Here is a 56662-nt window from a genome sequence, read left to right as displayed (position 1 = left end):
AATTAATCACCTTTCTTTCCACTTTTACCTCACAAAATGGCTGGAAAATGACACCAACCAGTTTCTCTGCATTACCATTTTCTGGAAACTACCATCCAGATGTTTACCAAACTCCTCTGAGCAGGGACAGATTCCCTTTAACACTCAGTGTAAAAGTGATATTTGCAGGCCTTACTGCACCCTGTCTAGGAAGACTTAATTGCAAACCCAATTCAAATTATCGTTTTGTTTAGAATTCCATAGAATCAGTCATTTATAAAGAGTCTTCCAATGGCAGAGAGTCTTCAAAACTCTGCCCTGGATCGATTGTGAAGCCCTGGCTTTTCAATGTATTATGGGCATTCATGAACTTCTGCAGGTACTTAGAGGTATACAGCCAGTGGTGCTTCAAGACATCCTCCATTTCATAGCATTTTGACTGCCTGGCATTCATTTTTCGGAAACGCCTAAATAATTTGTTCCCAGACTCGTTCCCTTCACTTGCCCAGGCACCAATGGAGCCATCTCTTTCAATAATTTCAGGAACATGAGCAAGAGTTTTGTGAAAATAATTTGTAATCTTGCCCTCATATCTGTACTTGAACTTTGTGGACAGGAGCTCAGCAAAACGTTGTGAATTGAAGCTATACTGACACAGCAGTTCTGGGCACTCTTTGGCTGGGCATGAAGATCTCCACACTGGTTTCATCTTAAGGTAAAGGTCCATCAGTTCTCTTAGTGCATCATGCCTTTCCTCACACTTTATTAATTCACATACTGCTTCCACTGTCTCTTTGGTCATAAGCTTTCTAGCAAAGTTTCCATTCATCCTCATTATGGGCTTCAGGTTCATCTTCTTCCTAAGGTGCTTGTCAAGAGTCAACTGCCACCTCTTCCTCTCTTCTTTAGATATGTCAGGGTTCTTGTACACCTCACCTATCTCAAACTGGAATATCTTGTAGAACTCAGCCGCATTGCCAATGTCACAATGCAATGCATCTATGGAAGGAACAGTCTCAATAAAAGGTTTGGCAGAAACACCCTTCACTCTGTCACGTAACTCATCAACAGATTCATTATATGGGTTGGACCTCCATACCTCATACCGCTCCAGGTTTTCAGCATGACTTCTTGTTATGGAGTGGAGGACCAAGTTCTGAGAGGCTTCCAGGCGGGTTGCATCACAAAGGGTGCATATGTAAGTAGAGCCTGAGGCTTCAAGGCCTTCCACTTCACGGACAAGTTTCTCATCATACCCGGTACCCCTAAAGATGAATTTGAATGTTCTGAGGATGCCTCCCATTTCAAGAAGCAGAACGCTGCTTTTCATGGTCTCTCTTTCTGCTATGAGAGGGCTCAGGATGGCTGTCAGAGTCTCGTGATCCGATTCATCAGCCAGCATAAGGCACAAGGGCTTGCAACACAGCTCTGAATTGGGCTTGACTTCTTCAAAGACCCTTACATTTTCATTACCATGAGCTATAGTGATGTTCATGAGTGTGAAAGAAAATCGAACTGCCTTTTCAGGGACAGCTGGTCCACTTCCATGCTTCTCGCTGACATCTCCCATCCCATCACAAGACTCCTTCACCACAACAGTGAATGGACCATTCAAGTAGTCATCCAGGTCTTGTGCTTTCATGCCTTCCAAAATGTCTTCCTCCAAGTCCATTAAGGCAGAAACTAAGGCTGCATCATATCGAAACCTCTTAGCAATCGTGTCTACTGGGTAGTCATCAACTGAGTGTGGCAGGCCTGACAGTCCATCTATAATTCCCACCTCTGTATTAGTGGACACATTTTTCAAAGGGGGTTTCCACTCAAATGGATGATAACCTGGCAAGAGTGCCTTCTCAGCAGCGCGGAGAGCATGCAATGGCTGGAAGATCTGCCTCCCAGTTATAGCTTTTACCGTTCTGTACATTTTATGGTACTGGCTACAACTCAGAAAGGTGTTGACTCGGATTGCCAGGCAAACAGCTGGGTGAAGCCCTGATCCCTTTCCTTGCATTATAGCTTCTAACTCATCTGCTTGTCTGTGTTCATTTCTTGCTCTCAGAGCCAGCAGGAACAAAGTTAGGCACACAGCCTTTATATCACCTCCTTCTTCTTTCTCAGCAAAAGCTTTGACTTGAAGCTTAAGTTCTCTCAGACGATGCTTTTGCGCTCTCCTGGTCAATGAGAGTAAGTGTTGCCTCGGTCGGCCACCTTTATTTACGTGCGTGTAAATCTCTTTCCTTTTCACCTCTTTGTGACTGGACAAATGATGGCAGTATTTGCCCAGCAAAACCTCCTCATCACATTCTTTCACTGGGCATCGCACAGCCAGGGAATTGAGGATGTTCAGGAAGGATTTCACTGGACTCACCAGGTCGGTAGGGAAGCAAGGGTATCGGCAGGCGGGACAATAGCTGCCCATAACTTTGAGGCACTTAAGGATGCAGGTTCTACAGAATAAGTGGCTACATGTCGTTTCCACTGGGTCTGCCAGAATATGGTCACAGACCTGGCAAGAGATGGACTTAATGAAATCTGCAGGGTAGTCAACTGCTAGAAGTTTGGTGCTAAGATGTATCTTCTTGCAGTTGGCAATCTTTTTCATAAGGTTTTTGTTGTTCACCTGTACTTGTTTTTTTACACCTTTAGTTTTTCGGGCACGTTCTGCAATGATCTTGAGCCTTTTGCCCAGCTGTAAATTGGATGGCTGGTTCTTTCTCTTGACCCCACAACGAGCAGTATAACAAACAGTGCAGTTTGGGGAGTGGGACTTCCACTCCATGGTACTATTCCTCGGGAAATACACTTCACATGGGGCGTTGCTGAACTTTCTGTGGATGATGCTCCAGCAGTTGTGACAAAACCGAGTAGGGTGGATTGTGTCGATATCTCCTCGCACGTCAATCTTAAAAACCTTGGCAATCAGATCTGGCCAAGATGTTACTCTTTTCTCTTTCTTTCTCAGAAGTCCCTGAGTTTCACAGTCCACTGGTCCATGCACTGGATGACTTCTCTTGTAGCGATCAGTTTTAAATGAAACTCCACAGATGCGGCAGAGCTGCTGCAGGTTTGCTTGATGAGCTGCATTCTCTTGTATTTTCAGGCTGTCAGCATCTTTTTCAAGAGCCTGCTTGTTGTGATTTAAGTCTGTATCTGCCAGAAGTGGCTTTTCTACCACTGGAACTGCCACATCCATCTGCATCAGAGTGCCATTGTCCAAAGAAGCCTCCTTCTCTGCTTTCTCTTTATTTTCCACTTGGTTGTCTCCAGAAGGTGCCTTTTCAAATGATCTCACTTTAAACAGCTTGAACTTCCATTCAGAAAATTTAGTATATGGGTACTGGATTTCTTCAGGTATGGTGTGCAGGCCCATGCTTGGTGACGTCAGCACGTCCATTCTGGCAGGAACTGGATCACCTGAGGGGGAAAAAGAGAGCACTGTAGGTAAGTGAAATACTCCAAAACGAACAATGGTGAAAATGTACGAAGCATGTGGATTTTAAGAGGCATAAATCTATGGTCATTAATGACTGGTAGATGCTTTCTCAAAGTATGAAATACCATAGTAGATAGAAATTATGTCATGCCAATAAGATATCTGGACAATCACAAAGAATAAAATTCACCCTTGTGCAGAGGGCCAGCAAAAGACCTATGCACCACTTCAGACCCAGTTAAGCCCACAGATCAGGGTTTAAAGTGAGATTTATGTGCTGCATAGGCTTTGTGCTGCCACTTTACTCAGGACTCAGGAGTAAATTTCGCCCATATTGTAAAATAAGCAAATGTTTCCATGAAATGAATTCCATGATTGAATTAAACAGACACAGGTTACAACATAGTACCATCTTAAATTGGGGGTAATAATAGAGTAATGAAATGGCTAGTGTATGTATGCCATTGCCCTCTACTGGACAGAATTGAAACAGATCTGCTGTGTGTCATAGGCTCTATACAGCTAACAACTAAAGGAGAGTTTCCTTTAGTTCACGTGGTAGGAGCCTAGGCTTTTGGATGAAAAATATTTGATTCTATTGCCACATTTACTGTAAAGATCTGAGTGTGTGACAACTGTTAATCCTCAGAGAGCCACATTTGGTACGACTAAAGATACTGGGAGAGACATTAAAGTATGGATGGGACTGTGTGCAAATGCAATAGATTTTCACCAGTTTTCAAGTACCTCTAGTTACAAATAAAATCAATTTGGTGACCTCAGTGTAAACTGAGATATTTACCCACACAGCAAAGTTGCCATACAACACTGCACAATTGGTAACCTTTGCCCAGGCTGGAAATGGAATTAGGGAGAAGGGTACTGAGAAGTAAGGTACACTGGCAGGCCTGTGTAAAGGATGCTTGCACTATGCTTTCTACACTCCCCTGACCCCAAACACTCCTTTGCCTGTATGTTGCCTATTGAGATTATAAACTCTTTTGGGTGAGGTCTATCTACTTATATGTTCATAAAGCACCTTACACATTTTGGGTGTAATAAAAATACACAGTCATACTGATTAACATGCATACTCTGATTTTATCCAGAAGGGGATGGGATTAAACTATTGAGTGCTCATGACAGGTACTGGATTGAGATCCCTAAAAATGGCCGTCCCTCTGTTTATCTACAGGACAGAAGCAGCATAGGTAGGGGCACTGTACACTTCCCCACACAGCCCTACTATGTGCCTCAGCCCTGATCCTGATGTGGACAATTGGCCATAGAAAGTGCACTGAGACCACCAACTCACTTCACACACCACAGGACAGCTAACAACTAACAGATAGCAGCATCCAATCCTCCAACCTTTACTGCTCACACCTATATCCATGTTCACACAGGTAGTCCTACTGAAGTCAATGGAACTATTTGAGTGAGTAAGGACTATGATATCTGATGACTTATGATCACTGCTTATATGGAATTGAGTTAAACCAGAGGCTAAAAGTGGAAATATGCATCTCTCATACCATGTTTTTAAGTTGTCAACACCACTACCACCACTTCACTTTTTAGGCCCTGATCCTGGAGTGGGATCACTAGTGCGTGGTTCCTTTAAAGGCATTCCATGCTAGCCGATCCCAATGCAGAATCATGACCTCATTTAGGGGCCCAGTTCAGAAGGCACTTAGCCACATACGACTTAAATTCAATGGAACAGATCCTCAGCTGACGTCAATGGAGCCATAACAATTTACTCCAGCTGAGGATCCACCCCAAAGGGACAACTCACATGCTTAAAGACAGGCATGTGTTTAAATACCTTGCTGAGCTGCGACCTTATTTGGAAGAGTTACATGGTTTGGACAATGGAAAATGTCTGGTCAAATTTTACATTTTGTAAAAACAATCTATCATCAAATACACCACTGATGTTGTTGCTGTGGAAACATGACATTTTATACAAATAAATATTCCCCAGAGTGGCTTGCAATTCAAACATTGCAACAACATGCTAGTGGATGAGAGCCTGAAAATGAAATTGGCTAGGCACTGACTAGAAACAAAAGTGAAACCGACCGGCCTATTTTTCAATGCCCAGGTGGGAGAAGTGCACAAAGTAAGCAAATGGCACAGTGTAAAGTATTTAGATTTGTTGATTTCTTTTGCTTTTAATACTCAAGTTGCAGTTAGTAACAGAAACAAAGTTAAATGTATTTTAAGAATATATTATTTTAACCTTACAGTATTTGTTTCAAATAAAGGCGCTATCTTCACTTAGCTATAGTGCTCTCTAAAACTCTAGACCACTGTATCTATTTTGAGGATGCCTGACACAAGAACAAGTTCTTTTCAGTGTCTGAAATTTTGATCTGTCTTCCCTGCATTATGTTTCTGAGATTATCTCTTTTTAAAAAATATAACCTTTCAATAGAGCAATATTTCAATACAATCTTCCAAAGGCCAGCTGGAAAGGATTACTGGCTCTGATTAAGTTCCTAATCCAGAGTGACATGTCAACCTGCTCAGCTCTCGCCTTAAGAGTTTAACTTCAAAATCCTTCAAGTGGACCTTGGCAAACAAATTAAGGGTTTGTTTTCTTTCCAGCTTCTCTTAATTCTATCCCACTGAGAACAAGTTGCTTGCATTGCTATATCCACCTGCCTGCACTGCTGTGCCCCACTGCCTACAATGCTGAATATGAGCGCCTGCACTGCCATCCCCTGCTGTCCTTTTGGGCTATAGCCTGCTGTCCTGCTTGTTTGTACCCTGCTATCTATAAAACTGTAACCTACTATCTGGTGCAGCTGTACCCAGATGTATGACTGCTGTACCTGCTGTCTTGCTTGACTGGACCCTGCTGTGGACCCTGCTGACCTAGTTGTCGAAATCTACTACCAGCAGAGCGGTGTCCTGCTTGCCCCACAAAGTCCTGCTTGCCTATTGAGCTGTACTCTGCTGCCTGCCGAGGGACTGAATGACTTCTTGTCTTTCACTGTTTTACCCTATTCTCCTACAGTCCTTTGAGCTGCTCTATTGCCTTAAATAAATATTACAAAATGTCTTTTCCTTAGGTGATTGTCAGTCCAGAGATAAGGCCTGCCTGTCTCGTATTAGACTACTTAACAATGCACTAAATATCATGGAGTTACTTGTGTGGTACCTCCAAAGGTTTTACCTGGGAATACTGCACTACCTAGCTTGATAAGGCCAAATGCAGAAGCTGGGAGTTTTGCCTGAGTACGGATTTAGGATTTGGCCAACTAACCTGTGAATTATTTGGTATCTGAACTGTGCTATAAAATTATAGTTGTAGCCATGTTGGGCCCAGGATATGAGTGAGACAAGGTGGGTGAGGTAATAGCTTTTATTGGACCAACTTCATTTGGTGAGAGGGACAAGCTTTTAAGTGACACTGAGCCCTTATTCAGGAGCTTTGTGTGGCTGGAAAGCTTGTCTCTCTCACCAACTGAAGTTGGTCCAATAAAAGCTATTATCTCACCCACCTTGTCTGTTTTATAAAAGACTGACATAATCATGTAGTGAATTTGTAACCACATACTACTTTTCTATTTAATTATCCTGCTACTGCATAGTACTTATTCATCAGTTAAATGGTCAATATTTATTCTGCAAGTAACATATAAAGCTGTTGCTTGCCTATAGTCTTTTCCAAAACATTTGTCAATGGAATATCTGAGCACGTTTTACACATTAGTCAGTTTATCTTTGCAGCATACCTGTGACATAGGGAAGTATTATTATTTCCATTTTACTGATTACACACACACTAAAAATGATCCTAGGTCTTGTGATTTTGCAGCTAAAGCAGAAACCTGTTTACAGGGGCTTTCATTGAGATTCTCAGTGTCTCTAGCTGCATCATCAGCACCTCTCCAGCTTTGGAGAGCAGCCAACAAGCTATGCCCCCTAAGATTTGCTCAGGGGTATCATTTGCTAGGGGGCCACGAGGGGCAGTTGCCTCCCCTGACCTTAGTTTGTACCTAAAATACTTTTCAGGGGTCAATATGCTCCATTATGTCTTCCACTTTTTGCCCCCCCCCCGACTTTGCAGGATATAATATAATCACATCTAATGTTCTATATACAACTTTGGCCTTTCCATCACATAATTTTTTTCTGAAATGACACTCCTGAGTTTGCTCACTAGTTATTGTGATGAACCAGCCAGCAATAGGTATGTTCCAAATCCAATGCAAAGTAGCTAATACCTTCTTTCCTTGTCCCACCCTAGTATGGTGTGTCATCTTAGTACCACACCTGATCCCAAGCCCATTGCCTTGCTGTCAAACTGCAACTCAAATATAGCAGATGGCTCTTACTCCCTGCTGAGAAAAAGTTCAAAAATTCATTTGTTTCCTTTCAGCAAATATGCCTTAAAGAGATGAGAGACAAAGAAGCCCTATTAGGTCACTTGATCATCCATTCCGCTAGTCCAGGATTGTTGCCTACAGTCTATTAATCAAATACTTTATCTAGTCTAATTCTCCAGCTCCTAAACAATGGAGCTTGAACCTGGTCCCTTGGAAGACTACTCCACAGACCTCAATTCTGGGAACATTTTCCTGACATTACTAGAAATTTGCCTTTGCTCTGTTTTTTCTAATTGGGCTGCACTGAACAATCCTCCATCATGAACCCCACTCCCCAACCATCAAATACACTGGTAATTTAACTGGATCTGACAGCTGTGTTTAATGTTACCTCTTTTTAGCTTGGAAAGAAAAAGAAAATTCCTTTTCTGGCCATCTCAGAATATCTCAGGACCTTCTGAAACAGGGTCAGATTGTCATGCTCTTACTCACACTGAGTAATACCTTACTCTGTGAGTAGCCCCACTGAAATGAGGGGGACTGTCTGTGGAGTGAGATGCTACTTGTTGGGAGAAAGTTTATAAAATCAGATTAATGACATGTACATTAATACAGTGAAATAGTTGAATCAATTCTTGTATGTCTCACAAGCAGCTGGGTTATTGCAGTTAAGACTGTTAGCCTACCTTTCTCTCACTGCCAGTGTGTAGAGTCGTTTGTACGTCTGCTCAATTGGTTCCAAACATCAAGCTCTCTCTCAATCTCTCTCTCTCCCCCTCTCCCCTCTGATTTTTAAAGCTCACTGCAGTGCTGTTTGTCTCACCCTATCCCTGTCCCTCCCATCTCCCAGTACCGCTCTGGTGCTAACCACAAGTTACCATCAACCACAACACAATACAAAGGTCTCTGCTCCAGGTGGCACCTGGTAATTTACGAGGCTTAACTATGAAGTTAATAAAAACAAGATCCTCCTTTGAGAGACCCCTTGTTTCTGAGATGAGTTTTAATTCCATGCAGAGCCATTCCAGGAGAGTGTCTGCACCTTTACGTGACTAAACTTTTGTATTTGCTTTTTTATGTCTATAGCTCCAGAGCTAATTTCTCCACTGGGTTACACATTGGGGAGAAGAATGTGGGACCCAGTCATGCCACCCTAATTCACAGGATTAATCCCTTTGAAGGACCCTGACATTTAAGCCTACATTATCAGTCCAGACATAACCATGCTTCCAATTTTGTGATTGAAATTTTGTGCAGACAATATGAATCATATTGTTGCCCTTTCTTCTGACACCAGTGTAATGTCCCATTCTAACAAGAGTGTAACCTCTCTGATGAATGCAGATGGCCAGGGTCTTGCAGGTCAGCTACCCACTGGAAGATAACTCAGTGATGTAGATTCTAGGTATTTTCTGCATGTAACTTGTTTCACTTATTCACATGGTCTGAATTCAACAAGATGAATTTTAATAAAGACAAGTGCAAAGTACTTCACTGAGGAAGGAAAAATCAAATGCAGAGCTACAAAATGGGGAATAACTGGCTAGGTGATCGTACTGCTGAAAAGGATCTGGGGGTTATAGTGAAACACAAACTGAATATGTGAGTCAGCAATGTGAGGCAGCTGCAAAAAAGGCTAATATGATTCTGCGGTGTATTAGCTGAAGTGTTGTATGTAAGACATAGGAGGTAGTTGTCCCACTCTGCTCAGCATTGGTGAGGCCCCAGCTGAGGTACTGTGTCCAATTCTGGGTACTACAAATTTAGGAAGGATGTGGCCAAATTGGAGAGAGTCCAGAGGAGAACAAGAAAATGATAAAAGGTTTAGAACAGTGGTTCTCAAACTGTGGGTCAGGACCGCAAAGTGGGCTGCAACCCCATTTTAATGGGGTCACCAGGGCTGACTTAGACTTGCTGGGGCCAGGGGCTGATCCCCACTGTCTGGGGCCAAAACCTGAGTGTGTCAGCCTTGGACAGTAGGGCTCAGATTACAGGCCCCCTGCATGGGGCTGAAGCACTTGGGCTTCAGTTTTCCCCCTGCCTGGGGAAGTGGGGCTTTGGCTTTGACCCACCCATTCCACTACCCGGGACAGCAGGGCTTGGTCGGGCTCAGGCTTCAGTCCCCACTCCTGGGGTCATGTAGCAATTTTTGTTGTCAGAAGGGGGTCAAGGTGCAATGAAGTTTGAGAACCCCTGGTTTAAAAAATCTGATCTATGAGGAAAGGTTGAAAAAACTAGGCATGTTTAGTCTTCAGAAAAGAGGACTGGGGGGGGGGGGGGAGCGCACAGCGGGACCTGATAACAGTCTTCCAATATGTTAAGGGCTGTTATAAAGAGGTCAGGGATCAATTGTTCTCCATGTCCACTGTAGGTAGGACAAGAAGGAAGGGGCTTAATCTGCAGCAAGGTTAGATGTTCGGAAAAACTTTCTGACTAGAAGGGTAGTTAAACTTTGGAATAAGCTTCCAAGGGAGGTCATGGAGTCCCCATCATTGGAAGCTTTTAAAAACAAGTTGAACAAACACCTATTAGGAATGGTCTAGGTTTACTTGTTCCTACCATAGAACAGGGGTCTGGACTAGATGACTTCTCAAGATCCCTTCCAGCCCTACTACATGATTCTGTGATATACACCAGGTCTGGAACAGAGGTGGTCACAAAAAAGCATGCAGACAATCTCCTTTTTTAGGAATCTCAGCCCCAACACCAATAACTAGTTCCCAGGAAGAAGCTGTGCCTCAAGAATTGACTCTGATCAGAGAGCAAAGAGGAGAGCAAACTCTCCTGTTGCTCACACAGTAGGCTCTTCAAGGACCAGTCCCCTACACAGAATCTTGCATAACTAAATCTAACCACCCAGTTAGTCTTCCCAAAACTGAATATTTGCTCATGTGCTAAAAACAGGATGTTGGCAGACTAAGACTACATCTACACTTGGAGCTGGTGGTTTGATTCCCACCTTATGCAGACGTGTCCATGCTAGCTCTGCTCAAACTAGCTTGCTAAAAATTGTAGTGTTAGTGTAGCTGTGACAGCATGGGCAGCGGCAAGCGATGACACAAGTTAGCCACCCTGAGTGCAACCCTCACTCACCGCTGGCCATGGTACCTCTGCTACACTGCTATTTTTAGCATGCTACCTTGAGCAGATCTAGTACATGTATGTCTGCAAAAGATGAGAATGACACCCCCAGCTCCAAGCGTAGACATAGCCTCAGTGTAACAGCACCACCTTGTGATTCCTGCCATAACTACATAAACTCCTACAACCCTGACTGCACATGCAAATTGCTCTTCTTTCATAGGGTGCTCTCTCTGTGTTTCCACAAGATTCCAGCTTGTCTTCCTTCTCCCTGTCCCCACACATACCCTTATTCAACAGGAATATGGGACAGTTTGAGGGTTAGTCAGGAAACATGGCTATAGTGCTTTCATTATGCTGAAGACCAACAGCCCCATATCTCCATATCTCCCGATTCCCAGTTGATGCAATCAAGTGTTTTATATGGTGTCTGGGGCAGGGATGAGGACTAGTTGGCTGAGGCTGAATCAAGATAAGGTTGCTGTGATGCTGGCAGACTGAGGAAAGCAATCAGAAGATGTGGCAAAAGTTATATCTATTCCCAAAATCCCATATTTTGTTCAAACAAGCCCTGATTAAATGACAATATATCCAAACAAGGGATTCAGACATCTTGCTTAGGCACCCACTTTTGGGAATTGGGCCCTAAAAAAAGTACTCTAAATAAAATAGTGAGAAAGTGTCACAACTGTCATTAGGTCCCAAGAGTTTAACATCCCCACCTCCTTCTCTAGCTATTAATACCTAGCTTTTCTATTGTACTTGTCATCCAGAGATCTAAAAGCATTTTATAAATAAGAGTAAATATCACCATTTTCATTTTACAGATGGGGAAAATGAGGCACTGAGAGGCAAAGTGACTTGCCCAGATCACAGAGCAGACAGAGCCAGGGAGAGACCTACATTTCCTGATTCACTGTCAGGTGCCCTTTCCTCTGGATCACGCTACCTCTCTCTGATTAGACAGTGCTCCCTAAGATGTTATTTAGCTAAATCTTCTCATACAAGACACAGTAGCACTTTTCTTGCTATTGGGCAAAGAGGTCGGAGGGTTCCCTACTTCCCAACTCCAGAGCCCCTTAAGAGTACTGGCTTCAAGAGTGATGAGGCCTATAGAAGTGCAGCTACTCCTGAGTCAGTGGTTCAAATTGCACCATGTACCATAACGGATGCTAACCGTGCCCCAGTAAATAGGTTTAATGAGCCACCGCAGAGCAAATTGTTCACAATGATCCAAACCAAATGTAGAACTAGATCCTGATAAACTGACTCAAATTTGGACCCAGACAAAATTCTCACTGAAATGAAATGGAAGTTTTGGGGAGCAAGAACATCACTGAGATTTTTGCTTGAGTAACAAATTAGCAGGGATGTCAGGATTGGGTCCATAGTGAAAAAGAAAACACAGAGGTTATTCCCAGACTAAGACAGTCCCTGCTAAGCGTCAGCAGGAAAGTGGAAATCTCACAGCTGAACTGTTAATTTCTGTAAACATTGGACCCTTAACTAGAGTGCCTCTTGTGGGCCCTACTTCCTCTCTGATCCCCCTTCTGCCTGGACTTCCTTGTAACCTGAGTGGAACTATTCAAACACTAGCTCTTGGAGAAAACATTTCAAAAGCCCTCCAAGTCAGGCTGCATTAGCAGGTGTCAATCAAAATCTCTCTCCACTGACACAAGCTGTGCTTTCCTTTCTTACATGAAGTAGCACAAATGCAGTTCACTACAATGGGGATTGTTGGAGGAGCTGTTTGGTAAGTAGTTTAGCAAATCCCTCTCTGAGGTGTTTATTCAGAACATCACCGAGATGGCTGGATGCCTGCTCTGTCTCCCTGGAGCAGGGATTTTAACACAAACTATCAGGTACTCTAGGAAATAGCTCAATTATCACAGTAACCATTTGAGTTCTTATGCATGCAGCTTAATGCTTTGCGTCTCAAGCACATGTGGAATTGTCTTGTAGAGAAGTCAGCTTGTAAAAGTTTTAATTCATCCTGAATTGCAGTAGCCTGAGCATCGGCTGTGATTAATTCCCAACCAAAGCCTAATTTCTGCAGTAGTGTGTGCCGTGTTAAGCCAGATGGGTATTTGTTTTCCCCATGCAGCTGGCACCATCAAGTGGTGAACAGTGTTTCTGCATCACTTTATGTCACAAGGTGGGGATCTGGCAGCAATTGGTATGTCTACATTTGAGCAGATGTAAATTCCCTCTCGAGGAGACATGTCTGCACTAGCTCTGATCAAGCTAGCGTGCTAAAAATAGAGTGTACCTGCTGGGGAGGATCGCCTTCCCAAGTACATACCTATCCAAGGCACAAGGCACATCTTTAAGGTGGCTAACCCTTCCTGCCAGGACTATACTCTATTTTTAGTGGGCTACTCAATCAAAGCTAGCAGGGGTATGTTCCTTGAGCTGCAATGTATACCTCCAGGTCCAAGTGTAGATATAACCTATAGGGTTGTCTATAAATTACCTAATGCAGGAAGGGTAGGTAGGTCCTCAATTTTGCCTCTTTTGTTTCAGTGTTACAAGGGTTGGGTCTCAAAAAAATCACCAAAAAGGGTATTATGTAATTTATGGACAGCCCCTATGGGCCTCAGCACCTCATAAATCATTAGGAGTTGGAGGTTGCACTGAATATGGTCATTAAAACTAGATTTGAAATAAAGTGTCAGAATAAACTCTGATTGGGATTTCAGAATCCCAGAATATTCCCATTCCTAGGATGAGCACCTGCACTAGTATTATTTGGTGGGTTACAGGAACAGCAAGAGTACTTTGCAAATATGTTGAACTTTTCATCCGAAACTTTCAAAGTGCTTTACAAAGGTAAGTATCATTATTCCCATTTTATAGTCAGGGAGACTGAGGCACAAAAAGCCTAAATGACTTACCCAAGGTCACACTGAGGGACATGGGTCTTTTTCTGTTTACACCACAAGTGTAATATGAAAGAACCTCATGGCCACGTTGATGTCCAAATCACAGTGTTTATTAAAACTATATTACTTACAAGACCTAGCCACTGTCAGGAGTAAGGCCCTGCAGCTGCACCTGCTTAGTACTCTGCACCTGCTCTTTCCCTGTGTTGTGATTTATTGTTTAGCTCTATGCCAGTGTTATTTATCTTAATGCTTTGGAATTCATATCATATGTGTATTTGAAAAAATAGCCTCTCAAACTGCATCCCACAGCAAAGGAGGAGGTTAATGAAAAATAACAGCTTGTAAAAAGAACCTCTGAGCATGGAAAAGTGAATGTACTGCTCGGTTTTTGCAAACGTAAAAGACAATTTAGGGTTTCCTAAGTAGAGCTGTTAATAATGCTCATTTTCATTCCCCCTGCCTGAAGTGGCAAGGCAATTTTATAAGTCTACCGCAGGATGGCACTGTTGACATACAAAAGAGATGCAGGTGTAACTCTCCTTATAAGAGTAACAGCCGTGTTAGTCTGTATTCGCAAAAAGAATAGGAGTACTCACGAAAGCTTATGCTCAAATAAATCGGTTAGTCTCTAAGGTGCCACAAGTACTCCTTTTCTTTCTCCTTATAAGAACATTTTCATTCAGTCTATCAGCAACCCTTAAACAAGGTTAGATGGTACTGTGGTAGACCAGCCTATGCTTTGTCTATGGTATCTCTCTCCCCATTACTAGTACGAGTGGAGCTGAGCCAATGGTAGTGTAAGACACAGGAATCACAGTGACAAAAAAATTCCCAGTTGCCCACCCAAAAAGATGTAGTTGCAAAAGCACTTCCAAGAATAAGTGCTTACAAGTTCCCAAAATAATTGCTAGGTCAACATTTTGATCTGTGATGCAGTAGAGTGGTAGGTACCTAATACGCAGTGCAGTTAATCGCAAGGGGTATGTTAGCTATGTGGCTGGATAAGTATAGAAGCCCTGGCCACTTTAACACACACCATTACATGTGTATTTCATACAAAGGTCTCAAAACACTTTACACCATTACTGTAAAAAGAAGGATCACTTTTCCATTCAGCACCAATGTCATTATGCACAAAAAGGCCCCCCTCCTACGAACCATTATTTGGAAAACAGTGGGACTACATACCTGCTTAAAATAAAGCATATATGTGTTTGCAGGAATGGGGGCAAAAATAACCATCTGTTTGTACAAGTGCCTATTTTGCAACCTGCTGTTGTGCTACCCCATGTAGAAATGTAAGTATGCTTTTTTTCATGTGTATTTTTGTATGAACAAATGGGCCTTTTTAAAAGACATTTTTTGGAACTAATTAAGCCTTCTGTGAGTGGGAAAGTGTTCTTATCTTCATTTTATAGATAGAGAAAAGGAGGCATAGAGTGGGGAAGGCCCAGATGCCCAAAGGGACTTAACGGTTATTCAACCCAGGGTTGAAACACCTACTCCCTAGGTGCCCTGCCAGCTACTGAAATTCTCAGCCCCGAGCTAGGCACCCAGGTTCACCATACAATGCATGGAGAGAATTAGGCACCTAAAAAAGAGATCTGCAAAAGCTGAGTGGTAAGCTACCTACATTAGCTAGTAGGAAATACCAAGGAGAGGGGCACGGGGTGGAGAGGGGGCTTAGGTAAGTGGCTGACTGGGTGCATGGCTGATGGGCTGGAGCTAGGCGGCCTGGCTCCTTCTGCTCAGTCTCCAACAGCAAATCCTATGCTTGTGTGAGGCACCTAAGACTCATCAGCTGTTTAGGTAGCCCGCGGTGCGATCCCCATTTGTTTTTCATTGGCCTGTTTTAGTATTATGGGAGGGGGACCCAAAAATATTCTGCTGAGGGCCCCCCAGGGGCTAGCACCGGCTCTGCGTCCTGACTGGCCCTCGGCGGACCCCAATGCTGCGGGGGCTGCGAAGAGAGGCTCAACTAGGGCAGGGATCCCTGCACAGGGCCTGAGAGGGGAGTCAGGCACCAGCCTCCAGCGCAGGCAGGCTCAGACTGGTAAATCTCCAGCGCCGACGGGGCACGGCCGCCGGCAGTGCGGGGTAAGTACCCGCGGGAGCGGCCCTGCCCGGGCGGACCGGCCGCAGGGGGCGCTGCGCAGCGCTAGCCGCCTTCCTTCAGGTCCCTCTTGGCCGCGGCGTCCGCCCGTCCTTCTGGGGAGTCGGAAGGAGTGACCTGGCTGGGGGGAGAAACCGAAGGCGGCGGTTCGGCCGGAGGTGAGTGTTCGGGCGGGGACCGCTGGGCCCCACCGGCCCCTCCCCTCCCCTCCCCGGGCTGTCCAGGCGGCTCCGCCCGGACCCGGCTTCCCCGCCGTGACGCGGGGTCGGGGCCGCCGGGTCCTGTCCCCAGCTCCGGGCCTGGGAAAGGGGCCTGCGGCGTCTCCCTGCCTCCCGGGCGGGGGGGACCCGTAGAGAGCGAGACGCTGGGGCCGGGAAAGGGGAGGGAGAGCTCGGAGCGTGGCTCGCTGCCCGCGGCTGGAGAGCGCGTAGCGTGGCCGGGATCCTTCCGAGAGGCTGAGAGGGCAACATCCTGCCTGTTGATAAACGCGAGAGGGGTCAGAGGCGAGCGGCGAGGGCGGGTCTAGAATGGGGGGACCTGCCTCGGAGCGTAGCGTGAGCTCCTGGGGGCTGTGCCGCTTCACAACGAGGGGCTGCGGGGTGGGGGGGACCTGGTCACAGGCTGTACGTATCTGTGGGGGGCGCAGATGTTTGATGAGGAGCGTCCGTCTAACAGAGAAAGGTATAACCCGTTCCGGTGGTTACTGGAAGTGGACACTTAGCCTTAATTCCTGTCTGAATTTGTCTGAATTTTTAACAGCGAGGGTCGTTAGCCTCTGGAACAAATTACCAGGGCTGGGCGGGGATTCTCCATCACTGGCAGTTCTTAAACTAAAATTAGATGTTTTTAAAGCTTTGCTCTAGGAATTATTTTGGGGAAGTTCTGTGTCCTGTGTTATACAGAAGGTCAGACTAGAGCAGTGGTGGGCAACCTGTGGGCAATCTACTGGTGGGCCGCGAGACAGTTTGTTTACATTGACCGTCTGCAGGCAGGGCTGCCCACCTGCGGGAAGCAGTGGCTAGCCCGCATCACTGGCCGCAGCTCCCATTGGCCGGAAACGGCGAACCGTGGCCACTGGGAGCTGTGGACCGTCATGTCTGTGGACATTCAATGTAAACAAACTTTCTCACTGTCCACCAGCAAATTACCTGGACTGTCACGTGTGGCCTGTGGGCCACAGGTTCCCCATCACTGGATTAGAGGATTCCAGTGGTCCTTTTTCTGGCCTTGGAATCTCTAAAGCAGTATGATTTTTTTTTTCTTAAATGGAAACTATGCCTCAGTCTGGACTGTGTTTGTAGACACTGTGAGCCAGATTCTTCCCTCACTCTTTATAGCAAGCACCAGTCTCATTGAGATTAGGATTGTATTGGTTTACATGAGGGGAATATATGGCCACTGATTAATTGATCCTGCTCCCTGATATCCAGATGGACTTCTTTTTGTGTGATCTAGTGGCTTGAGTGAAGGACTAGTTGTAAGGAAATCCCTGAGTTCTACCCAAACTCTGTCAGAATCCTTGTATAGTCTTGGACAAATCACTTGATTTCCATTTGTCTCCATTTTCCTGTCTGTAAAATGGGGCTAATATCTACTTTAAGTGCTTTAGGAATTGATTAATTGATTATAAGTGCTTTAAAAATGAGATCTGAGAGAGCATACAATTTGCTTGCAAGAATGGTAGTTGCTCTTTGGTACAGACAGGCAGTATTTGATATTTATAATAAATATTTTAAGTACTTCCCTTGCCAAGTGTAATAGCTTGAAGGATTTTTATTTGGGGTAAATTCTTGGGATAGATACTATGTGTTTTCTCTCTTGATCCTGATCCCTGCTGCCTTCTATTAGTTTTCTAATGCCAATGCTGGCTTTAAAAAAATGATCATCCTGTAATTGTTTGTTCGGTTCTTTGAGCCTAGAAACTGGTCGTAGATTCTCTTTTGAGCTTTCTCTAACTTTTCATCTGTTAAACTATGGACTGGTTAATGGGATTATGGTATTTTTCTGACATTCATAGGTTGCAACACAAATAATAGTAGTCAAAAAGAGAGACTGACTTAGCTGTACATATGTGAGTTTACAGCTCTCAGTGTGTTAGATGTGATGATTATTGTTGGTGGTGTGGGGAGGGGAAGGGAAACCTTGCCTAGTGTAACTTGCCTTACCCGTATCTCTCTCCATCTGTGTAATAAGTTATGAATGCAGTAACACTGGTTTCATTTAATAAATTCTGCCTCAAACAAGGTAACATTATGCCTCTTTAGATTTGAGTCAAGAGAGCTGCAAAACTGATCAGATTGTCAGACCAGTTTGGATTACATCCATTGTTTAAGATGATGGGGAAACCTTCCTCCTATTAAGTGATAGTCTGTAATCATAGTGGATTAGTGTGGTCATAATATTAAAAATGATTAAGAATAGAACCACCTTGTCAGAGGCAAAATATGCCTCTGGCAAATTTTAGGACTGCACAGCCAACAGCTATTCATGAGCAATGTGGATTCTGTTCTGTGTCATATCAACAGAGTGGTAAAGTTCTGAATGCCATCTTCAGTGATGGAAAAGATAAAAAGAATATAGTTTGGGAATCAGTGCTTGTCATTAGAAAGCCACCTTTTGATTTGCAAGTTCTAAACATGGAACCCCTTTAAGTCATTTTTCTGCTTATAATTGCATTGAAGCTATAGCATCTTGTTTCCATACACTTCTGGAAGCTACAAGTGTTGAGAAAAGTGCTAGCAAACTCTGTTTCTCTACAGATCCTGTGATTAAATTTAATATCAAGAGCCATAGTTTTCTAGTCCATGACTTCATATTCATGTTATTTCACTTTTCTTGTAGCATGAAAGGACCACAAAATTAGCCTCAATACCATGCAGAGAACTTATTCACATATTAAGTACACTTGATAAAACAGTAGAACTATTTTGGTGATGGCCAGCAAATGAGCCTCTTGCCCACACTACCTACGCATTGGTCTGCTGCTCATTCCACGTTCTTCTCCAGTTTTCCCCCACAATTAAACTTTCCTGGAGTTTCACCAGGCACTAATGAATGTAGGTGTCAGGTTTTAATGTTGTAAACTAATATGCTGTGCAGTTTTTTTAAATCATCCTGAAAATACTTTTGCTACTAAAAATCTATTTAATGGAAAATCTTTAGACACGAAGTGTACATATTTTCAGTTCAGTGTCAGTGAATTTAATTAATCCAGCATCTCCAGACAAAATAATCTTATTCGTATCACAATAGTGCCCAGAAGCCCAAGTTAATTTCAGAGCTCCATTGTGTTAGTGGCTGTACAAACACATAGTGCAACACAAATGATCTCTTGCTGTCATCTGCCAAAGGGAAATAAAAGTAAATATAAGAGTAAAGTGAATGGATATTTCAGTTGTTTAACAATAGTATGGTTGCATAGCACCTTCTTATCCAAAGGTTTTACAGCATTTCTTCAAACACTAATCTTCACAACCATCTTATGAGGTTAGAAGATGCCTTAAAATAAGGCACTGAGACTTGACCAGGGTCACTCTGCAGATCAATGTCGGAGCCAAAAATAGAACCTGGGAGTCCTGTTTGGCCCTGATCTTAAAAATATGCGTATTTTTAACTTTAAGTCCATGGCTGCTCTCATTGAAGTCAATAGGACTAGTTGTATAAATAAAACTAATCATGCACAAAGTGTTTTCAGTATCAGAAGAGTGTCTGTCTCTGCTTTAGGCACAGCATATCTTAGGTACTTACATCATCCCCTTTACCGCAGTATCTGAGCACCTCACAATCTTTAATATAAATCTTCACGGCACCTCTGAGTATGGAGAACTGTGGCATAAGAGAGACTGGGTCACACAAATCTGTAGCAGATCAGGAAATTAAACCTGGTTTTCTGCATCCCAGGTTGGCACCCTAATCAGTGAACCATACTGTGTGTATCATAAATGACACTTGCTCTGTATTTACTTATATCAGTACCAGCTCTCTAAAGTATTATTTTTGAGAAATTGAATATAGCTGAGAAGCATTTCAACCAAATTAAAAAATAGTGTCAACAGATGTACTGGCTCTTTAAATTATTTAATAAGCTTTTTTTAATTACACTCATTCACTATTTATTTGTCATCTCATGTTCAAGGGCAGTCACACCTGGGACCATTTAAAACATACTCAGTAGAAACAAGATCCTTTTCTTAGTGTTCTACCTTGGACTGTGAAGGCATTTTTGTTTATCATAATTTTTGTCCTGTTCAAGAAATCTTATTAAAGTAAGAAAAGCCAAAAAAAAAAAAAAATGTTGTTTTGATTAACCAGGACATGCACTCTCCGGGGAAAGACTGCATGCATAACTGAGTAGCTCCCATCTAATCTCCTAAGTAACACTAAGTGTGCAATTACTTAATCATAAAATATTGTCAACATTCTCTCCAAGCAAAGAGAAACTAGCTAGAAAGCTGCAGAAATTCCCAAGGGCCTAAAGAAAGAGCAATTTTATCCAGCACCAGTGACTAGAACTGAAAGTCTTACTGGCTTCAGTTATTGCTGGGTTTTGGGGGTTTTTTCCTGCTTTGAACAAGAACATTTTCTCCCTTTTTATAGTCTTAGGTTGACAGTTAAATAATATTTAATCACAGTTGTTATTGGCCAAGCGGTTAGGGAGTTTTAACTGTCACTACTAAAGAACTCCTATGCCTCAAGGGAAAATTTGGAATGAAAATCAACTATTACTAAGGGCTTTAGCAAGAAAACAGAAATTCTGTTTTTTGCACTTCATATGCTCTGTTTGAATGTATTCCATTTTTCTTCTCTAGCACCTTCCAATGTAAGGATCTCAATGTGCAAATATTAGTGTAAACTTGCAACACACTTTGCATTGTAGTGAGTAGTCCCATTGACTAATATGCCTTGTAATAGTGTTTATGGGATTGAGCTCTAAATAAAGTGCCCAAAGTCACATGGCAAATTTGCGGCAGAGATTGGAATTAGAGTGGCAATCTCTTGATTTCTGCATGAAGACCATTTCCTTCCTTGCACTCAAGTAATTGCCTCTGCTGGCAACATTGTATGGACTGGAGGGTTGAAACCAGAGGGTTAGATTTTTGTTTAGTAACTTCATATAAGGAATACGGTATTGGAAGAATATTGTTCCATAACTATTCCGGCCTGTTTTCATTTTATTGATTTTTCCTTATCATGACTAGTCAATATGTATTTTTCCTTTTTGTCATCCCTATACATGAGGCAGAGAAATAATAGTAAAAATTTATAGAAAATTTCTAGTGTCTAGTATACATGACTTCAGATTGTTATAGTGACTAATACTTCTCTTATATTGATTCTAGAAAGTCTAGCAAGGTACATACCAAATATGTAGAATATAAATTCTATGCAATGTGTGGAGAGAGAGAGAGAGCAATAGGATTTGTTACCTCCTTAAAACTTTTTTCTCTCTCACTAGTGACTCTAAATGTAACTATTTACTGTGTGATTTTTGCCCTCCTTGTACATCCAAAATACTTGTTGACTTCAACAGGAGTCTTGAGTGCAAAAGAGATTTAGGACTGGTTGTGTGACTTGTAGATTGGGCATTTAAATTATTTGACCTAAACTTGGAGTTTTCTTTGTTTTGCTTAAAACAGCTTTACCGTGTTACAAAAGTTTTTAAGTTTGAGCGTAGACTATTATCTTGCATAGATAGTCTAAAGAAGTGACTATTGGTATTATGAACCTTTTTTTGGGGGGTGGTGGGGAGGTAAATCAAGAGACAATGTGTCACTGCAGGAATGGAGTGAGAAGAAAACATGCTTCTGAATCAGCAGAAATCACAAACATTAGGACCTCTCGTCATGTCTCGCTGTGCCACTCTGATGATTAGCTAAAAGAGAAGAGGATTCCCTGGGTAGAGCCTTCTCTACTACAGTCCAGATTCCACAATCTATCTTTATTTAGGCCCTGATTCTGCAAAGCTCTTCAGCATGTAGTTGAGGTTAAGCACAGGCTTAAGTCCCATTGAAGCTAATCATGTGTTTAAGTGCTTTATGTAGAAACTACCACTGATTAATAACTGCTCTTGTTCAGTTGCCAAATGTTCATCACACAAGCCACAAGGGAAAGCTATTACATTTGACTGCCTCTGGGCTTATTGAAAATTAATACAGTTTGCAGTTTCTCCATGAAAAATGGCATGGCTATTTTTTTTTCCCTTTCCAGATCTTTGATCAGTCAAATCTGTTTCCACGCATTTACTTTTGAGGAGGAGGCGGCATGCTTTGAGTATGCACCTGGAAGTCAGGAATTTGAGTTCTAATTCCAACTCTAGCCTTAGGCACAGCATGTAACCACTCTGTGCCTCAGTTTCCAAATCTGTAAAATGCGGTTAATGATACAAGGGTGTGGTGAGGATTAACTAAATTCTGTTCAAGTCCTTTCAAGAGGGATAACTACTGTATGTAAATATTTGGTTTTGCTTTTTGCTACCAAAGTCTTTTCCTTTCTTCAGTTTCTTTAGACAAAAATCATACATGCCTCAGGCTCCACATAGCAAAGCTAATTTTTTCATAATATTATTGTTTTAAAATCCTAAATTATGCCCAGTGGCTGTTATTTTAATATAGTCCCCGGTTAATTGGACTGGAACCATATGTATATTAGCCAACAAAGTATAATCTCCTTCCTTAGATACTTTTAAGGTCAGGCTTGACAAAGCCCTGGCTGGGATGATTTAGTTGGGGATTGGTCCTGCTTGGAGCAGGGGGTTGGACTAGATGACCTCCTGAGGTCCCTTCCAACTCTGATATTCTATGATTCTATGACGTGGTGTTCATGTAAGAGCCAGCTCTTCTGTTCTGACTGAGATATCCCGGTTAGTCTCATTGCTTCATAGTGCAGGAGTGCAAGTAGTTTCACAGCATCGAGTTACCTGCTGGTTAAAAGTTCAGTTGCAGTTTGATCTTAAAGCAGGAGAGGCAATACTGAGGGGCCTTTGGAGTCCTAAAATGTAGCCTGGGCCTGTTCCCAAGGATGTGACTGACAGAGAAGTGTTCAGCATCACATTCTCCATTTTTATCAGAGTATCTTTCCCGATTGGTAGCAGTCTGTCACAATTTACATCAAATTTATTCAACCAGCACCAGCAGCTATCAGGAAAAGCCATGCCTGACTACCCAACTCAGAAAGCATCTCTCCAGCTACTGCCCCCTTAGAGGTGAAGTCTTCAGGCTCCTGTCAAATGGTTGTCTGTAGGACAAATCTGAGTGCATCTTACAGTAACTCCTCACTTAATGTCGTCCTGGTAAACGTTGTTTCGTTGTTACATCACTGATCAATTAGAGAACATGCTCGTTTAAAGTTGTGCAGTGCTCCCTCATAACGTTGTTTGGCAGCCGCCTGCTTTGTCCACTGCTTGCAGAAAGAGCAGCCCATTGGAGCTAGCTGGTGCAGGCTTGGATCCAGGGTGGACCGGCAGCCCCCCTATCAGCTCCCCTAAGTTCTCTGTGCAGCAACTGCCCAGCAGGCTATCCCCAGACAGTTCAGCTGTCCCTCCCCCACTGCGTGTGCTGCTCCTGCCCTCTGCCTTGGAGCTGCTCCTGCGAGCCTTCTACTTTCTGTGCAGGGGATGGGAGGGGAAGAGGAGTACTGATGTCAGGGTGTCCCCCTCCCCCCCCCGTTCCTTCCCTCACACTCCTGTACCCCATCTCCACAGATCATGGGGTTGGGGGACAGGACAGGGCTCAGGATGGAGGGAGCTTGCTGGCAGCAGCTGCTGTCTTAACTTGCTGATCTACTTAAAAAGGCAGTGTACTTAGAGTGGAGTCAGCATACTTAAAGGGGCAATGCGCATCTGTCTTTCACACACACATACACAACTTTCTTCTCTCCTCCCCCCTGCCCCCGGCACTTTGGAAAGTGGAGGGAGTGGTGCACTCCAGTGGGATAACATGGGTTTATCATCACATTCAGTTTCCACAGGGAATGTTTGCAGCCACTTTTGTCTGGCAAAAAAAATTTCCCTGTAACCTAACCCGCCCCCCTCCCCCCCCGCCAAATTTACATTAATTCTTATGGGGAAATTGGATTCGCTTAACATCATTTCACTTAAAGTAGCATTTTTAGGAACATAACTGCAACGTTGAGTGAGGAGTTACTCTATTTTTACACACAGGCTAAAAACTCTACACAGTTCCTTAAAAAGAGAAATATTACTGAATTTAATTCTCAGCTTATTCCTTTCATTTTTTTGAAATAGTTACTATGTGTATTTGTAGACATATGTATGCACTTCAGTTTAGTTTCAGGTGTTTAGTTAATTGAAAAAAATATAGCCTGAACTGCTTAGGGCATGGCTACACTAGAAACTTCAAAGCGCTGCCGCGGGAGCGCTCCCACGGTAGCGCTTTGAAGTGCAAGTGTGGTCGCACGCGAGCACTGGGAGAGAGGTCTCCCAGCGCTCCTGGTAATCCACCTCCACGAGGGGATTAGCTCCGAGCGCTGGGAGCCTGTTTACACTAGCGCTTTAAAGCGTTCAGACTTGCTGTGCTCAGAGGGGTGATTTTTCACACCCCTGAGCCAGCAAGTTAGAGTGCTATAAAATGTTTGTGTAGACAAGCCCTTAGTTTGGTATTGCCTTCATTTACCAAAGATAAATGGCCAAAGTTTAGGCCACAGTGTACATATAAAACATTCCACATAACTTTTCCAGGCTTCTAAATTGCAGACAAATTCTGGGGCTCTGGTCTATGGACAAGTAGTTAAACTTGAAGATTTATGCTCTTGTCACTGGGGAGGTGGTACCACCTCCTTTCAAAGCTATTCTGATGACTATAGCTGCGTGGTGCTGGGCTAAAGGAATACCATGGCTGACACAACATAATTTTTCCAAACTAATCTGTATATATGTGTGCTAATATATAATTATAATGAGACCAGAGAAGTATTGTTTAGGCGGGAAGGGGATAAAAATTTGAGCTGAATATCAGGGAAAGGATTTCTGAGACTTCTAGACTGGAGAATAAATGCCTAGTGAAGTGGCGAAGAAAGGGTTAAATTAGACATGGTGTTGGGAATATCCTGCATTTTCAAATCCATCCTCTTCATCTGAACTACAAGCAATTTAAAATTCCCCTTGCCTGGAAATTCCCCAGCAGAGAATCATGCTAGTGCACATGCACTGCTTTCACAACTAAGTTGCTGTTTGTTCATTTCATTGTCTGCCCCAGCTCAGCCAACAGAGAAGTGTCTGATCCCACAGTGAAAGAGATGAGGTTTATGTCTGTCTCCCTCTGGTATGCTGCTCCAGTACTGCTATTGTGCAGGAGTAGCAGTACGGGTGCAGTATTGGAGGAGGAGGAGACAGATGCAAACACAAAGTATAAAAGATCTCAGTTTTTTTTAAATCACATGAAGGAATTATTTAAAATTAGGGCTAAGTAATTGTTATATTTTCAGCTATTCAACCGCAGCAACACTGTAAACTTAAAGATTTAGCAACGTCTCTCAGTTTTTGTAAGAACATGTGGGGAGGGACTTCCCTTTAAGACAAAATAAAACTCAGGCCTTGTCTACACTGCCACTTTCCAGCACTGCAACTTTCTTGTTCGGGTTGTGAAAAAACACCCACACCCTGAGTACTGCAAGTTTCAGTGCTGCAAAGTGGCAGTGTAGACAGTTTTCAGAGTAACAACCGTGTTAGTCTGTATTCGCAAAAAGAAAAGGAGTACTTGTGGCACCTTAGAGACTAACCAATTTATTTGAGCATAAGCTTTCGTGAGCTACAGCTCACTTCACCGGATGCATACCGTTGAAACTGCAAAAGACATTATATACACAGAGACCATGAAACAATCCGCACTCTCCTGCTGGTAATAGCTTATCTAAAGTGATCACTCTCCTTACAATGTGTATGATAATGAAGTTGGGCCATTTCCAGCACAAATCCAGGTTTTCTCACCCTCCGCCCCCCCCCCCCCACACACACACACAGACAAACTCACTCTCCTGCTGATAATAGCCCATCCAAAGTGACAACTCTCCTTTTCTTATTGTAAAGAGTATTTGTGGCACCTTAGAGACTAACCAATTTATTTGAGCATAAGCTTTCGTGAACTACAGCTCACTTCACAGTATGCATCCAGTGAAGTGAGCTGTAGCTTACGAAAGCTTATGCTCAAATAAATTGGTTAGTCTCTAAGGTGCCACAAGTACTCCTTTTCTTTTTGCAAATACAGACTAACACGGCTGTTACTCTGAAACCTCTCTTTACAATGTGTATGATAATCAAGGTGAGCCACTTCCAGCACAAATCCAGGTTTTCTCACCCCTCCTCCCCTTTTCCAAAAACCACACACACACACTCACTCTCCTGCTGGTAATAGCTTATCCAAAGTGACCACTCTCCTTACAATGTGTATGAAAATCAAGGTGGGCCATTTCCAGCACAAATACAGTGGCTCCCAGCGCTGGGAGCTACTCCCCTCATGGAGGTGGGTTTTTTTTTTTATAGCGCTCTGCTGCGACTACACAGCCATGCTAGGGTCATGCTAGTGAAGACGTGCCCTAAGTCACTGGGTTTTGGAAGGAACCCCACCACAATTCACTTAAAACTGACTTGATTTATTTGTTTAAAGTATTGCCTCTCTGTGCCTGAAGTTTCCCCATTAAACAGAGGTAAAAGAGTTGGCCACCTTTTATAAACCTTTTGGAAGTGTGCAGATGGAAAGCTCCATATAAGAAAGGAGTATTAGTTTATAATTAGGGATTTTTTATGCAATAATAGGGTGGTGATTGGTTGCATTGACTCATCCATTAAGATGACTCTGATGTTTTTCCCCATAGACTGAATGGTTCATAGCTACTCTGGTTACAGAAATCCAATTCAGATTGGAGAGGAGTAAGTGTAATGCTTCAAACTCCTGTAGATACTGTAAAGTGCTATAAATGATGAATTGTTAAGATTATACTGGATAAAATCCTACTCTCCTTAAGTACTACTTTAGTAGGATTTTCCAGAAGGATAAAATGATGATCACAAGGAAGAGATCTGTCTTTAACAGATTCTACTCTATAAAATAGATGGAATACTCATACTTGTGATGAAAGCACAAGGCCTACTCTATTTCTTTTCTTCCTTTCAGCTTGACTTCTTGAATTCCTGTGTGTCACAGTTACAGGATTAGCTGCATCCCTGTCTGTTTCCTCGTCTCTTCTGAGTGCACCCCTAAGGTCTCATGCCTTCCCTTTTCTTGGGGTGGATCCTTTCATTATCTCAAATAGGCACCAGTCTAGTTCTTACCCTGAAGGTCTGATTGGGTTTTTCCTTTCAGGATCTGTGACCAGTGAATTAATGACCCAAAACAGCCTTCTTAAAACAGAAGTATTGTTTGTTTAACCATAGGAACAAAGTATTTCAGAGGAAAGGATCTTAAAATAACAAAAGATCTACATGCGTATCTAGCTTACCTAAAGCCTAAACACCCTTCTGAGGGGATGCCAGGTGTCTAATTCCTGAAGGCCCCACGCGGCAGACTTTGGTTTCTCAGGCTATATGGCCTCACTAGAGAGCTTACAGCCACTATAAACTCTCTGGTGACAGGAGAGAGTCCAGTCAGTTTAATTACTCCAGCCCTCCCTCTCCTCATGAGTGACGGTGGCTCTCCCGCAGACATAGCACTATTCATACCGGCGCTTAAATCAGCATAAATTATGTCACTCCAAGCAGGGTGTGGTTAATTCACACCACTGAGCGACATAATTTATGTCGACTTAAGCTGTAATGTAGCCATACGGTCAGAAACCTGTGTCCCCATGAATGTGATTCTTTAAGCCCTCTTGAGTCTTCTAATTTTTCTCCCTTCCCCCTTCACAGGTACTGATTTGTACCTGGAAAAACCTGTCTGACCAGTCCAACAGTGGGTCTCAATGGAGCATCAAGGTGAATGGCTCTTGCATTGTGCCTCAAGTGTGTACTGAGAAGCCTATGTATGGATCCACCCTTCCCCTTCCTTGGTGGTTTCCTGACAATTCCACAGCAGTATTAACTCAGTATATGCATACACTAAATATCACAATAACCAGGTCAATTCCAAACGTTAATAAATTATTACAGAAAACTCCAGATCCATCACACTGTTGATCTTGTCTGTATCTTAAGTGGTTTGGTACTAGTCCCTTTTAGAAGCATTACTTATTATTCAGAATCTGCCTGTCAGCACGCCTGTACAAAATATAAAAGCACACAGGAGATGGTCTCAAACTTGAGAACTACACACCCTATCCTGCAAACTTGGCTTTGCCTAGCTTTTAAGGCAACTGACTGAGTGGCTAGATTAGACTTTGTGGCTTTGAGTTCGGCAGTGATGGAGAGTTCCAGAAATGAGGGCCTACTGAGAACCCGCAATCCTAGTCCTACAAATCCAGTGGCTCTTAACTTGAGCATCCCAGGAGATCCCAGTTGCCAGGTTGAAGTGTGTGCATGTGCGGTTGCTGTTTTCTAGTAGCCTGAACCTGAAATCATAGAGTAGTTTGTACATTAAACTAGCACTTTGAATTAAACCTGTAAACCACTTACTGTAATATAATATTCCAAGTATTCTATCAGAGCCTTTATCAGCTTTATTGCTATATGAATTCAACATTTGAGAGCAGCATTTGAAAAACTAACTTTGCTAACAATATTCTCCCTTCTGCAGGTACATAGGATTCATTTCCTGTGTTCATGCTATCTTTCCAGCTATATTGGAGGAGGTACAGGAGAGCAGAAAAGCATTTTAGACTAGTTTGTGTCTAGCCCTTCCAGATCGTACTGAAGAAACCTGATCCTTACCTCATGTTTTATAGATTGACTAAATTGAAAATCTTATTGCTGATATAAAAATCTTATCAGCACTGCACTATTGTTTGACTCGCATTTGCAGCTGAACATCTACTTTGTTTCTTGTACTATTTTTTTCATTGATGTACATCCAGAATATTCGTATCAAATAATTTGAAACCTAAACCATGAATCCTACTTTCCTAAAAATGTCAAATATGACTTACAGTGGCACAGAATGTGAAGCTGAGATTGCTTCATATAATAAAACTGTTTTGTACAGCATTTTTATACAAACTATCTCAGAAGGCTTTATGGGGGTAAATAATATTAGAGAGAGAGAGCAGACTTTCTCTTTTAATAGGGAGAAAAGACGTTTTCTTCTGAGATTGAAATAACATGGCAAATCAGAGATGGAGCAGACTGCAAGAGCAGTTTAAAAAATTAAAGGCTGCTCTCCCCCCCCCCCCCCCCCCAGAGGTTGTAAGATTGTGAGATGAGATAGAAGGGAAGTAAGGGCAATAAAAAGGTAGTCCATGAGCTGAAACAACTCTGCTGAAGGGTTTACATTTCCGGACCCAGTGACCCCCGTTTTAGGTCCAAGATAAGGGCTGGGTGCTGGAGGGAGAATGCCTGGAAAGCCAGCTTTTAGAATACTTGATTTAATATATCTTTGTTTTTTCAGATCGTCTCCTCGGTACTCATAGTTACTATGAGCTTGATACAGAGTGACAACAGCTATAGAGCCAGAGATCTGGAGACTGGCTGCTGTGCAGCCATGGCCAGTGCGTGCAGTGCTGGAGCTAAAGAAGACAGCATAGGTGTGTCTGTCAGCAGTGGGACTGGAAACCTTCCCAACTCCTTCACGGAGGAGACTCAAGGATATGACGTGGAGTTTGATCCCCCGCTGGAAAGTAAATATGAATGTCCAATCTGTTTGATGGCTCTACGGGAAGCAGTGCAGACGCCATGCGGACACCGGTTTTGCAAAGGCTGCATTGTCAAATCAATAAGGTAAAGGAGTGCTCATGGGAATTGATTTTAGGAAGAATGTTGACCTGAGTGTAGCAGCTTTCTGGCAACATAACTTAGTGCAACTTGTGAGGACAAATTATATATGTCTTATTGTTGCTATATTTTCAATGTGTTATGACTTAGCACATCTTTAAAGATGCTATATTACGGATGGTCTAGTTAGCAATGCCTATAGTTAATGTTGCCCCATTATAAGACCCTATTTTTAGTTGCTTATATCTTTGCCAGACTTCACCTGTTCAGGCTGAAATTTTCCATATTTGGTGTCTGCCTCAGAATGAAGTTTTCGGAAACTTCCAGTAAAAACAATTCAGCTGTTTCTCAGAACAAGGTTAGGGGGAAAATAAGATGTTTAGGCCATGAGCTCCAGAATTTGTTGAGAAGCTCTAGAGCCTCCTTGCCTTGGAGCAGGGACTTGAAATTTGGCACAGAGGTCACCCTGGAGTCAGGGATGTGCTTTTTGCCATCCCTGTGAACATTTGCTCATCTTTGACCAAGTTATGAGCTTCTGAAAATCTGTTTGTACGAGCTCAATAGAAACTTCTTTGGCAAGTAAATTCTCTGATTTCATCTGCGTTATGCATGCTATGAGGCTGAGTAGGACTTGCAGTTCCTTCCTATAGCCAGGGGCCACTGTGACACCAGGTACAGCAATTGAGCAGGGAGATTACTTTGCTTTCAGTGCCCGACCCCTCCCACCCAACACTGGTACCCAGGCAGTGGGGAGGAGGAGGAGAAGGATGCTGCCTGCCTGGAATGCAGAGTGATAAGGGGGGAGTGGTGAGAAAACAGGCTGGGACAAAGCCATTGAGGGATTTAGATGATGAGCTAGGGGGTGGGAAGGACTGGAAGAAAAGCAGGCTGGGGCTGGGGGCAGGGAGTAGGCCAGAGGAGTCTCTCTATTAGAATACACTTGCCTCAGAACCTGTAATAGAACTCAGAATTCCTGAGTCTCAGTATTCCTCTGTCAGCTAGTAACTGTGGAACTCTCACTTCCGGGGTACAGTCCAGACCAATGAGAAGTTGTCACTGCTTTCCCTGCAACCTTGGGTGCCTCACAGTGCTTTGCTGGGCTGCTCAGAAACAGCCTACCAGCATGCAGGTCACACGCTGAGTGTCTGTACAGCCCTGACGCAGCAACTCTGACCCCAGCAGCCAGTCAGCAACACACCAGCCACACTCTGGCTTCCAGAAGCCTTGGTTACGGCCTGCTGGGTGACCCCAACACACTCCCAGTCCAAAATTTTCCCTCAAAACCTGTGTTCTGCACTGTACAGCCCTCTCCTGAACAGTTCAGATATTAGAGGTCCGTTGCCCATGTGACGGGTCAATAGTCAACATATGGCTACTTTAACTGAAGTTACCAAACAGCTCAGTTGAAACACGACATTGGATTAGTTTAGATTGTGGCTAAATAAATTTTGTTTTATTTTTAAAGAGAGATTTTAAGTGAGTACAAATATGAGGTATTAAAGTCAGAAATGATTACAAGAGAAATAAAGATAAAATGCTTTCTGATAGCTAAAACTTAACAAGCTAGACTTGGTTCAAGGTAAAATCCTTACCGTTATGTTCCCAACAACATTGCTGACCAAATTCTCAGGTCAGGATCTACCCCAAAGTCCAGGGGCTAGTTCCTTTGTCATCTTAGGTAAAAGAGAGAGATAGGGAGAGATGCCTTGGGGTGTTTTTGCCCCTCAGTTTTGTAGTCCAGCCACCCTTTTGAATTGGATTCTTCTGAGGATTACCCATCAAAGCAAAGTTTATTCAAACAGTAAAGAAGGCAACATTGAGGCTGATGGTGAAGGTGGCTGCATGCTCTTTCTTCTCCCCTATGTATGCTTGTCTCCTGCCATTTCCCCTTCTAGCTGGCTCAGGGACCCTGTTTACTACTTGAATGTGTATTTACCTGAATTTACATATCTTTGTTTAGGATAGACCTGCGTAACAACTTTTGCCTAGTCAGGGCTGTGAGAGTTTGAACATGTGCTAACACCATCACACAGGAGGAATTCATAACTTTACATATAATGTTGCTACATACATTTCACAATATTCTTGAGCAACAAGTAATTAGTTTTCAAACGATATCTCACAAGGTGTGTAGGGTGTGAACACAGTGTATAGGGTGTGAACATAGGGGTGCTTTTGGTCACAGGAACCCATTAGCAAAATGTGCCCATCCTACATAGAGGATGACAAACTACTACTGCTCTCTGCCACCAAGCAAAGTGAGTAGCTGAGATCCTTGCTGTGAATCAGCAGGGTTAGTATCTTTTGGATGACCCATGTAAAAATCAGTGGGCTTCCACCTGATAGAATTGGGGGTTTTTTTTAGTTTTTTAAAAAAACCTATGAAATAACATCCATAAAAACTACATTAAAATGCTAAGTCTGCAAAGTCAAGCACTCAATTAGTAAATGCCAGAATTAAGATTGCCTGTGCCACCTTAATTTGTCACCCTCGTGTGCACGCATTATGATACAGTCTTTAATTACATGATCACATACTGTCTTTCCCGCAGGTTCCCTGCCCCATTCTGTGCATGGGATAGACAATGCTCATGGAATTAATCAGTTGTGTTGCAATATGAGGCTGTTGTCTGGCCTCACTCCTTGTAGAAGTTGGAAGGTGTGTAGTGAATGGGACGGGGGATTACAGGGAGAGAAAGGATGGTCTCATGGCTTAGGCAGTTGAATGCTGCCCTTGAGACTTGGATTCTATCGCTATCTCTGCCAGAGTTCCTATGTGACAGTGGGCAAGTTACTTAAACCAAACTTTTCACAGGTGGCCACTGACTGTTCCTCATTTTCTGGATGCCTGACTTGAGACCCTGGGATCTGATTTGCAAGAATATTGAATGCTCGCAGCTGCAACTGAAGTCCGTTGTATTTGTATTTGAATGTATAAAGTGCCAAGTACTCTGAAAAAATCAGATCCTAGTCACTTTTCAAACTTGGCACCCAAAATTAGTGGATACTTTTTGATTTGTTATGAAGATAGATGCATTAATGTTTGTGAAGCACTCGTACTATAGTGATGATAGCCATAGAAAAGCCATGAAGAATTTAATTCTGTATTCATAACAGGACTTGAATGGTGAGCAGTAAACAAGTATAAAATGAAATATTGAATAGCTGCTCATTAAATGAGCACAGACAGTCCTGTGCACTGAATAAGGCAGGGACTTATGGATGTGCGGGAGCGGGGACTATATGGCCATGTAATTAAAGACTGTTTTATAATGCACAGTTGCATAGATAACCTTAATTCTAATACTTGCTTTTTTTTCATAGATCCCAAGGCCAGAAGGGACCGTTGTGATCATCTAGTCTGACTTCCTGCATAATTTAGACCATAGACTTTCCCCCAGAATAATTTCTAGAGCATAGCTTTTAGAAAAACATCCAGTCTTGATTGTAAAATTGCCAGTGATGGATGGAAAATCCTCCCTGACCTTTGGTAAATTGTCCCAAGGGTTAATTACCTTCACTGTCAATAATTTACGCCTTACTTCTTTTGCTTTTGGGTGCATGAGTTTGCAATCTTAATTTTCTTAATGTAGTTCTTGTGTGCAATTTATATATAGTATACAATTCACACTAGAACTGAGTTTGTTATCCAATACATACCCGGATAACTTACAAGTCTTCGATACCAGGCTTGTAAGTACTTTTACATGAATGTAGGCTAGTCCACTGGGAGTCAGGACTCCAGGATCTATTTCTGCCTGACTTCCTGTGTGCAGTAGCCCCAGCACATACCCTCTGCTTAAACTAATCTTAGGATTTTATGAATAAGTTTGCACAAGAAATCAAAACACTCAAAGGGGATGTAGTATCTGTTGATCTTGCAAGCAGATCACCTAGATACTAAGGTGTATATGGAGCTTTAGAAATGCCTTAGTCTCCCAACCACTTCAAGGAAAAACATCTTCACTGATTAAAAAGGCAGAATTTTTTAATTAAAATTTTCTGTCAGTGGAGTTTTGTCACGGATACACAAGAGCTCTGCTATGTCCCAGCTTTTAAACAGGACCTTGGAGGAACCACTGTGTGTCAGATCCTCGAGAGGTCCCACTCTTGAGGGTAGGCCACATGGACTCAGCACTGCTGTTTCACATTGTGAGCTCTGCTCAGTGAATCCAACAGAGAGACTTCTGCTCACAATTTTACACTCTTCAGGGACCAGTGCACCTCAGCAAGTATTTGCAGTGACATCTGGCAGGCTTTCAAAACAGAGTCGGATTTATTAGTCAGCTGGAACTCAGCATGAGGAAGTCCTTAGGTTAGCATAGAGAAATAAAGGTTAAAACATAGGCCATTCTGATCAAGTCAGCTTTCCATCTGGCCAAGCTGCTGTGGAATCTGCTTCTGGCTCTGGGTGGCTCTGTCTCATGGTCATTCCCAGGTGAGAGCTGCTGAACCCGTCCCAAAAGCCAACTCTTATCCAGAGCTTGTTAGCCCACGTTGAGTTTACAAGCTCTGCCTGCCAGAGATTCCCATAAGTGTCAGTTGCTTAGTCCTTGAGGCTTCCATTGTGTTTCCATTCTCCATTGATATAGGTTCGTTTCAGCCAGTACATTCATTCCACCCCAGACAGCTAGGTGACCCAACACCTCATGTGTTTAACCCTTTTGTATCCCCAGATAATGATGCAAAATACATACTGAAACTGAGGTGTGCATAGGAATCATAAAAATATTACAGAAACTCTCACCAAGTGAGAATGTTCTTCATATTCACTTTACTTTGGGATCCTTACATACCTAAAACTGTGTTGTTTTCCAATCCTTCTACTCTTGAGGTGCTTTTGTAGTCTACCACTTAATGACTGTACCCCAAATTCTGTTTCTTAATAGGTGCTTGCCATCATATTGCTTAATGTGGAACTAGGGGAAATAAGATGTTCAAAAGAAAACACATTTACTGGCAGGTGGAGAAACTTCCATTCTAAACCACAGTGCATGGGAATTGGTTTCTCTTCCTTGCAGCGACAGTGCAGTTGCTCAGTATAAATCGACACCTATTTGTCGTGTAAGAGAGTACTAATAACAAAAGGCTTTTATTTCACAGAAAAGGAAATTCCTACTTCTGTCTCCTTTCATTTCAGCACTGACTGTTTCGGTAAATACCAAACAGAGGTGCCACATCTTTTTAGATCTGGGAAACTGCAGATCATCCCCATAATATTTTGTGTGTTATCAGTAATCCCTTTCTGGTGAATTGCTATTGAAGTTTGTCTCTGCAGTGTGGTTTGAGTGGGGAGTAGTGATAGTGAAAATAGGGGATTTGCAGTGCAAGTGTCAAACATTTGGAGGACAGGGCTGAATTCCATGCTTAATTGTGGCCCATCAGTCAAGGTATTAATTCAGGGTGCATTCTTTCCACAGTACACGGTTTACTGATATCAACAGGAGGCTCCCACAGAGATCAATGGAAGAACTGACTTTTATGTAGTAACTGTTTAGTTATTTGTTCAGTATGTGATTGTCACAGTCATTAGTGGGAAAATCTGTTCCCCTTTAAGCCATCTCTACTTCTGTCTTGTCCTTCCCCATCTCTGTTTTTCCCTTTTCCATGCATCTGAGTTAATGTTGATACTGAAGTGCCATCGTTGGGCTTTAGAATTAATACTCTAATCCAATTAGTAAAGGGCAGAGGAGTTCAGATCTCAGTGCATTGTTTCAAGCTTTCTGCAGACTTGGGAAGATGTTACTGCTTTGGTTACATTTAGTTCACATTTAGAAAACTATCTCTGCATCCAGGGCTAGAAGCTTTTTAAAAATGAACTTTAGATTACATCATGTAGGCTACAAATACATCATGTGGGTTGGATCGCAGTAAATTACATTGCTTCTCAGAAAGTGTTGTCTTTTTTGTAAGTAAAGCCTTAGAAAACACCTTTAGGATGGATTATTTGACCTACAGTAGCAGAGAAAATGGCTTCTTTAGGTGACTGTTAGTGTGTGTTTCCACACTAGAGCTATTAGCTTTTATTTTTACTTCTAAAATTTGCTAACCAAAAACAATCTGTAAGCACCAATATAATACTTAAAAAATATAATGTGACTCCAGTTTTCTGTCTCTTATAATCTCATCAGGACAAAACTTACGTAGCACTTGAGGAGTTTTCTGACATTTGATATATGATACATCTGATGGACCAACAGAAATGAGTGGCTTGAGTTCTATAGTCAAATGCCCCTCACTGGAAAAACACTGTGCCTCCACTTTCCCTCCCGTTTCAGTTTGGGGGACCATAAGCAGAAGCACTTTGGCTGATTATACGTGCTGTGATACTACAGGAAAAGAGAGGCCATCTCTGAAACAGCCACTACAGCTGGTTGAAAAACTGCCAGCAAAAGCAGCAAATAACGACTAATAATTTGCAACAATCTGTAGAGCTGCACAGTAGGAAAAAAGATATCTGCAAATAATGCATTCAGCAGCTGAAAGGAAAAACTAATCAAATGGCTTGCAAATATTTGACTAGCAGTAGAAGCTAGGGGTCATGCCATATAGTTTTTATTTAAAGGGGAAAATAACAAAGGGGATTCAGCAAACCAAAGCTGCCAAGCCTATAGGTGTTCCAGTGCAACATCATTGCTCACGTTGTCCAAGAACCCATCCACAAAACACCTGGAACACAGGATTAAAGTGTTCTTGCACATCCTTAATATGGAACTGTACTTCAAGGGACATGCCTACCTTGGTCAGTGCATCCATCCATATTATCCAGTCTGGAGCTATAGTAGCAATAGTCGTAAAATCTCTTTAGAAGCTAATCTAAAACTCCTCAAGGAATCTGAATGTGTAATACACACAATGCTTCTACTTTTTACCAGTGACATTTAAAACACTGAAGAGTTTTAAAAATGTTTTTAACTCAGTAACTTCACTGAAAATCCTAACGTTTCAATTACTGCTGTAGGTGAGGGGCCTGCCTGCCTGTGGTGTTAGGAGAACCATTGTCAAGGAAGTCTGTGACCCAACCAGAATGTGACTGGGGCTTAAAAGAAAAAAAATCTTAAACAGGCTACTCTCTTAAATAGGTTTCAAATAGGTTTTAAATAGGTTTCTTTTCAGGTTTCTCCAATTAACTTTTGCCATTGAGTATCTTACTGAGCTTTCCCTAGTAGCAATGGCTATTTAGGCTAGTTCACTTTCTGTCTTCCTCCTGTAAGCTTCCTGCCTCTTTCCCAATCTAAATATTCATTGATAGGCATGTGTAAGATACAATCAGAATAAAGCAATTATGTACAGAGTCACCATTACACTTCTCAGTTAAGCTGCTAAGACATGCAAAGGTTTGTTGAGCAATTTTTAGAGGCTAGATGGTGCTGTGGCTTTGGATTTAGATCGCTAGTGAATATAATATTCTCAATGTACTTGCTAGTAGATTCTTGTCCATATCACAAGAACCACTCGTTGTGGCACAACTTACCATGATTCTCAGTCATTGTTCAGGAAAGCATAGGCGCTGAATCTGTGGGTACTCTGGGGCTAGAGCACCCATGGAAAAAAACAATAATGGGTACTCGGCACCCACTGGCAGCCCCACTGATCAGCTCCTCCCCGCCCCACAGCACCTCCCGCCCATTGGTGGGCCCCAGCTCCTCCCGCTCCCCACCCCCCAGCACCTCCTGCCCACTGGTGGGCCTCAGCGCCTCCCACCCACCAGTGATCATCTGTTGAACAGTGTGCAGGAGGCATTGGGTGAGGAGGAGCAGCGGGAGCAGGCAGAGGCCGGGGAGGGGGCGGGAAGAGGCAGGGTGGAGGCTTGGGGGAAGAGGTGGAGTGGGGGCAGAGCCAGGGGTTGAGCACCCCCAGGGAACTCAGAAAGTCAGTGTCTCTGCAGGAAAGCCCCCAATCTGGAATAACAAGCAGTGCAAATTGGTACTGGGGTGCATATATTGAAGTGTGTGTGGGAAGTGTGTATAGCGTCTTTCCACACTAAGCCTGGCTCTAACCAGTCTTGATGTCACATTCACAAACACTTAACTGCATCACATTCACGAATACATTAAAATATTTGTTGTAAACAATGACTATAAAGTAATATATAAATGCCAATTAATTAGCTAATCCTTATCCCATCACTGTAAAGGGGTGCGTGGGTGTTATCCCCATTTTAGAGCTGAGGCAATTCCCATTCCCCTAGCCATGAAAAGTTGCTGATTTTTATTTAATGTGGTCCAACTGCTAACTATAAACTTAATTATAAGCAGGAAGTTTGTAATGCATTACACTACATTATACCACATTATACCTGTAACAACCAGCTTCCGGTTGTTGGTTGTAAGTAGAATGAATGTTTATGTATTGTGACACTGAGAGCAATGTTTGGACTGGGGAGCTATGAGAGCTGAAACTGCAGACCACTGCTTTGTTTTTTCTGTTTAGGAGTGAGATTCTTGTGGCAAACCATCTCCTGAAAGCAAAACCATAAAAAGGAAGGTCATGGACTCTTTATAAAAAGTCTAAACTTACCTCCCTTTTCTGTAGAAGTAATGCTAACAAAGTAGGTGCTGGCCAAAGATTTCCTTGTCAAATGAACACCACTATTTATCTACCTCTCCCCCCCCCCCCCCCCCAAATCCAATGATCTTTGAACCGCAAAGGCCTTTTGACTCACAACCCACTCAGAGTATTGTTAATCCACGTTTTTTCACACTAGCAGTATTGGCCATTAGCACCACAATTCAGAATTCTTCTGTTTAACTATATTACTTAACCTTGCACATTCCCATATGAATGTGTTGGTTTGCACCTGAAGGCAACAGGTATCAGGTAATCTCTGCTGTTCCAGACAAAAATTGGGGAATGGGGGACAGTATGGGTGGATAGCTATTTGAATGGCATTAGATGATGGCTTTTTTTTTTAAATGTCCTGTGCATATATGAGTGTAAAACAAGGAAAATGATACATTAAACTTTTAAGGGGCATCACTTGAAATCGAGTCAATTTAAATTTCTTTTCTTAAAATTGCTTCAGATACACCTGCCCCAAATCCCTCCTCGTTTTTATGTCTTGAGCATTACATTTTTCAAGACTTCTTACTGGTGGCTTTTCTTATTCCTGTTGCTGTGTGAAAGACCCAAAATAAAGGAGTCTAACTGATTATACAGAGGTAACAGGGAAACTGACTAACCAAAAGTGTCAAATATAAAGTAAACTGGAAAAAATAGAAATACTTGCTTCTCAATTTTTAATTATGGTAATTGTGGCTGCTACTTGTAACAATGGTATGTTTTCACATTAAAAAAAAAAACAGCGAGAGGAGAAGGGACAAAAGTTGCAGAACTCTTTAAATGTCTGATTCCAAATCTCTCTTGTGTGTGGAACAAACACCCATTAACTTCAATAGGAATTGTTAATGAAATGGCTACAGAAATGGGAACCTAAATTATTAGCCTTTCTGTATCCTCCTTGCAGATTTATTCCCAGAATGCTTACCAGTGCAATCATCCAGCTGGATCTGAGCAAACTTAACACTATTCTAACCCAAAGGAATGCTGCTAGAAATGGAATTATTTTGAAACCTACATACATGTAGTATTCTAGTAATATTAGTTATCAGGATATTTTATGGTATAATTTGTGCTAGTTGCTGTGTAACTGACATTATTTTCAGTGACTGCCTTAACGCTTTATTATGAGAATATTATGAAATTTTCATTAGTGTAAGAGAAGACTTTAAAATAAGGGTAGGGAAAGAAGTCTGAGATTTGCTGGATATTTTTTCCTCTTGGGTGTACATCTCACCTCATCCTCTTCTTTTTATGGTAGAGATGCAGGTCACAAATGTCCAGTAGACAATGAAATTCTACTCGAAAACCAACTCTTCCCTGACAACTTTGCCAAACGGGAAATCCTCTCACTGAAGGTGAGATGTCCCAACAAGGGCTGTCTTCTAAAGATGGAGCTGAGACATCTAGAGGTAAGGATCATTGAAAAATGAAAAATAGTTTCCCATTTTGAAATGTTAAAAAAATCTCCAAAATGACTCTCTGTAGATGGTCTTCGTCTTATTGGTGGTTGTGGTTTCAAATCCACTGTTCGTTTGATCAAGGCTGGTTCTGTTTCTCTAATTGAAAGAAATAAGTGGCTGATCTTAGTTACCTTAGCCCAAGCCATATGTCACAGCTTGCATACAGCAAACGATAGTGCCTATAATGTTAATAGTGGTATTAGTTTAATCTTTTTAGTCTCCCTTTGTCCTGTCTTTGTCACATGTAATTTTGACCAACCATATGCTATAAATGAGAGCTTTCTATATCCAGTGTCCAAAATGCCAGTTTATACTTGCTCAAAGCAATCTGAATAAAATATAAACAATTTTTAAGTAGTCCTAGAAGTTGTCCAATTAGTGAGTGTGTTAAGTTGTAAAAGGTAGCCATATGATGACTCTGCACAAACATTAATACTGAAGAGCTTTGAATTTATAGTCCTGTTCAAACCCTGGTTCTGCTATGGAGCTCTTCTGTATGGACTGCAATTAAAGTCATTGAGGTTCTGGGTTTAAGGGCTTATGCAGGCAAATCCTTTTGCAGGATTGGGGCGTGAAAGAAAATTGAAGTTGCCAGTTGTATTCCTCTTGGAGCCATTTTGCTCCATCTTGGAGATGTATGAATAGCTGGGACCTGGAGCACTTTTTGGGGTTTCTAATACCACATCCTCTTGTTGCCGTTATGCAGGAGCATCAGTTGAATTGTGACTTCTGCTCTGTGGAATGCCCACAATGCCAGGGCTCCTTCCAGAAGAACCAGCTGCAAAACCACATGACACTGGAATGCCCACGGCGGCAGGTCTGCTGTCCAAACTGTGCCACATCTATGGCTTATGAAGATAAAGAGGCACGTGCTGAAAAATATTAGAGTGGATGAAAAATACTGTAACATTTGTCCTCAACTGTTAATGCAATATCAATGGAGGGTGTTCATCAGGATAGTAAATTGATCCAGAAACAGCTTCTGTGCTGCTGTGTTGGACATTAGGAGGTTGTGACCTCCAGATTGTCCTCTCTTGGGCAGGTGAAGACTAGCTCCCCCTTTTTTTGGGTCAAGATGGGGTCATGCTTGGTTAAACCTTTTTTGGAGACCCTATGGTGCATAGGGAGGTGAAAGAGTTGGCATAAGAGGGACCTTTAATTTTGATTTTGACCTTACAAAGAGAGATGGCAGCATTAGCATCCCACAATGACCTTAAAAAGAAAAGGGGGAGGGGCCAGAATAACAGGATAGGACAAAAGTACTGCTGTATGGCGGGCTTTCTTGCTCTGCTCACAAACCCGTTACCTGCTGGAAACATGGATGGGTGCAGAGAGGGAGAGCTGTGCTCCAATGCCTAAATCTCTCCTTTGAACAAGAGAGTTGGAGCAAAACTTCTGGAGTCTGTTCTTCGCTCTGATTCTGACTCCTGGGTGACCTTGAGTATCTGGCTTCTGTGTTTTGAGCTTTCATTTCCTTATCTCTATAGATAAGCCTAATATACGATAGATTATGTCTATCTGAAAAGCACTTCAAAATGTGCCATTAAAAATTCCCACATTAATGCACATCATGTTTGTGACCCTTTTGACCCTTTTTGTCAAATGTTAAGACTTCTTAATATTAATGAATATATTAATTGCACAAGAAAATTCTTTAAAATGTTTACATCCTTAATACAATTAATTAAACCCAAACTTCACAAATGTCTTGGGCAACTTCAGAATCAGAATTTTGTCGTATCAGAAATAGGACTTATCACTGAATTTCTCATGAGACAAGAATAACATTCAGAAAGTGAAAAGAGTCAGGAATCAGAACGGGGGTACTTTCCCGTTTAAATCCAACAAGATGCAAAGCTTGAGACTTAAAAAAATAAATGATCAAGAATTTTCCATAGACATCTAGAACACAGGCTAATCAGTACTCCCTTCTCTTTTAATAATCATTTAATTGTTACTAATAGTTCTCATTTTCTTTCTCACCTTTTCAAAAAATGAAGCTTCATGACCAGAACTGTCCACTTGCAAATGTGTTTTGTGAATATTGCAATACAGTGCTCATCAGAGAACAGGTAAGAGCCTACCTTTTTGCCATATGGCTGCCTGTCAGGTTGGAGTGCATCCTAAATAATATTTAACCTATCTAGCTGCAAACATTTTAAGATTTTATGGTAACCCATGTAAGTGTCTGAGCGCTCACATGTCAAACTTCCTCTAAATCTGGGGTTCTGAGATCTTTTCCCTTCTGAGATCCCCCCAGCATTCTATAAAAACTCCATGTCCACCAGTGCCACAATAAATGCTTTTCTCCATATAAAAGCCATGGCTGTCGTTAAGGGGTAAAAAGCAGAGCAGTTGCCTGGGGCCTTCTTGGCCCATGCCACTTCCCACAACCCCCATTGGCCTGGAACGGCGAACCACAGCCAGTGGGAGCTGCAATCAGCCAAACCTGCAGACGCCGCTGGTAAACAAACAGTCCTGGCCCATCAGCGGATTTCCCTGATGGGCTGCATGCCAAAGGTTGCTGATCCCTGCTCTAGGTCAACATAGCTAATCCCTTTCCTGGAGTCTCAAATTTACGGCGAATAATAGTTATCAAAGAATATTACACTGGGGTGACTTGCAGTGATGTTGCTGCGTTACCTTGCAATAATTTACTAAATGGCCTTTAACACTTAGTGCCTATTCAGGTGCAAATTAGTGGTGTGTGGTTGCTCATTATTCTATTAAAATGTTGAAATCTGTCGTATTTCAGTATACCCATGTGTTTTGGCTGGATCCTGAGAGTTGGAACATTCCTGTGCGCTTAACACACACAGTCGCTAATTCTTTCATCATGTTCTGTGATCGAATGGCATAATTTCTTTTCTGAAAAAGAAGACTTGATCTGAAGAGGAGAATGTAAACTATTCATCTTAAAGAAAAATTAATCTTAACTCTCATTTTGGTTTTAGATGCCTAATCATTATGATAATGACTGCCCTACCGCCCCAGTACCATGTACATACAGTGCCTTTGGATGTCCTGAAAAGGTAAATCTTTCTTTTATGCACATCAATACAAAGAACTCTCCTCAGTACCTCTCATCTAATCTATGTCACAAATTTCCCGGGCTTGATTTTTACAGTTTGACTTTCAAAAGCTGCCAGCATTGACCTGACTCAGCTTCTGTTGAAGGTAATGTGAGTTTGATTAGACAAGTGCCCGGGTGCTTTAGCAAAGTCCACCCTAAATCTAATAGTTTTCTGGGGTGGTTTTATTTTGCTGTTCTTACCTGTGTTGATTTTAAGCTTAAATACCAATGTCTTCTGTAACATTGCCTTATGAAAGTTTTTTAAATGCCAGGTATGTAACTCTTGTAGTTTAGGGAAAACAAGTGGCAAATACTTCAAATCCACATGATCCTCAAACTCATGATGTTTGGTGAAACAGTGCTAATTGTGGGGGAAGTTCCAAGTTTTCTAATTACAGTACTTCCTTTTAATGATAAGTTTCTCTCATCTTTAACCGATTGCTCTCCTTGCCTTTCCTGAATACACTGTCATATTCGGGGCTCTGGTGCCGCTACTGCTGTGCAATGTAGGGTATACATTGGTAGAATCTCCTTCCTTAGAGGTTTTTAAGGTCAGGCTTGACATAGCCCTGGCTGGGATGATTTAACTGGGAATTGGTCATGCTTCGAGCAGGGGGTTGGACTAGATGACCTTCTGGGGTCCCTTCCAACCCTGATATTCTATGATTCTATACGTTGCTGATTGCAAACAGGATAGTAGCAGTATTAAATAGATGCAAAGCAGTGGAGGAATTGTTACCTTTTACATCATGATTTTAACAAATCATTTTGACTTAAACGCTATTTGTCTCTACAGGCACCTGAACTGGTTATTTTTCTGAGTTGTCTGATCTTACAGCTGGTCCAAAACAAAGTCCCCTCAGTTGGACTTGACTTGACTTTGTCACATGTCACTTGACTTTTGTCTTCGTTCTTGTTACAGTTGATCTGTGTTAGCTAAAGCCATTTCTATTATGTACTGTAGTTTATCTTTGAAGCCCAATATTTTGTGGCTGAGTTGCAGGAAATGTTTTTGCTGCTCAAGCGTTTATGATGCCATGTCTTTTTAAATTCTAGATGCAGAGGAATGAGTTGGCACGTCATATGCAAGAGTTCACTCAGGTTCACATGAGAATGATGGCTCAGACTCTCCGGAGTATTAGTGTTACTACAACTCCCATATCCTACCTCAGTGGCCTATCCTTTGAGCCGTCTCTCTTCTCACATGTCCCACCTGCCACATATGACTGCAACCCAGAAGTTGAGAACTTCAAGGAAACCATTCAGCAGTTGGAAGGTCGACTGGTAAGACAAGATCACCAAATCAGAGAGCTTATTGCTAAAATGGAGACTCAGAGTGCTCACGTGGGAGACCTCAAACGCACTATCCAAAATCTAGAGGAAAAAATTACTGAAATGGAGGCACAACAATGTAACGGCATTTACATCTGGAAGATTGAGAACTTCAGCACATATCTGAGAGCCCAAGAAGAAGAGAGACCTGTTGTGATCCACAGCTCTGGTTTCTACACTGGGAAACCAGGCTACAAACTGTGTTTGCGCCTACATATCCAGTTACCAAATTCGCAGCGCTGTGCCAACTTTATATCCCTCTTTGTCCATACTATGCAAGGAGAATATGACAGTCATCTGCCTTGGCCATTTCAGGGCACCATACGACTTTCTATTTTGGATCAATCAGAGGGACATGTAAGGCAGAATCACGAAGAAGTCATGGAAGCCAAACCTGAGCTTCTAGCCTTCCAGAGACCGGCAATCCAGCGCAACCCAAAAGGTTTTGGTTATGTGACATTCATGCACCTGCAAGCTTTGAAGCAAAGAACCTATGTAAAAGATGATACCCTCCTGGTGCGCTGTGAGGTTGTAACACGTTTAGACTTGAACAGTGTACGGAGAGAGGGCTTTCAACCTCGCAGTACTGATGGGGCTGTATAGTCTGGTGTGCCCTAACTAAGGGAGCCCCGCACTGCTGTTCTTCCACAACAGATTGGAAGGATAAGGGCAGGAACGAAGAGATTTTCCACAGGGGAAAAGCTTCATAAGAGCAGTTATCTGGGTTGAACAATGCTATTCTGCAGGCTAATACAGCTGATTTGACTGAATAGAATTTGCTGCCTTTGGTATACAAGATTTTTCCTCTGTTTGTGGGCCATGTATTAAATATTTCTTACTGTTCTCTGTTAATGTATAAAGCTAACTGAGGGAAGTATTGCTGTGTTATCAAAGGCGAAATTCTTCAGTAAGAATTTATTGAAGCAGCTCTTTTCCTACACTGGGGGAGGTTGGGTCAAATTCCACTTCTAGAAGTCTGTGAGAAAGTGGAGCACTGAAGCGGAATGCCCCAGGTGTCCTAAATATGAAAGTATTGGAAAGCCCCTAAAAGGGGCAGGGAGCAGGGGATGAGGATGGGGAAGCACGTGGGAGGAGTGGTGGTCATGTGGGGGTGGTAGAGGATAAAGCAGGGGGATTACCTGGGCTCGGGCTAGCAGTGTCTAGCATAGGGGGACTAAGTGCCAGGGCACAGGCAGGATGAGAGAGAGGTACAACTAGTTCAGGCTGCTCCAGATCACATCTCCCTGGGGAGTTAACGCAGCAGGACCCAGAATCCCTGGGAAGTTTCTCCTGTTTGCTCCTGGGAAATGGCACCTCCCGCTTCTGGCTCCAATTTCAGCTGGTGCTCTGAGACCATCCCCCTCCCTGCCCTTCCTTGAGGGCTAACTAGCAGCTGCCCCCACTGACCACTTTGTATATGCCTGTCTGCCCCTTTGTCCTGTGGGAGCCATTCTGTGCCTGTGCACCTGCCTAAGTTCCTCTGTCTTCCTGATTGACCTCTTGTGCTCCTACCCCATAGACCTTCCTCCCGTTTGTCCTGCTCTCTGCCCTTCAGTCTCAGCTGGTTTGTCCCTTTGTCTGTCCCTCTCCTTCTCACCTATCACAGCCAGAGGCTTGAAGCACCAGGGCCAAAACTCTGCTGCTGCTGCTCAGGGCTCCTGGCCAGGCCCAGCAGCCTCTTGTCCCTGGGAGCATCTGAGCTGCCCTGCACCTCCTGCCACCATCACTGCTGAGCATCTGCTTTAACTAAAATTGATATGAAGCTGCCAGGAGGCTGCCAGTGGTGGGATAAGCACCCAGTGGCTGGAGCGTGCAAAGCACTTCCCATTATGACCAGCTGCTGCAAGGCAGCAAAAACACTGAGAGAAGCAGGAACATGGCAGGGAGCAGGGGCTGAGCAGAGCAGGGTTGGTGGGCAGACTGGCCCCACATGGGGCGGTGTCATAAGGCTGCTCGCAGGGAGACAGTTCAGAGTGAGTGTTTCCCCTGCTATCTAGAGAGGTGGATCGACTTCATTGCCACAGCTGCTGCTTAATAGTACCAGAATGATGTTCCAGTTTGACTACACCACTGCCCAGGGGGATGCAACACCCATACTGTAGTGGGAGTGAACTAGCTCAACTATGGAAGGTGCTTTCGTGCTACAGATTCAGGAGATATTCACCTCGGAATATAGACAGTTTCTAAATGGACTTAAATCCAAATGGCAAGAATAGAGGAAGGAAACAAAAGTACAGACTATTTTAGTGCCTTTATAGCTTAGCCAGGGAAAGTGCAGCAAGGGAAACTCCAGCACTTTAAATTTACCATGCTCCTTTTGGAATATGAAGTAAGGTTAGGACTTAGTCCACAGTCCCTAGATATCTATCGGGGTCTCTCTATCTTTTTTTCTCCCAGGGAATTATGTTCAGGAACATTCAAACAGGAACCCGCATGATGGTGTTGAATCAATCTTGGACTTCTGAAAGCATTCTGCAAAACCCATGTAATACAGCCCCAGAGAAGGCTAAACAAATATTTCTGCTGAATGTGCTGAGATCACGGCAGAAATGCTGATAGAAACTGTGGCTTTTAAGCCTTATTTAGGCCTAACTTTTTTTTCCCCCTCTCACAAAATGTGTGTGTTCACCTTGTTTGCAATTGTGTAAAAACATGGCTGACACTCTTCCACTATAACTAAGGTGGTGCTGGATGGGTTAAAGTTCTGCATTGGTAGGGATGCTCTTTGTGGTGCTAGATCATATTAGTGTGAGATGTTCGACGGAGAGGAAGAAGATATATAGTAGGTGGCTCAGGGATCATGGAAACTTTTACCTCTTGGTCATACCTGACTTGTGCCAAACTTACCAGAGATCTAAAATCATTCCTGTCAAACGGCACCGTGTGAAATGTGGTGGAGCATCTGTCACTAGTTCTCAATAAACATTTGTCTACATAGTGCCCAAAGTGATGGCGGCTTGTTGAACTAGAGAGCTCTGGGCCATAGTAGGTTAGCCACCCTCACCACCTAGAAAAGAACAGGATGGTAGCCCGCTAATAGGGCAGTGTTGGTGAACTTGCATTGCTATGTGTCCTTATAATAAACAAGCACATTCTAGTTTCTATAGTGTCCTCTTTCACAAATACTGCATTGACTTAAAACAAAAACAAAACAAAAAAACCCCTGGAGACTCCTGTGCCTATTTCTTGGCTTTTCTAGACTGATTGTCTACATCCCATGTTAATGTTGTAGTCTGGCGCATTAGAAGCGGGTTAGTCCAAACTCACTGCTGCTAATAGAAAAATAATGGATTTTAATGTATAGAATTATTTTCAACTCTACAGTATCTTCAGGTTTGTATATAAACACAGATTACTTTTTTAAAGCACAAAAAAAAAGCCTCATTTGTCCTGCTACCAGTGGTAGGCATATAGACAATCTGATACAGAAAATATGGAACCAGGCCATGCATAAATGTATGAATATCTCCCCAGTCAGCATGGAGCATTTTTCTGAGTTGAGAAGCTGGCAAGTGGGGTTTGCCTCACCTCTAGTTGTGTAAATATTGCTACGGGGCAGCCCAAGTGTCGGTCCCCTTCTAAGCAGCCCAACAAGGACCAACAACAGGGAGGGAGGACAGTTAAGACGCACAGGCCCGGTCTGTTACAAACTTCATTGTCGAAGCACCACATTAGAACAGGTTTCTTTGTTTGTTTGTTTTTGCCCACATGCAGGGGATCAGAAATGTCCTAGGCCCTGGAAGGCCTCCGTTTTCATGGCACCCCAGCCTACTAAACTCAGTAATGTGAATGGAGTGTGGGAGAGAATGTTCTTTTGCAGGCTGAGTGGCTGTATTCTGCACATCTAGACCACCTTCTCCATGGAAAATACTGACAAACGTGAGCACAGACTTGTTTGAATTGAGTCACTGCATGTATGGGGTTTGCTGCTTAAGGGACAAAGTCTGTTCTTGCCCATCATGTTACCAAACGGTTTAGCAGGAACCGTATTAAGACAAAGTTGAAGCATTCTTAACGCTAGGCTTTGATTGTGCTTCACAGTGCCGAGGTCAGGGCAGGCGAGCTCTGGCACGCCTGCCACAGGCGGCACGCAAGCTGATCTTCAGTGGCACTCATGCTGCCCGGGTCCTGGCCACCGGTCCGGGGGGCTCTGCATTTTAATTTAACTTTTTAAATGAAGCTTCTTAAGCATTTTAAAAACCTTGTTTACATACAACAATAGTTTATATATTATAGACTTCTAGGAAAGAGACCTTCGAAAAACGTTAAAATGAATTTCTGGCATGCAAAACCTTAAATTGGAGTGACTAAATGAAGACTCGGCACACCACTTCTGAAAGGATGCCAACCCCTGGCCTATGTCATATACATGTGTAAAGCATTTTTTGGTGTTGCATCGTCACTGACACATATACCAATTCTCCGCTTCCTTTTCAGACGGTCGTTCTTTTCCAAGGACAGACTTGCTTCTCACATTCCTCCTCTCTTTATTGTGTAGGAAATAAAATCAGATTCTCTTTCTGGGGACAGAGGGAGAAAGGAGGGGTAACTTCTAACTGATTCAGGTACCTCTTACTGCCTCTATCCCCCTCTTCCACGTAAATTGTACAGTGCATCCTTTTAAAAAGCCATCTGCCTGTCCTGTATGTACGGGTCTTTGAAGTGCCAACTTAACACCTATAGGAGTTCCATTTTCATTACCCTTTCAAAAGCCTTAAGATTTGTTTTTACAAAAGCCCGTCAATTCCCAGGCAGAGCTATCTGCTTTTTAAAAATCTCAACCCAGTCTACTTTTGACTTGAAATGAACTTCAGCGTGGTGGCAGCCCTGTAGTATACATAAGATTTTATTATTTAAATTGGGATAATGTAAAATAGCACAGCCTAATAGGAAATAGAGAAGTTGGTGCAGGTTACATATTTTTTTTTCTGCCAGTGTGAAACATTAACAGTTTTAGCTGCTGGTGATATTGTATCTATTGTGTACTTATTAAAGGGTTCACTATGGAATTCTAAGCCAGTGCCAAGCTGATTTAACCACAAAGCTTACGTGGGAGACTTTCTGAGCTGATACGTTGAATATCAGCCAAATGTATTCTGTCTTACTAACCTGATGTACTTATCTATGCAGACCTCACTCAACTACTTATTTTTTTTTTTTCAAATTATCTTTGCTACCAGTGCAGTTCCAGAATTGTCTGTCACATCACACATGTGTGAATGTAATTTCAGCTGGTGGAAAGAAATTTGTAGAATTTAAATGCTGGATTGAGTTGCCATCCAGATACGTACATTCTCAGTTGTTAATGTTATATTATTTAATCTCTCTTTGAGGTTGGCATTGTTTGAGAGTTCAATTTGTGATAAAATACAGCTTTATAGTGTATGTGCTTCACCTTTTCCCCTAGAAGTCTGTTTTTCTTCTCTTTTTAGAAATCATTATGCTATGACGGTTGAAGAATGATCTTGAAAAATACTTAAAAGGAGAATGGATTATGGATCACAACTGCCACAGATTTATGAAAATTTCTAGAATAAAGCAATCTAAAACAAATGTGGAGTTGCAATGATTAGCCTAGTTTCCAACTGTTAACTTTTTAAGGGAAATGCTGAATTTAGGTTTTGTGTACAGTTCTTTCTCTGTGACCCTTGGTGCTTTTGCAATATTGTGTGTGTATTTATGTATATATAATCAAATCTTATGTTTAGAAGCTAGATTACTTTCCTCTTCTATTTTTTAAATCAAATTTCTGTTACCTGTGTCAAACAGTCTTAGAATAATGAAATTGTAGGACTGAAAGGGACCTCAAAAGATCTTCTAGCCCAGTCCCCTATTTTCCCCCTTAGACTTGCTTCCTATGGGATCTTACCTACCAACTCCCTGAGTTTGCTAAATCTGCCTTCTTAAAATCCATTATCTTTATTGTGCTGTTTTCCCTCCTAACATTCTTTAGAATTACGAACTCTACCATTTCATGATCACTTTTACCCAAACTGCTTTCCACTTTCAAATGCTCAGCCAGTTCCTCCATATTTGTCAAAATCAAAGCTGGAACAGCCTCTCCCCTAGTAGTTTTCTCTATCTTCTGAAATAAAAAAATCTCTTAATACATTCCAAGAACTTGTTGGATAATCTGTGCCCTGTTGTGTTATGTTCCTGACAGATGTTTGGGTAGTGAAGTCCCCCATCACCACCAAGTCCTATGTTTTGGATGATTTTGTTAGTTTAAAAAAAAGTTTTACCAACCCCTTCTTCCTGGTTAGATGGTCTGTAGTAAATCTTTGCCATGACATCACTCTTGTTTTTTATCCCTTTTATCCTTACCAGGAGACTTTCAACAAATCCGTACCCTATTTCCAAGTGTGTACATTTAATATATACACAAAGCAATATCTCCTCCTTTTTTCACCTGCCTGTCCTTCCTCAGCAATCTGTACCCTTCTGTACCAATACACCAGTCATGTAGTATCCCACCAAGTCTATGATGCCAAGTATGTCAGAGCTGTTTTCAATAACTAGCTTTTCTAGTTCTTCCTGCTTATTCCCTATACTTCTTACATTAGTGTACGGACATCTAAGATACCTATTTGATTTTTCCTCCCACACACACACACACCCCCCCCCACTTGTTCTCTCTTGTCTCTTCCTTATCCCAGCTATGTATTCTTTATGTAGGGGTATACTTGCAAGGTTACTGCTCTCAGAATTCTCTGAGTATAATATATTGCATATGGGACTCCTTTTTAGCTCAGTGTCCCCCTGCAGGGCAGGGGGAGTAACTCTTTAAAAATTGTCAGCAGGCAATTACATTTGTGAGATGGAAAAACTCATTCTCTGGGCTAGGTAGCAAGTGGTCCTACCTATTGAATAATTTAAATCTGGTAGTAAACAAAATGGTTGGTCTTTGTTTGCCTTACTAGAAGACATTCTTTTTCTCATCAAATGTGCACTAGTGGTTTGGTACACAACAAGTACTCTAGTCAGTGTTATTGAAGATACGCTCTGATCTGCATTTGAACACAATGCACACTCTGCTGATTTCACTAATGTATCAATAGATTAATATATTTTGTAACTAATACACAAGCTTATTTCATTCAAACAACTTTTTTAAAATAAACTCATTAAACTTTTCCAGTACTAATTGTGTATTTTTCTCATGCCTTGGGCATCCTTTTTCTGATGTGGGTTGAGCTATGAAAAAAGTTATGGTCAGCCCTACTTTAGGAAATTCATTTTAGCCCAGGATATTCTGCCTATAGGTTAAAGGTTAAAGTGAGCCTGTCTTAGGCTTAGTGATAAGTACTTCAACTGCAGAGACCCAGCTCAGAGAGATCGTGGAGATTGGTTCATTATGCGGAGCCTTGACACCAAACTTCAAAGTGGACACAGCCTGTTTGCTTTATGCTTTGCTCAGACCAGTGCTCCTAATCTCTGCATGAATGCTAAATTTCCTCAGCTTTATTTCGAGATGGGTGCGGGAGAGTGTTCTATTTTCAACATTTTAAAATACTAAAATGGTTCTAAAGTTTGTCCTCTTTGGAAGAATGCATCTGTCTTTGAGTCTTAGAAACTGTTAACAAAAAACGTACTGATTACTATGAATGTAGTATTTAATGTGACATTATCTGTGTAATTGTAAATGATCATATACCTAGAAAGCCAGTCGTCATCAAACTGTAATAAAAAGGGGAGGTCAAATTTGCTTATTACAGAAATGGGGTTCCAGATTCCTTCATCTGTTGCATTAATTCCTTTGCCCATCCTTGAAAGTGTGTAATAATATACCTTTAGGTAGATGGAAGAGAAATATGATCACTTTTTGCAGTAAAATATTATGCATGCATCTGTGTCTAGCCATTTTTTGGGTAAAGAGACAGGCAGTTACATGTGTATATTCCCTAGCCTGTGTGCAAATAATGTTTATGCACCCACATTGTGTATATGCAGGCCTCTGCCCTCAGTCTTGGCCCAAAGGTGCTTTCTAAAGCAGAAACTCATTTGTGTTTTTTTACGGTCCAAACCTTGAATTATGGAGTCCTCCCCTACCCAGTTTGCTATTCTTGCTAATCCATAAACCAATATAACCTGCAGCTCTCTGAGCTGTAGGGGGTAGCATATGGTGACTTCAGCTCAGCTGTTGGAGAGGCTGGAGCTGGTGCCTACTTGCTTTCTGTCAAAATAAGGTCTTTAACTGAAGCCCCAGAGCTAGCTGCTTTTTGGTGTTAGTTATTAGGTTACCACATGCCAAGGAGTTTGATGCTGTGCAGGCTCCAGTTCTTGTTCTGTGACCCACTTTGCCATGTAACTGTCAAATGAGTTGGATGAAAGGAACTATATAATTTCTAAACTGATTAGATATTATAAAGGGATTATTTAGCCTGTTACTGAACCTGTGAGCAGCATACAGAAGGTCAGGAAGTGCCACTAGTGTACTTGTGTAGCATCAGTTCTTCTGCAGAATTTACGTAGTCATAGCATAACACTCACTCTGGAGACCCAGCAGCTTCTACCTTAGATTGTTGTTGCTTTTATAGGCTCACAGTTTGTGGGCTTCACAGAAGAAGTGCATTGGAAGGATGAAAAGTAATGGGCCTGTGTGGGAGGATGGGTGTTTCCACCACATCTGAATGAACACCTTCAGCAAAGTGCCATCCAATTCAATACTTTATGTACACCTACTGCTTTGACATCTGTTCCTGTATGTTTTTAAGTTACCCTTGTGAGTTTCTCATCTCAGTATTACCAGTATCACCCTACTTAGATTGAGACCTGGCTAGGTAATAGCCTGTTGTGATATGGATGTACGCTCTACTTGAACATTGTTTGGTAGTTTGCCATGACAGTCTATTCTCCCTTGAAAGCTTGGAGCAGTAATATGCATAAATACTCTTGTGATTCATCAGTTACAGGGTGTTCACAGCTGCAGACAATCCATTAAATTCCCCCACTTTCTGCTCACTCAAAAATGAGTGAAGCCCTGCTACGAGAATACATTAGCTCTGAAAAATGTGAATCCTCTATTGCCTACAACTGCCGCTGTTCTGCTTTCCCCAGCATAGTGAAGATGCCTTCCATGTTAATTTCTTTGTTAACCATCTATTGCAGTGGTTCTTAACCTCTGGTCTTTGGACTAGGTCTAAAGGGTCTGCAAAAAACTTAAGCCTGAAAACTGACTGAACGTAAGTCAACTATATGAACAGACAAAACCAAGGGGTCCGCTCCTCTATTTTAAATTTTTTTAGGGGTCGGCAAATGAAAAAAAGGTTAATACCCACTGATCTATTGCTTTCTCAATAGACTAAAAGAAATGGACAAGAGTCTTAACTTCATTGGTTGCTGCTTGGAGATGCCATTAGCTGAAGCACTGGAGTTGTCCAAAGACTCGGAAAGTTCTGACACTGCAGCAGGACTGTGTTCGGTAGCTTTTCTTTACTACCATGAGAACTAGATGCTCTTCTTTGTGGATGCTTGCAAAGTTTGGAGAGAGAAGGAGTTACGTGTTGTTTTTTATAAATGTCCTTTTGCCCACAGGTTATCTGCTAACCTACCTGACTGCCAGCATTCAGTCAATAGTGGAGGGGAAAGCAAATAGAAAACCAAATAATGGCAAAGATAAGACACCTGGCAATGAACAGCTACAGAGGAGTTAAGATAACAAAGGCTGGGCCATTGATTGGGAAGAAGCCACCTGCTTGGCTCCCAACAGGCTGGCATAGTTTCCTCTTCCAAAACCTGACAGCCTAGGATTAAATGGAACTATAAACCTTTAAAGATGCTGGCCTTGGGAAGGAGTGGGGGATTGCCAAGTGAGTCAGTGACTGTTGTCAGGCTTGCAAGAAGACTGTTTCTCCCAGCCAGAGCTGGGTTTACCTGAGCTATGACTAGAGAGGTTAATCTTAGTAAGGAAATGTGTGTAGGACTCTGTGTTAACCCATTTTCCTAAATGCTGTTTCCTTGAGCAATTAAATACTATGTTTTGATGATGCTGTTTTTGAGTCACTTTAATCAGCTGCTGTTACAGGTGCCCAACCCAGTCGGGCCTGTTGGAATAACATGGTTCTGTAAACAAGGGGCTGCAGCCCAGGGACCCAGTCTGAATGGCTGGAGTATGTGGTTCCACCCAGAGTGAGGCACAGGATGGTGCACTCCAGTGACCAAAAGAACTCTATGGCACAGCTCACCTGGTAACCATGATACATGTTCTGCAGAAATGTATGCTTTCCGCCACTAGAGTGCCTCCAATAAATCCCATTCCTCAATCTCAAGTAGAGGAGTGGATTCTTTCAAACCCTGGGATAGTATGTGGGGGCTTGTCATAAATGTAAAGGGAAGGGTAACCACCTTTCTGTATACAGAGCTATAAAATCCTTCCTGGCCAGAGGCAAAACCCTTTCACCTGTAAAGGGTTAAGAAGCGAAGGTAACCTTGCTGGCACCTGACCCAAAATGACCAATGAGGAGACAAGATACTTTCAAAGCTGCAGGGCGGGGAAAACAAAGGGTCGGTCTGTCTGTGTGATGCTTTTGCCCGGAATAGATCAGGAATGCTCTTCAGAACTCCTTAAATTAGTAAGTAAGCTAGCTAGAAATGCGTTAGATTTCCTTTTGTTTAATGGCTGGTAAAATAATCTGCGCCGGGTGGAATGTATATTCCTGTTTTGTGTCTTTTTGTAACTTAAGGTTTTGCCTAGAGGGATTCTCTATGTTTTGAATCTGATTACCCTGTAAGGTATTTACCATCCTGATTGTACAGAGGTGATTCTTTTGCTTTTTCTTTAATTAAAATTCTTCTTTTAAGAACCTGATTGCTTTTTCATTGTTATCAAGATCCAGCGGTTTGGGTCTGTGTTCACCTATGCAAATTGGTCAGGATTTTTATCAAGCCTTCCCCAGGAAAAGGGGTGTAGGGCTTGGGGGGATATTTTGCAGGGAAGACGTCTCCAAGTGGGCTCTTTCCCTGTTCTTTGTTTAACACGCCTGGTGGTGGCAGCATAGGGTTCAAGGACAAAGCAAAGTTTGTACCTTGGAAGTTTTTAACCTAAGATGGTAAGAATAAGCTTAGGGGGTCTTTCCCCACATCTGTACCCTAGAGTTCAGAGTGGGGAGGGAACCCTGACAGGGCTCAACACTTCTATTTTGGGCTGTTTTCTTTCCTGCTTGCTAGTGTTTGTTTCCCACACAACAGGTTTGTTTCTATTGCATCCTTTTACATAAGAGAAATAGTTCAGGCTGGCAGCTGTTCTTTAATTCTCCTTAAAACAAGATCAGCCCTCCTAGGGTCTATGGCATCCCACTGGAAACGTGGATGTTACGTACGGTTTTAGTATCTTAATGTAATTTGTAAACTTAAGCAAACAATGTGATTCACTCAGCAAATGTGATTCACTCAGCTCCAACCTGAACTAGCTTTGAATTCTGTTGTTCAAACCTCTGGTGTTCTGTGTTTCTCCTTCAATTTTCCAGAAAAGGAAGTGAATAAATAGACATTTAAAGCTACAGACCTCCACACATTTTTCTGTGTTCCATCTACCTGCTGCTTCTCACCTTTGGGTTTAGGACCTATGCACAGAATTCACTGACCCTTCCCTTGGGTCCTCTTAAGGAATAAAAACCTTATATCTAATAATATTTACTTTACACTTTCTATCCCAGGATCTCAGTGCTTTGCACAGGAGGGTAACATCAGTGTCAGTAGTTTACTGACTGGAAAATGGAGGCATAAAGAGGAAAAGTGACTTGCCCAAGGTCACAAACCAACTCAATGGCAGGGCTGGAAACAGCCTTGGCTGACTCCCTGGATTCCAACACTCTGTTTGCTGCGAACCTACCAGAGGTAGGGTAGGCAGTCATATTTAGACTTCGCATAAAGGGCAGGTCTGTTCTGAAGAGTGATTTTTTTGGTAAAAAAGGCATCCAAGGGTTCCAGGTTTGTTGTGTGTCTGACTCCAGGGCAAATCTACTCAGTGTGCAAGTAAAACAAAATCCTTTCAAAACTCCAGCCTAATGTCCTCAACCTAGACTCAGAAAATCTAGCTGGATTTCTTCCACTAGCACCTCTAATAAAGATACTTCTTGTATCTGTCCACATGGATCCCAGTCTTGGTTCACATGCACTGCATGTATGTGAGATTAGATTCTTTTGGCCAGCAGGGTCTCCTGGAGCCATACCTGTACTCTGTAGGCATGGCTACACAGCAGCTGGAAGGGTGCATCTCAGGACAGTCAACTGCTTGGGCTAGCTTCTGAAGTATGTACACAGTGGGTCGGGTGGGATTGTGGTCTGGTGGCTAGCCCGAGCCATTTACCATGCCACCGTGGACAATGGCTCGAGCAGAGCTAGCGTGCGTCCATGTGCCTGTATCAAGAAACACCCTCCCCGCTGCTGTGTTGACACACTATATATGTCCTCACTCCCCTTCCACAGGAGGGTGTAAAGGGTAGGACAGGCTCAACCCACTCTTCTTGCTGTCTATGGTAGCTAGACAGACCTTAGTGGTGTCCACCTATTTCCCCGTAGCGCTCCTTTATTAGTATTAATATGTTAGTTACTTTAGTAATTAACATTTTATTTAGCCGGTTGGCAACATGAATA

The 56662-nt window shown here is 42.4% G+C and overlaps 2 protein-coding genes across 10 annotated transcripts; one reads left to right on the top strand and one right to left on the bottom strand.

The window, feature by feature from the left end:
* Positions 1 to 253: 253 nt before the first annotated feature.
* On the bottom strand, positions 254 to 3373 carry RAG1 (recombination activating 1). Its single transcript, XM_073350665.1, has one exon. The coding sequence runs from the start codon at positions 3371 to 3373 to the stop codon at positions 254 to 256; it is 3120 nt and encodes a 1039-aa protein (XP_073206766.1).
* Positions 3374 to 15903: 12530 nt separating this feature from the next.
* On the top strand, positions 15904 to 52492 carry TRAF6 (TNF receptor associated factor 6). Of its 9 annotated transcripts, none has more exons than XM_073348008.1 (8): positions 29566 to 29647; positions 32457 to 32550; positions 32966 to 34079; positions 39462 to 39612; positions 40370 to 40528; positions 41664 to 41735; positions 42618 to 42695; positions 43793 to 52492. In XM_073348008.1, exons 3-8 carry the CDS (start codon positions 34066 to 34068, stop codon positions 44669 to 44671), a joined length of 1353 nt encoding a protein of 450 aa, XP_073204109.1. In that variant the 5' UTR covers positions 29566 to 29647; positions 32457 to 32550; positions 32966 to 34065; the 3' UTR covers positions 44672 to 52492. The 9 variants fall into 9 exon arrangements, 6 of the variants coding, with proteins under 6 accessions (XP_073204105.1, XP_073204106.1, XP_073204110.1 ...); XM_073348006.1 differs by having other exon boundaries at positions 32457 to 32768; XM_073348004.1 differs by lacking the exons at positions 32457 to 32550; positions 32966 to 34079 and adding an exon at positions 15904 to 15989 and having other exon boundaries at positions 29319 to 29647.
* The last annotated feature ends 4170 nt before the right edge of the window (positions 52493 to 56662 follow it).

Source organism: Lepidochelys kempii, chromosome 6 (assembly GCF_965140265.1).
Source record: "Lepidochelys kempii isolate rLepKem1 chromosome 6, rLepKem1.hap2, whole genome shotgun sequence".
NCBI classification, from domain to species: Eukaryota; Metazoa; Chordata; order Testudines; family Cheloniidae; genus Lepidochelys; species Lepidochelys kempii.
Note: the sequence above shows the minus strand (reverse complement) of the source record. Positions and strands in the feature narration are given on the sequence as shown.

What these genes read in the sequence shown, in the direction of transcription:
- RAG1 (XM_073350665.1), bottom strand. Translation starts at nt 3,373, where the DNA reads ATGGACGTGCTGACGTCACCAAGCATGGGCCTGCACACCATACCTGAA.
- TRAF6 (XM_073348004.1), top strand. Translation starts at nt 29,346, where the DNA reads ATGAGCTTGATACAGAGTGACAACAGCTATAGAGCCAGAGATCTGGAG. An exon ending in TGCATTGTCAAATCAATAAG is followed by an intron (nt 29,648 to 39,461) that starts GTAAAGGAGTGC and finishes TTTTTATGGTAG; the next exon opens with AGATGCAGGTCACAAATGTC. An exon ending in TGGAGCTGAGACATCTAGAG is followed by an intron (nt 39,613 to 40,369) that starts GTAAGGATCATT and finishes GCCGTTATGCAG; the next exon opens with GAGCATCAGTTGAATTGTGA.